Raw genomic sequence first — 61813 nt, 5'->3', positions numbered from 1 at the left:
TTTGCTTATTTTGCTTTTTCACAGAGTTGGATCAGAAGATAGATACCACACTTGTGTCATAAAGCAGTGGCCAGCAGCCAGTTAGCCTAGCTTAGCATAAAGACTGGAAACAGCTAGCACCACTCCATCCACAGCTCACTAATGAACATTTTATATTATTTCCTTTGTTAGATTAATTTTCTCTATAAAGCAAGTGCTCCAGACTTTTTCCTGAAGTGTGTAGTCACTTTGCAGACTTTAATGTGCAGTAGCCATTTTTTGCCACTTGGGGCAGCAGAAGTAAAAATCTGGTTTTCAACCAAATTTTGTGCATTTTTTTCCCGAAATAAAGAAAACCACAAATTATTGCACATTTCTGTCAATTTAGAAACATCTGGTGGTGCCATTTTGATAAGAACCGCACACGTTTAGCTCATGCAATTGAAGTTAAATAATGTAGAAAACACGATGGAAATACGCTCTGGCATTTCTGTTTGTTTTCTGTGTTAATTAATTAAAGCGGGAAAAATCCCAATCCCATGGAGCAACACTTTCAGGCCAGTTTTAGCTCCATTTTTGGTCTCCACCGGGAAATATCTGTATAAATATCACTTTAACGGACAGGAAAAAGTTTTTGTCTTTTTTATGATCAGATTTAAAATGTTTTGATTCGTGCGCTTGCTGTGTTTCAATCCTGTGCTAATTGCTAAGCTAACTGTAGCTGTATATTAACCCTAAAGTGATATCAGTCTTCTCATTTTCCAAACATTTTTACCTCATTAAATCCTCCAGAGTGTGTGTCTACCCAAACTACAACAGAGAGTTTCTACACTAAATTACTGCATATTATAAACTCCTTTTGTTCGTTCCAACAAAAGACAATTTCACATATTTTTTTTTAAAAGAATGACAATGCAATTTAAGACATGACACGACCTCTTTGATTTTGCATCCCCAAAAAAATCTCATAGTGTGTTTTTTTCTTTTCTTTTTTTTCTCTTTTTGAAGGGACAGGTTACTTTCACATTTCATTGGACACCAGATATTTTAAACTTCACATTAATTATCATCTCTTTCTTTGCACATTCCTTTTTTTCCCTTAAAGGTTTCACTGAATCGAAGGCATAAGTCTCCAATTTGACCCCAAAAAACTAAAACTTTGAAGCTAATTTTTCAATTTATATTACAAACTTTTTTTTCCTTTTTTTTTTTTTGCAGATTTTCCATTTCGACCTTCAAGGTACAGAGAATATTTTTGCACATGTTTCACGAGGGAGAGTCGAACAAACTCAGCTCTGCCTGATGAATCTCATATGAACAGAATTCACATTTTCACTCAGACCCATAAGATTGTCACGTTAACATAAGACGCTGCGAGAAAAAAAAAAAACATAGGCCTATATATTGCTGCGAAATTGCGTGAGAAATAAATCTTCGGCTTCGGCTACAGACCAATAATAATTTAACGAAGAGAAAAGTGTGAAAATGTGAAGCAGATGATTCAATCTAGTTTTGTTGCTGTTGTTTTTTTTGTATTGTTTTTTTCATTGTTTTGTTTTTTTTTGGTCAAAGGCTCTTTGATGATGCAGAGGCTCAGGTTCTGTACAGTGTCTGTGGCGGAAAAACAAACAAAAATTTGCAGTTTTGGTGTTTTTCTCTCATTAACTTGGACGTTTGTCTCGGTGAACGACCCTCAAGCCCTTTTTGTAAAACACATTAGAAAAAAAACTTTTCTTTTTCTCTTTTTTTTCTAAACTACACGGGCTTCGGTGACAAAAAAAAAAAAAGAGCATCTTTCACTCCTGGAAAACAAACTCAGGTTTTGTCTTTTTTATATCCAATGACGACAATAAGCTAAACAGGCAAAGATCTCCTCCCTCCATCATCATCATCCTCCTCTTCTTTTTCTCTGCTCCTAACGACCTTTACGACTCATTATTGCTTGCATGTTCTCACACACACACGCACACACACACACACACACACAGTATGGGAGATCATTCGTGTCTCTGAAAACAGACAGAAAACTATTTCACAGTCAGACTCCAGCATGAGCTACAACAAGGGTCCCAACAAACAAAACAAAACAAAATAAGAAGCACAACTGCCTTGTGTTGTTGTTGTTGTTTTTGTCTGTGCCCCCTCAGGTTCTTTCTGCTCACACACAAACACACACACACACACACACTCCGGTTTGTGGGAAGAAACACAACATGGACGTTTGCTGGTGTATTCAGGATGTAGCAAGTCACTAATTCTTTGGAGTTTCATTCGTTTAAGCCGAGACGATGGAGCCGGCAGGATTCACACACACACACACACAAACACACACACAGTCGCTGCCTTTCTCAATGCAAACACAATTGGCACAGATTATCAAAATAAATACCCTGGAAGCTTGGCACTATGCAAAAAAAACCAAAAAAAATTCACGTTTTTTTCGTTGTTGTTGAAAGAAATCTTATAGAAAACTATTGAATAATCTCAGTCTACTCCACGTTTTCGTTATCCTCACTATTACTTATATACTATATGCTGATGAAGGTTACACCAGTGTCGTAAACCTCTGAATGACTTAACTACCACTGAAACAATATAGCTCCTATTCAAATAGACTTTTTTTCTTTTTTTTTTTGTCCACAAACGTACATCGAAATGAAGTATCTAACATCTATCAGACTATAGATAGTGCTGTCGTCTGGTAACTGTTGTACTGTATGCATCTCTCATATTATAGTGCCTCTTCATTTTCCTCCTTCAAAACAATCAGTTCCTTTAAAAGTAAAAAATCTGAAACCCCCTCCTCCTCTCCACAAAATCTCTTCTCGCTCCGAACAGGAAGCAGATCAGAAGTCAAATAACACCTTTTTTTTTTTTTACTTTGTCTCATCCCATCGTCGTCGTCATCCCACCTCAGACAGATGTTTCCGTGTCCAGATGCTGCAGGAGGAAACATCTGGATCCGGCGACCTCACAGGTGTCCCTCTAGGATGCTGGTGACCGCCTGGTCCAGCGAGGGGCCCGTCGTCGTGGAGACCCTGGTCGTCGTGGAGACCGCGGAGGGGCCCTGCAGACGCTGGAGCTCCAGGATGCTGTCGATGGCGCTCTGCAGATGTTCGCTGAGCATGTTGTCCTCTTGGAGCGGCGGCGGTGGGCTGAACCGTTGCTGAGGCGACGACACATCCGCCCTGTAGCATTTCAGTTTGGGGGCGCTGACATCTCTGGTTGGCGGCGGCAACTCGAAGCAAGCGGCCTGCAGCGGCGGCTCTGGCATAGAAAGAGGATTTGGGGCTTTTATTTTGGAATCGGGCGCCGTCTGTGTGACTTCCTCTGCGGCGGCGTTCCCACCAGGCGGAGCGCCGTTGGAGATCTCCTCCTCGTCCTGCTGAGGATGCTGCTGGGGGGGCGAGGCTCCGTTGGGTGCCTGAGAGTAGGGATGTCACAATTATCACGATTATTATAACACTATGAATGTGTAAAATCATATATAGTCAAAATATAATTGCATTGCCAATTATATAAACAAATTATTTAACCCTTGTGTTATGTTCACATTTTGGACCCTTTGGAACTGTTCGGGTCAAATTGACCCGGAACATTATTGTTGGTTTTAAAATAAATATAGAACTAAATATTTACATAAAAAAACTCCAACATATATTTTCTTTATCTCAGTTCCAAACAATATAGATAACATACATGAATCATGTTTGCAATTAATCTCTGCTAGATCACATTTAACAATGGAAGTGTCATTCGTTTTTTGTGATAAAGTTATAATGTATGTAAAAAATCCACTATAGTAAAGCCTTGGATAGCATAAATCATGTTTATCTATGAAAAATAATGTGTCTGTGCGTGTGTGTGTCTGTGTCCACTGTCCATGTGTGTGTCTCTGTGTGTGTGTGTGTGTTTGCGTGTCTGTGTGTGTGTCTGTGTCCATATAAGTGTGTGTGTGTCTCTGTGTGTGTGTGCGTGTGTTTGTGTGTCTGTGTGTTTCTATGTCCATGTAAGTTTGTGTGTGTCTGTGTCCATGTGTGTGTCTCTGTGTGTGCGTGTTTGTGTGTCTGTGTCCATGTCTCTGTGTGTGCGTGTGTTTGTGTGTGTCTCTGTGTGTTTGTGTGTGCGTGTTTGTGTGTGTCTGTGTCCATGTAAGTGTGTGTGTGTGTCCCTGTGTGTGCTTGCGTGTGTTTGTGTGTCTGTGTCCATGTAAGTGTTTGTGTCTCTGTGTGTCTGTGCGTGCGTTTGTGTGTGCGTGCGTGTGTGTCTGTGTCCATGTAAGTGTGTGTGTGTCTCTGTGCATGTGTGTGTGTCCGTGTGTGTGTGTGTGTGTGTCTCTGTGTGTGTTTGTGTGTCTGTGTCCATGTAAGTGTGTGTGTGTCTCTGTGTGTCTGTGCGTGTGTGTCCATGTGTTTGTGTGTGTCTGTGTCCATGTAAGTGTGTGTGTGTCTCTGTGTGTTTGTGTGTGTGTGTTTGTATATGTGTGTGTGTTTGTGTGTGTCTGCGTCCATGTAAGTGTGTGTGTGTGTGTGTGTGTGTGTGTATCTGCCTGTCTGTCAGTCAGTCAATGTATTTCATCCGGGTCAAATTGACCCGAACATCCTATGAAGGACATAAATGCGTAGGGGTATTGTAGCATATCATGTCAATATTTTTTTTTTCTTTCACACGTTCTTCACATAAAATAAGCCAAGGCCATGGATTTTCAGGTCGAAAAGTCGTATCCTTGTATATTTTTTCTTTTAGTAAAAATTTGAAACGGGTCAATTTGACCCGAACACCACATAAGGGTTAAAGGGTTGGTTCAACATTTTGGCAAATTGGCCCATTGCCATAATCCCTATAGTCATAGCAGTAGGTTCGTTACCTTTAATTGTCGGTGCAAGCTATTTTTAGAACGGCGGAGCAGAGCCGTGAGGTGCTCAGAGCTACGCTACGGAGGCTAATGGGATTTCTTGGTTTCCCTCGTCAAACTCATCAAATACACAATCCAACAACTCCAAAACGCTCTGGTGGACAAGTTGTGACCTGCACATTCACCACACTATGAGATAATAACAGAACGTTACCAGACAGAGTTGTTTTAGAGGTAAATTCATGCAAAACCGCTGATGCGCGTTGCCTTCAGGGACAGTTTTTCATCAAGCAGTCTCTGAATTTACCTAGAAAACAACTCTGTCTGGTAACGTTCTGTTATTATCTCATAGTGTGGTGAATGTGCAGGTCACAACTTGTCCACCAGAGCGTTTTGGAGTTGTTGGATTGTGTATTTGATGAGTTTGTTGAGGGAAACCAAGAAATCCCATTAGCCTCCGTAGCGTAGTAGTAGTAATAGTATCTATTAATATAGGACCAATTATCAATCCTTCAGATCCTTTTTTTCTTACAAATGAGGCACTAACATTTAAATTCCTACCAGTTCAGTGTTGGCATTAACATAATTTATGATGATGATGATTCATATTGTTCATAATGTTGCGTAACTTTGTTTACATTCCGTGCGCTGATCTTTTTGGAAAGTGACGGTATTTAGGAATCTTTACGATTAAATAATTGTGGCATTTAATACCGCAATTAATTGTGAAAACAAGTAATTGTGACATCCTTACCTGAGAGTGGCGTTCATTCAAGGTTCCTCCTCCTCCTCCTCCGCCGCCGTTGGTCAGCTGCCCCGTGTGGTCCCTCTTGAGTCCGGGGTCGCAGGCCGAGTTGTGGACGACCTTACGGGAGCCGGACTCGTGTTTGATGGTGAGCCGGAGGGCGCCGCGGGAGCTGGAGCGGTACGTCTTCAGCCCCGGGGGCCGGTCGGACAGCCGGGTCCACGCCGGTGGAGAGGAGGGGCTGTCGGAGGAGGAGGAGCAGAGGTGGGAGGGGCCGGAGGAGGAGGAGGAGGAGGAGGGGGGAGGGGCACCGTGAGGGGAAGACGCTGATGTAGCCAAGGCCATCATGAAGGACTCTGGAGGAGAGAGAGGAGGCGGCGAAGGTCAACTGTGAAAAAGACTTGTTTTGTTTTGTTTTGTTATTTTCCTTTCTTTTCTTTCTCCAGAAAAATGAATGGACGATCCTGACAAAATTTGATAAAAATAAGTTAAAAGTCCTTTCAGGGCTTCCGTAGTTTTTTCCTTTTTGTTGATGATATCTCTGTTTTAAAGCCCAAATCTGTGGTTTCAAACCTTTTTTGGCTTGTGACCCCATTTTGCACATCAATCGATTTATATTCGAGAAAGTGAAGGTATAGAATACAGCTGTTTAAGATTGTGTGTGGTGTTTTTAATCATAATTTTAAAAAGAATAATTATTTGTTAAAAAAAAAAATTTCATCAGTATTTTTTATTTATTTATTATCAATTACTAGACATTTCAGGCGACCCTATTCGAATTCCAGGCGACCCCATGTGGGGTCCCGACCGCAAGGTTGAAAAACACTGTCCTAAATGCTCCTGTGTTTGTTACTTTAAAAATGCTTTTATTGTGAAACCTTTGCTCTAATACATTGATAAATTCACAGTGTCACCACCTTATGATCACATTTTTGTGATTTGTGATTGAGCTATGTGACCCTTTATTTGCAGGCCGCTAATTAAGTGATAATGTCAAGAAATAGTCAAGAAATAACAATTAATTGCATCATAATGTCTAGAAATGGCTTAGAAATTATGGTCTATTTCATAGTAATGTAAAGAAATACAGCCAAGAAATAACAATTGATTGTGTAGAAACAGCCCAGAAATAATGGTCAATTGCAAGAAGACTTGGTGGAGAAAAATTTGGGCCTTTCCCAAAAAATTCAAAGCATGAAAACATGACATTACTATGAAACCGACCGTTTTTTCTTGGCTATTTCTAGAAATTATCACATAATTAGCTGCCTTTAAATTAAAGGGTTACCCAGCAAACCATTTGCATGAGTTTATAATGTGTCGACAGTGATGGATCATGTGTGTGAAGCTGTAAAATAGTATGAAAACATTTTTTAAGTCAAATTTCAGGGGATTACTTTGGAGATAAAATTATGTTTTCCTATCGTCGAACCCACTGTTACGTCCCGTACAAGGCTTCACTTTTATTTACTGACTCGTTTAGGCTCCTGCTGTTTGATCCTGCTGTTTTTCTCCAACAATAAGCCACATGCTTTTATTTTCACAAACAACATTAATGTGTGAATATGTTACAAACACAGCGATGCTTCTGTCTCTGTGAATAAAACATCATTAATAAAAAATGAAGGGTTTTATTTTTAGAGAGCGTCAAATATCACTGGAGAGACTCTCTGTAATGTGTCTGTGGATTATTACTCATTCATAACTCCCGGGGTCGGACATGGACTCGCTCTGACATTTAACAGTTTTCAAGAGCTTCCTCCCCCCCCTCCACCTCCCTTCACCTCCTCTCCAACTTTTTAATTAACAAAACAACCCTGCTTTAATTTGCTCTTAACCTCTCACATGTAATTTTTCCGTCGCCACGCTGAGTCTTTCTCAGCACGCCCTCGCTCCACATTTACACAGCTTAATTACACATTCACACCTGGGAGCTGCTCTGAAGCAAATATGGAGGTTAAGTGTCGCGCTCTGAGGCGTCGCTAAATTAGTTTGTGAGAAAAAAGAGAAAAGAAGAGAAAAAAAAAGGAGAAACTGTGTCACTAATTCACTTTCCTCATTTACCCCCGTCCAGGTTTTTCTCTGTCTCAGTCCTGGGATTTGAAATAACATCTTTCTCAGCAAAACACACACACACACACACACACACACACACACACACACACACACACTCAGATGAAATGAAGTAGGTGGTGATGATGGTTATTATCTCCTGGCGGGACACTGACCTGGGTCTCTGCGGGCTCTCCGCCGGTCCTCCGCTAAAGCGTATCGCTCGGCCTGAAGGAAGAGACGCTCCAGCATCACCATCTCCGCCGACGGACTCTCCTGCTGTGGAAACCAGTTCGACATTGTGACAGCAATCCTTTGCACCATTTGAACTTTATTTGACTTTATTCTGTTATTGTGATCTGATGTGTTTGTGTTAAAGGGATACACCAACATTTTTTTTTTACTTGTCTTGTCTCACTCCCGAGTCCATGACAAGCAGATAGACACCATCCTTTCGACTGTGCGTGCAGTAATTAGGGAGATAGAGCCGTATCGCCTGTAATTAGCTTAGCTCAAATGCTGGAAGTGTATAGCTAGTGTTAGCCTGCCTCCACCTAAAGTCATCAGAAACTCTTCAGCAACTCTAAACGGAAACTGCGGACCGATCTTCGTCTCAGAGCTGACAAAACTCTCCAGTAAGGCATCTTGAGCGGTCAAATGCCGAGATCGGTTAAAACGGAGGGTTCAAGCAAAAACGCTTTATTTTGGCTCCAGCTAGCTACATCGAGGGTAGGTTAGCTTCCTATTTCAAAGTAAAAGCACAAATTCTATCGTCATGGTTTTCTGTATGTAAAGGGCAACGGGTGTTTTATTTTGTGAAAGTAACCGGAAGTGCGTTGGCCACAACGGCTAGCTTGAGTAGCGCCGAATTCGTCCAAAGAAAATTGTAAACAGCTGGTATTTAGACAAATTAACGACACACTGCTGATCTAAACGGCTACTTTCTCGTGTTAACATGTTTGAAATGTTGATAAAGTGATATAGCCTATTTACAGAGTTTAGAGCTAAAATGAAATCAGCTTCTGACTGCTGATTTCGGCTGCGGTAAGAGGCAGGCTAACACTACCTATACACTTCCAGTGTTTGAGCTAAGCTAATTACGGGCGATACGGCTCTATCTCCCTTGTTACTGCACGCACAGTCGAAAGGATGGTGTCTATCTGCTGGTCATGGACTCGGGAGTGAGGCAAGACACGAAAAAAAATGTTGGTGTATCACTATAAATGCTGAAGCTACTTAAACTTATTTTACATTAAAGGTCCAATAAAGGTCTATTTTATTTCATTTAGGTGTCCCTTTAAATTTCAGTCAAATTTGTTTTTAAAAAATAGAGAAAAACAACAAGAAGTATGAGTTTAAAATGTGTCGACAGTGACTGATTATATGTGTGAAGCTGTGAATTAGCATGAAACATTTTTTTACTCAGAGGCAGAGGCCACTTAAAGTCCAAATTTTAGGGGATTACTTTGGAGATAAAGGCTTAGATGTGATGTTTTCCTAACGTCTAACCCGCTGTTACTTCTTGTTACGATCGGCATCACTTTAATTTAAACCTTCTCAAACGGACTCATTTAGGCTCCTGCTGTTTGATCCTGCTGTTTTTCATCAAAACCACCAGACCACAGTGCTGCATCTCCTCTGTATCACATCTGTATCACATCCTGACGTCCTCGCTGCTTATTTTACACGTGTTAAACAAACAAAGAGCCGCCTGGTCTCATTAGCAGCTGAAGTTTACTGCGGTTATGTGGTGGTGGTGGTGATGATTTCTAAAGCTGAAAGGTTAATTAATATCCAGGTTTAGCTCCGACTGGGGAGTCGTAACCGGACACACGCGGTAAAAAAGCTCATAAATCCAGCTGCAGAGAGTCTCACCTGGGCTTCTCTGACCAGTAGCTGCCTGTATTTGTTGACCATGTCCTTGGTGCGTTTCAGCAGGAAACCAGACACTGTGTCAAACTCCTGGTCCACTGTGAGAGAGAGAGAGATTATAGTTATAGATGTGACCTTTGCATATACAACGTCTGTAACCACGTTCATCGCACATCAATGTGAGATATTAGGAGCTCGTTCACAGGTTTGTTTTGGCCGGGCAGCAGTTTGAATCGAATTGTGTTATCTAAACAAAAATCTGATAATACATAAATTGCATCTAGACAGCTTGGAAATGTTGGTGATTTGTTTTTAACGATAAGTGTTTTGCTTCATAAGAGAAAATCTGATGTTTACAAATTGCCACTCTTATATTGACCACAGTTGTTCCAATGAGAGCAGAATTCAAAATGTTCTCAAAAATTCAGTTTTTGAGATAAAACTCTGATATTTGCCAAACTTCATCAACCACCTCAATTTTCAATAAATCAAAGATCTGTGTGAATCGTTTGTGGAGGACAGTCTGAAGATGCTCTCCAGCAAGTTTGGTGTCAATTGAGCAAAAATTGTGGGAGGAGATAATAAGTTTTACAGAAAAAAACAGAGTGATGGACTTCATAATTTGTAATGAGTTTAAATGGACAAAAGCTTCTGTAGTATTGGGGCGATATTTTGGTGAAAGTTGCAAAACTGTAGGTTTGTTTTGACCTTGAAAAATGTGATGAGACATCCACAGGATTTTATCGATGGAGAGGTGGAATCATGTCACGAAACTGGACAAAATAACTCTCCCCTCTCACCAAAAGTGCCGTTTATCTGAAGTATTTATGTTAAAATGTGGAATAATTTGCCACAAACAGTTCATTCTTCACCCTCTGTCTCTCTCTTTTTATATTCTTTTGACGTTGTTGTTCTAGTTTTGTACATAATTGTAAAGCACTTTGGTCACAATTTGTTGTTTTTAAATGTGCTTGACTTGACTTATAATAAAGTCTATTTAACACCAGGGCCTTTACATAGAAAACAGCACACCCAGTGTCCATATAAACATTATAAATAGCCAAATAAATACCAAATATTCACCTACTTTGTGTTATTGTCTCCACTTCTCCTTACAAACACAACCCCGTCCGTCATTATGTCAGTAAATTGCATCATGGCCTTTTTAACTGAAGTTTGTCCTTGAGCATCTCAATGTGGTGTAACACTGATGCTGACTCACTGACCCAGACTGAAGTCGCTCTGCGTCGGCGGGTGTCCGGCGCAGCTGTGGTACGGCAGCAGGCGTCTCACGGCGTCCCTCAGGGTGGAAAAGGCCGGGCCGGTGATCGGGCGCTGAACAGCGCCGTGGTCCAAACAGAGCTGCTGCTGGAACCTGAAGGGCACGGAGAGGAGGGGAGGGCGGAGTTAGACTGGAGATAAACAGCGCTGAAATACAACAATGTTATATATTAACTAGATTTTATCATTAACTGATTCTAATGCAACAGTTATTGATCGGTAGTTATCAGCTGATTAGTAAGGAAAGAGGAGAAGCAGCAGCAAAAGCAGTAATGACAGTATCATTAATGTAAAGCCATTTGATAACACTATTCAACATTTGTTAACATTATAAAATGCTCAATCAATCATTTATAAAGCATTCTTCCTAAATTGTTTCTAATTAGAGTGTAATTAATACTAAATGCAGTTATAATTGTTTAACTCTGGATTAATACGATCGTCTATAATGTCATTAATTACTTAATTTTCACACTTAATGAAATGATGGATTCAGCCTTTATGAATTAAGCAGAGATGATGGTCGTTCATAAAATCATTAATAAAGTGTCAGTAAATGATTAAAAAACTATTTAGATGAACATTTATGCTGCACTTATGATTCACTGACTGTGATGTACTAATGTTTGTCGAGTGTGTTCATAGATGTTTTTATTACATAGACACTTTGTAACTTTATTTATATATATATATATATATATATATATATATATATATATATATATATATATATATATATATATATATATATATATAAAATTACACTTTTGTTGTGCAAAAGAAATCCCACAAAGAAAATTCAAATCCTATAAATGAGCGAAGAGCAAGTGAAGCACTTGGGGCAGTTTCCTACTTTGCCCTCTGCAACAGCATCAGTATTAGTAGTAGACAGTTAGCTGCAGTTGTGAACGTAGTGATCGTAGTAAAATGAGTCCTGGAGGACTGAGATTAAAACACATTAGTGAAGGATCAGGCTTAATCCATGTCGGTGAAACCAGCCAACTGTTATTCAATTAATAAATTAACAGAGGTAAGAAAAGCTCCTCTGCTCTGCATCACATCCAAGAACATGACGAGTAGCTACAATCCAGAGGAGGAAACAAGTTACTCTGTTTGTCTCCGATCACTCCGATTTGTCATTTGATCAATAAGAAACAGCTACATCCAAAGATATGAATCTGCATCTTCATGATCTGCCTTAGTATAAGTTTCCTTAAAGGAATAGTTCACCAAAAAATGAAATCAAGTCATTATTGACTCACCCTCGTGCTGATGAATACTCCGGAGTAGTTTTTTCTTCCTCAAAGTGCATCTGGAGACCCGGGAGGCCGGTTCGTAGTCCAACGAAAACTTTATACGAGAGTCAATAGGGCTTGACACAAAAAGGTCCATAAAGCTACATAAAAACCTTGTAATATTCCTCCTTACTGCTCGTCCGTTGCAATCCAAGTGTCCTGAAGGGATATAGTCCAGAGTTTACTCGAAACAACGTCATTTATATATATTTTTACAGCCTAAACAGTCCTGTATTGAATTTGCCTGGTGCACGTGAACGTCAGAGCACAATACAGGACTGTTGAGGCTGTAAAAATGTCCTAAATGACGTTGTTTTGAGTAAACTCTGGTTTTTGTTGGACTACGAACCGGCCTCCCGGGTCTCCAAATGCACTTTGAGGAACAAAAAACTACTCTGGAGTATTCATCAGCATGAGGGTGAGTCAATAATGACTGGATTTCATTCTTTGGGTGAACTATTCCTTTAGGTTTTCGGGGAGATAGACTATTTAAAAAACATCCGTTGTGAGTTTGTGTGGTTGGATATTTCTCTTCTCGATCTGAGTGCGGTTGTTGAACTCTCCTCGTCGGTGCGGGAGCCGGATCAGAGTGTGTTGTTGGTTTCGTTACCTGTGCCGGCGCATTGCTGGTGTGAGCCTCTCCTCTCTCTGCGGCTCTGGAGGACCTGCCAGCTGGCACACACACACAACATTTTGGATGAGATCAAAGGACGGAGACAGGAGAGCAATTTCAAGTCATTAATAATAAATCTGATGCATTTAACAAATCATCATTTCAAAGCTCACTACCTCTGTTTCGAGACCGGCGCCAAATCAGCCGAGAAGAAGCTACTTCTGATTCATTGTAGGAAACTTTACTGCTCATTATTTCTCAGAGTGTGAAAGAAAATGCTTTTTTTTTAATATTTTCTATTTGTAAAAACAGATGAATATTTGTCATTTTATATCGTAGAAATGAAAGTTTGATTGGTTAAACAATTTATCACTCGGTTGAGAAAATTACTGACAGATTCATTCATAAAGAAAATAATCTGGAGCTGCAGCCGTGTTCAGTTCATATGGATTTTTTCCAGTTATAAAATCTACATTATTAAAGGGATAGTTCAACATTTTGGCAAATTCCCCTCCTGCCATAATCCCTATAGTCATAGCAGTAGGTTTGTTATCTTTAATTGTCGGTGCATGTTGTTTTGAGATCGGCGGGGCAGAGACGTGAGCTGCTCAGTGAACACAATGGAGGTGAACGGTACAGGTCCCCTGTCCCTCATCAAACTCATCAAATACACAATCCAACAACTCCAAAACGCTCTGGTGGACAAGTTGTGACCTGCACATTCACCACGCTATGAGATAATCATGTAACATTATGAGACAGAGTTGTTTTAGAGGCAAATGCAGCCGGAACTACATTCCAGACACGGCTGCTGGGCGGAGTGATTTCAAAAACGCAAGTAGTTCTGAGTATTTGCTTCATGTGTTGTAATGTTACATAATGTTACATGATTATTTCATAGCAGGTAGAATGTGCAGGTCACAACTTGTCCACCAGAGCGTTTGGGAGTTGTTGGATTGTGTATTTGATGAGTTTGATGAGGGACAGGGGACCTGTACCATTCACCTCCATTGTGTTCACTGAGCAGCTCACGTCTCTGCCCCTCTGATCTCAAAACAACATGCACCGATAATTAAAGGTAATGAACCTATACTGCTGTGACTACAAGGATTATTAAAGTGCATGGATCTCCCACCTTGGTGCCAGTCTGCTGGTTGGTCTGGGGGGGGCCACACTCTCTGGGAGCCTGGACACCCGGGGCCGCAGGAGAGAGTGGACGGACATCGAGAGCAAACGCTTTACTCTCCACGGCCAAGGCAGCTGTCGGCTCTGAGAGGACGACACAGTGACAGCGATGATGACGATGATGATTGGAGATCAGTAATGATGAGGAGTCGGCGTCAGAGAGACACTCACTGTTTTGTGTGGTGTGCTGTTGGACAGCGGAGTCGTCTCCTCCCGTGGAGACAGCAGCAGCAGCCGTGGGATCGGGCTGCTGCTGCTGAGGCACCGAGACGCTGGCGAGCAGAGAGGACGGGCTGCTGTGGACGGAGGAGTGGGTCGAGGGCGGAGGCTGGGGGACGGACGGCTGGATCTGCACCTGGTTCTGGGCAAACAAGGCCTGCGAGACCTGGAGCTGATGAGGGAGCTGGTACTGGACTTGAGGCTCGACGGGGGGCTGGGGGGCCGCGGTCGGGGCGGGGAGCGAGCTCTCAGGTCCGGGCAGAGGAATCTGAGGTGTCACCGCCGTTGTTCTCCCGCTGTCTTGAAGAACCGGGGAGGAGCAGAGCAGCGACGTGTCCTCGAGGTCCGAGTGGAGCGGAGACGCCTCCACGCACTGGTCGGACATCGCGGCGTGGGCGTCCTGACCCGGGACGGGGCGGGTCTGAGGCTGCGGCTCTCTCTCATTGGCCACGGGGGAGGACAGAGACGCCATCGGCACCACCGGCAGCGCTCCCACCAGCAGCTCCGATGCGATGGGAGAGCTGAGTGCTTGCTGTGACAGGAACACAGAGAACATCATCAACACATCATCAATCCTTACATCCAACTGGACCAGATCAATCCAGATTCTCTAGTTTTGTCTCCTGGTGTCAATAAAGTTAAAATTTAAATTTTATATAGACTTTGTGTCTGCTTATAATGCCACAAAGCAACATATGGTTCATATTCATATCTCATTACAGATTAAACTACAATCTGAGCTGTATATCTGTGCAGCAAATTATAAACCCACTGATCACACAGATAAATTAATCAGTCACTAAATCCTAATAATAATAATAATAATCCTGTTCCTGATCAAGACTCACAAACATCTGATCTCTTTGTATTGTATTTAAACTATGTAGCACTGTATTTACATTATGCTTAGGATGTTCCTTCTACACTAGTAGAGTATATTTTCATTGTTTTAGACATTGTAGGATATATTTTATCATATATTTTCTCTTTGCATTTTATTTATTTCCTTTGCGCATTTCCTTTTGGAGCAACCGGGCATAAGAATTTCATGATTGATCATCGAGGGAAAAGTCAGATCATTTTTTAATGTTTTAATTGTTATCATGGCTGCAATCTGAGTTTATTTTTGTTATCAAACAACCTTTAGGAGTTACTGATCCTTTTAGAAATGTCTCAGAAATAATAGTCTGATAAACTCCTGCAGCAGACTGGACTAAAACTACAACTGGTCAACCAGAAAACTGCTGCATGAGTGATATTGTCCATGTGCTTATTTGCATTTCTGTTGTGTATGAAATACTGCTTTAAAAAAACAGATTAAAAATGAATATCTATCTATCTATCTATCTATCTATCTATCTATCTATCTATCTATCTATCTATCGATCTATCTATCTATCTATCTATGACTCTCTGAGCCTCTGACCTGTTGCAGATGTTGCATGAAGGACGGGTTCTGGCTCATCGAGTGAGCCACCTCCTCCACCACTTGGTTCATTTCCGCCGAGGGCATCAAAAGTTTGGGGATCTCCACAGCTGGATCCGGGGCCAGAGGTGGTTCAGGAGGAGGAAGAGGAGGAGGCTGATGCTGCTGCTGCTGCTGCTGCTGCTGCAGGACCGTGACGACGGGAGGGGGGGAGGCCTGCAGAGCTGCGGGGGCCGGCTGCACCGAGACGTGTTGGAGGACGTGTCCGTAGGGCTGCAGAGGGAGAGGAGAGGGAGTCAGCTAAAACCTCACAACCACCGGGTTTTAAATAAGACCAGTGGGGTATTTGATCATTCGACAGGCAAAAGTGCAAAACAAAACTATTCGGTAACCCTTTAATTAAGCTATAGGCCACTAATTACATGATAATGTCAAGAAATTGCCAAGAAATAACGGTCAATTTCATATTAATGAAGGAAAAGGCAAAAGATTACACATGCTTTTCATACTTTTTTCAAAGCCAGAATTTTTCTCCACCAAGTCGCTATTTCTGGGCTATTTCTACGCAATCAGTCATTATTTCTTGGCTGTATTTCTTGACATTACTGTGAAATTTACCGTTATTTCTTGGCTATTTCTTGACATTATCACATAATTAGCAGCCTGTAAATTAAAAGGTTACCAAATATTCTAACTTTTTGTTTTTAAGATACAAATAGATAAGGCTCTGATGACTCATTTACATTTTATAGTGTGTTTCAACTCTGAATCGCGTCAGATCGAAATCAACCATCAATCATCACCATAGATTGTAAAAAAAAGATCATCACCCATGGGCTTCTAGTCCTGTTTCTGCAGCGCCCCCTCCCCCTGCCTGTATTTGGACTGTTTTGTTGTGCACAGGGACGTTTCTGGGTGGACAGCGAGAGAGTCTGTGTTTTCTCTCCAGCCAATAATGGAGCTCAGGTGAAGCTACGTGCAGCAGAGTAGGAGGGCTCAGGGCTGCTAGCTGCACTAGCTGTCCCTGAGGGGCGCATGACGTCTGTCCGACTACCCATTTCTCCGACCACCCATTTCTCCGACTCCGACCATACATTTCTTTATTTTTGCGTCATCAGCCTAACCTCAACACTGTAGAATGGGTAGTCGGAGAAATGAGCCGTCGGACTTGTGGGCAGTCGGACTGACGTATGCTCCCCGTCCCTGAGTGCTAGCACGTCTCTCTCTCAGCAGCAGCAGTCAGGACCGCAAAGAAAAAGAAATACAGTCTGAGTGAAGCGTTGGAGCCACGGATCAATTCCCGACCGTCACCGACAACTAAAGCTTCGAGTGGTAACAAGTATTAGGGGTGTTGTGCTGAACTAGCTCGATGCTAACTTCGGCTGGGGAGCATACGTCAGTCCGACTGCCCACAAGTCCGACGGCTCATTTCTCCGACTACCCATTCTACAGTGTTAAGGTTAGGTTTAGGGTAAGGTTAAGGGTTAGGGCTACTTAAGTCGGAGAAGTGGGAGGTCGGACTTATGACGCAAAAATAAAGAAATGTATGGTCGGAGTCGGAGAAATGGGTGGTCGGAGAAATGGGTAGTCGGACAGACGTCATGCGCCCACTTCGGCTAGCGGTAGCAGTTAGCATCCACCGCTAACACCGTCTTCCCAGCTCACCACAACGGCATAACAACATAACACCGGAGGCTCCCGGTGTTGGTGACAGTCGGCTGTCGGCCCACGGCTCCAGCGCTTCACTCGGACTGTATTTCCTTTCCTTTACGGTCCGCTGCTCGCAGGCGCAGGAGGCTGCACAGTTGAGCCCGAGAGGAGGGGCCGAGTTTCAATGTTTTGTTTACAAACTGCAACAAACAAAACTCCAGACTACCTTTAACCCAGTCGACCAAGAGGTTTTCTACAGTAGGCTATAAAAACAAAGAGAAACTAATGTGCACAAATAAAAAGAAAGGCAGTGGCAGCAAATCTGATGAGGTGTGTGGATCAGGGGCGTCTTTCAGATTACCTATTTCTCCAACTTCCTATTTCTCTGACTACCCATTTCTCCGACCATACATTTCTTTATTTTTGCGTCTCCATTAGTCTGACCTCCCATTTCTCTGACTTAAGTAACCCTAACCCTAAACCGTAACACTGTAGAATAACTCAATAGGTTGTCGGAGAAATGAGCGGTTGGACTTTTTTTGCTCCCCGTGACTCAGCCACAAACAGACGTTCATATCTGCTGTTTTTAAAAAAAATCTGGTTTCTTGGTGAAAGCTGCAGAAAAAAATCCACCATAAACACACAGAACTGAACCTTTAGCTGTCATGTCAGATTTCCTTCTCTCTCTGTCCTCAGAGGAACGTGTTGACGCTGCAGACAGACAGACTGACAGACTGACTGACAGACTGACAGACTGACAGATGTGACAGCTCACCTGTGGCAGCTGGTGGAAAGTTTCCTCTGAAGCCGTCGTCCTCTCTTCTTGCACGGCAGCTCTCTCCGGCGGCAGCAGCACCACAGACGCCTGCTGGAGGCTCAGCTGCGCCTCCGGTGGCGCCGGGGCCGGGGCCGGGGCGGCGGCGAAGGGGAGCCCGTTGACGATCGAGATGGAGGTGAGATCCGGAGGGAGAACCCCTGAACTGTTGATCAGAGTGATGTGGTTCCCGAGAGCGTTGCTGTGGACCAGCGTGGCGGCGCGCTGCCCCTGCCCTCCTCCCGGCGTGTAGGCTCCCGCCAGCTGTGCCGGCATCTGGAAGACCGTGGGAGGCGCCGACTGCAGATGCAAAGGTCCTGAAAGCACGGTGGCCTGGCGGAGCGCGAGCTGCCCCGTGGGGGTGGTGAAGACCGGGCTGAAGTTGAGCTGTCTCTGGGGCACGGCGAGGATCTGGGAGCCGTCCATGGGGCCCTGGTGGTGGCTGCGAGCGGCTGCGCTGGCGGGTTGAGAGATCGTGACGGGAGACTGCCCCGGAAGAAGGAACTGGTGGTTTTGGCCTTGGAAGAGTCCCTGAGGCTGGAGCACGAAGGAGCCGCCCTGGTTGACCAGCTGCAGGCTGAGCGGCTTGGGGAGCTGCTGGGCCGCCGCCGCCGGCGGCTGCTGCTGCTGCTGCTGCTGCGGCGGCGGCGGCGGAGCTGTCGGCTTCTGTCCTGGAGATTGGGACAGTAAAATGTTTGGAGGAGCGGTGAATGTGAGACCTGGGGTGTGTTTCTGCCCAGACGGCTTGGGGCTAATTTGAACCAGTCTGGGCTGGATGCTGATGGGGAGCTTGGGCTGGATGGGGAGAGGGGCCCGCTGCAGGACGATGCCCTGCGCCGCCGCCGCCGCCGCCCCTGCTCTCAGGGTCGGCGTGATGAGAGGTCGAGTGGTCACGGCCTTGTGGATGATCATACTGGAGCCCTGGGCCGGACTCAGAGAGAAGGAGGTCTCTGGAGACGGAGCGGGGAACACGTTTCCAGGCAGGAGCCCCATCAGCTGAGGAGGAGCGGCGGGTTTCAGCGACGGGCAGCCGGGTCCGACGGCCAGCAGCGACGGCTGCGGAGGCTCCACCGCCGCCTGGGTGTCTCTCATGGGCAACGTGGCGGCGACGGGCAAGGTCACAGACTTGGGCACGAATGGGATGGTGGTGGGAGGAGAGAGGAGGGGAGCGGGCGAGTACAGGGACAGGTTGTCCCCCGGCTGGGCCAGACCGGCCTCCAGAGCCATGGTCTGCTCCGTGATCTCGGCCTCCTGCAGGCTCTGCTGCAGGATGTCGCATGCCACCTGAAAGTTAAAGACAGAAACCTACTCAATAAGGTTGTCAAGTGTTAGCAGTAAAACCATTGGGTCTGCACAACAAACTTTACAAGAACTCTACAACAAACAGCAGATCAAGAAAGCAAGCTCCATCTTGTCCGGCTGCTCTCATCCCCTTACATAAACAGTTTCAGTTTTTACCATCAGGTTCACTGCTTAGACTCTTTAGGGGGTCATTCATCCCTATGTTCCCCGGGTCCTATGTTCCCCACTTTGTATGGAAGCGGGGAACATAGGACCCTTTTTTAGAAAAAGGGTCCTATGTTCCCCGCTTTTCCCCCAAAGGACCTGATGAACATGCAATTTTTGTACCCATACCTGGAAGTGGAGTTGTGACTTTGCAGATTTTTGGCTATTTTTGAGTGAGAAGTTGAGTTGTGACTTTGAGTGAGAAGTGTAATTGTCCCATTGGTTGGGTTTTAGGCAATGAAGAAAGGAGTTGGTTAAGTTTAGTAAAAAGACCAGGTAGAGGCTAGACAGGCCAGAGAGAGAGAGGGTCCAGATAAGTAGAGAGAGCCCATCGACCGGCAACAGTGGGAAACATAGGACTCTTTTTCAGAAAACGGTTCCTATGTTCCCCAGTATGTATTGTGACCGGGGAACATAGGACCCTTTTTGAGAGAAACGGGTCTGTATTGCGATTTGTAATTTATTGTAATTTATTATGCTGTGTGTTCAGTATATTTGCTCTGTGTGCTCCTGCTGTTGCATTGATTGATTGATAGATTGATTGACCTCCGCCTCCTCCGCCTCCTGCACTTCTCCCTTCTTCGCCTCGCATCCGCCCTGCACCACCTGCGGCTCGTCGTCGTCTCCACCCTCCGGCGATGACAGCAGGGCCTCCTCCAGGAAGGACAGGTCCACGCAGCCGGGCGGAGGCGTGTCTGGGGAGTCCCGGCCGTCTCCCAGCAGAGAGACGGGGCTCTGGAGGAGGAAGAAGCAACAGGAGAGAGGGAAAGGAGTGAGAGAGAGGGGAGAAGTGTGTGATTAGCAGGAGTTAATAAAGGGATAGTTCACCCAAAATTCAAATTTCACTCATTATCTACTCACCCTCATGTCGACTAAGAGCTGTGAGAAGGTTCAAAGTCCTCCGTGGCTTCTCTGAGTTACGAGGGGGGGGGTCCGTGCAGCAGTATTTGTCCATATGGTTGTGAATGGATACCAACTTTCTTCGTCCAAAAAGACACACCAAAAAACATCCAAATACCTCCATACTGCTCGTCTGTAATGTCCCTCTGGTATTGAAGCCCCGACGTGAGAAATTGTTCCGTCGGCCATGCAAATCACGCAAGATGATTTGCACTGACACAGGAAGAGCAGTGAACCGAGACACTGGGAGCTTCCGCTACAAACAAGCTTAAAATATAGACTTATTTACTTTTTTTCAGAACAATTTCTCATGTCGGGGCTTCAATACAAGAGAGACATTACAGAGTATGGAGGTATTTAGATGTTTTTTGGTGTGTCTTTTTGGACGAAGAAAGTTGGTATCCATTCACAACCATTATATGGACAAATACTGCTGCGCGGATCCCCCCATAACTCAGAGAAGGAACGGAGGACTCTCACAGCTCTTAGTTGACATGAGGGTGAGTAGATAATGAGTGAAATTTGAATTTTGGGTGAACTATCACTTTAACAGGAAGCACAGAAGGAGAGAGAAAACTCATCCTCCTGGGAGGGAAAAGAAAAAAAAATTGCTGGTTGTTGTGACGCTGCTGCTGCTGCTGCTGGCGGCGGATCCAGACACTCACCGGGGCATCTGCGAAGAGGGAGGGCTCCCCAGAGGAGGAGTTAATGAGCAGGTCTTCAGTCTGCAGCTGTGGTGGGAGAAAAAATCAGTCGATTTTGGGGGCTGGGCTCGTTTACACTCGTTCTACATGCATGCACTGTCAAATTATGACTCTTTCCCACCCTCGTTCCACCACCACACGTCTCACAAGAAATACTCCCCATCTCAGATTTATCATTTGCACTATTGATTTTCTCTCTATTTAAGTCGACTTTTGTTACCTCATTGGTCCCATGAAGGAAGTCGTTCAGGGCTTGGGGATCACTGCGAAGACGGAGAGAGAGAAAGAGAAGGAGGAGATTATTATATAGTAAAAAAAAAAAAAGGAGGTTTAGTTGTTTTCATTCCAGCAGATTTGGACAAACTCACCACAAAACATCAAGTAGACAAGTCCCATCTTCATCCTCCATGTCAACTAAAGGGAAGCAGAGGAGGACAGACGGCGTCGTGATTGATCATCGAGGGAAAAGTCAGATCATTACATGTGTTTTAATTGTCATGACGGCTGCAATCTCAGTTTATTTTCATTAGCAAACAACCTCTTTGGAGATGTCTCAAAAATAAGAGTCTGATAAACTCCTGCAAACCACAACTGGTCAACCAGAAAGCTGCTGCATGAGTGATATATATATTGTGCATGTGCTTGTTTGCTTTTCTGTTTTGTATGAAATGCTGCTATAAAAAAAACAGATGTAAACATGAATAATGTCAATTAATGAACTGTTTGCACTAAAGATTGTCATTAAATAGTACAATACACATTTCCACACTGTTTTATCTAAGTTATACATAAAAGCTCATATAAAGTGTGGCCTTTTTGGCTCGTAAAAGATTCATATGACTGATAAGATTGTTATTTCTGTTGATTGAATATTCATCAATAGACAAATTACTTCAGCCCACAGGTTTGCACACATGATAGTTTCCTATCTTTGTGGCTTGTTGTGGCCCTTCAAAGTGAAGCTCATTTACGTCAGTTTGGAGCAAAGTGAGTGCGATTGTTTCATTTAAAATCATTTTTAGAGGTGAAAGTGTGAGTTATTCTACTGTTTTTGAGAAGAAAAACACTGAGACATTTCACAGGAAGCATTGATGTCAGCAGGTTTTAACACTGACCCTGAGTCCAACCTACTTCATATGTGGGAGGCCCCATACAGAGCGGTCAGGCTGAGTGCTGCTGGTGGCCTCATGGGAAGTCGTGGCCGGGCTTCGGTGTCTGGAGGCGGGTGGAAGCCAGGCCGAGGCGGCGGGACGGGGACGGAGACGGAGACAGGTCCTCCTCCCTCTGCTGCTGGGGCATCGCTGCGTCCTCACGGTGCTGAGAGGCTGCAGGAGGAAGAGGAGGAAGGGACACACAGACACACACATACACACACACACACACACAGACACCACATGTCGTCAGGTCACTTGAGGTTACAGAAGCCAAAACACTCGCTCTCATCATCATCTCACCGGTTTAGACATAAGATCAATACATGATTCATCAGTTTGGGCAAGAAGTTGATGCTGTGGTCTGTCTGGGTATAAGGCAAGGCAATTTTATTTGTATAGCCCGTTTTTATAAACAGTTTGTCTCAAAGGGCTTTACATGGCATCATAACAACATCCTCTGCCCTTAGACCCTCACATCGACTGAGGAAAAACTCCATGGAAAACCATTTTAACAGGGAAAAGTCAGAGAAACCTCAGGGTGAGCAACAGAGGAGGGATCCCTCACCCAGGACGGACAGACGTGCAATAGATGTTGTTACAGACAAGAAAACAATTTACAACAGAGAATGTGAGAAATATGAAAATGACACATAACAACGGCTGAAGGAGGAAGCTTCTGGTATAGGCAAGGGATGCAGGGTAGAGATCAGTAGAGCAGGACCAAAACCTGGTCAATCATCCCCAATAATATCATCATCATCATCATCCTCATCATCATCATATCGTGCATGTATTGATCATGCCTGAGGAGGCTGATCTGATCTAATGGGGGGGAATGGGAGCTATTGTTGTGGCTGCATATCACTAGACATCTGAAACGCCTCAGCTGTAAATAGACGGCTCCCCCTGCGCCTTGGATGTGACTTGTCCTCCTCCTCTCTCCTTCCTCATGGCTGAAACACACACACACATACACACACACACACACACACACACACACACACACACACACACACACTGAAGAAGCAGCAGCAGCAATGTGGAAACGCTTGGCTCGTGTTAAAGCCGATGATGATGAGGATGATGATGATTCTCCTCTCTAACATCACATCGCTGCCTCCTTGCAGCTCATTTTCTCGGGGAGGTCCCTTCGTTCTTAGAAATAAACACACACACATACACACTCACACACTCACAGAGAGAGAGAAAAAACAATAACATCCACACAGACAGACACAGAAACACAAACCTCCCCTCTCCTCCTCTCCGATCCCCGCTGACATATTTTTTGTTTACAACACGACAACCGCATTAACACCCTCAAGGTTCCGCATCGCCCAATGAAATCCAGGCAAAGAGAAAAAACACACAAGCGAGCCTCATCTAAATCTGCAGCGGACACACACATACAGAGAGACAGAGAGAGATGCACATGATGATATTCTTCTTCCTCTGCTTCTTCTCCGGCAAATAACAGCACCGGGGCTCCTCTGATGCATTTAGACAGGTTACGTAAGGTGAATGTGTTCATGTGAAATTAATGTCCCACACGATGCGAGGATGCGGAGCCGCTGGCTGCACGTTTGTGGTGTTTTTCTCTGATTATTTTATCATTATTGTTATTGTTATTATTATTATTAATATTATTATTATCATTTATTATTATTATTTCCCTCAGTGAGTGGGAGCTCGGCAGCTGACGCCTGCTGTATATAAATCATATCGCGGTAACAAAAGATGCCTTGTGTTAAATAGCTATCACCTCCACACACAAACCACACAGCCAACCCCCCGAGCGGTTCTCTTCTCTCCTCTTATCGTTGTGCCATTTGAGTAATTCCGCAATTCAGAGAGGAGAAAAAAAAAAAAAAAAAAAAACAACCAAGAGGAGGAAGAAGAGAAGAGGAGAGAAAGAGAAAGAGAGCGAGAGGAGAGAAAAAAACTCACCCCTTCTTTGTGGTTTATTGTCCTGTCAAGCGGGCCTCTGCGCCATCGATTCTCACTCAGTGGTCTTTTCAGATGCTAAAAGGAGGAGAGGGGGAGGAGGTGGTGGTGGTGGTGGAGGGGTTGGTGGATGGGGTAGGGTGGGATGGGAAGGAGAGGAGGAGGAGGGAGGAGGAGGAGGAGGAGGAGGGGGTACCGGGGTGGGTGTGAGAAACAGACTGAGTGGGAGAGACGATCACAACACAAAGGTGGAGAAAAATACAAGTGAGAGGAGGAGGAGGAGGAGGAGGAGGTGTTGGGAAGAGGAGGAGGAGGAGGAGAAGGAGGATCCAGCTTCAGCGACCTACAGGCAGCGACTGCCGGAGGAGACTGTGTCCGCTTCGTGCGCTCCGTCAGGCGGCCAGACGCGTCAAATGTCCCCGTCGGAGCTCCTTCATCCAGGATTATACAGATGTTTTTCATCCTGTCTATTGATTTTGTTTTTCTTATTCAAAAAAAAAAATCAATTTAATAAAAACACAAAAACAAAAACAACAACAGAAAAATCAATATTCCCGAGACGAGATTATTTGTTTCTGTGGTATAAGGGAAAAAAAATAAAAATTTAAATCACCATAATAAAGCAGCCAGAGCACTTTTCTGAATAGAGACAGAGAGGAAAAACAAAGAAATGAGGAGTGAAACAGTAAAAGAGAAGCAGAAAGTGAAGAGCAGGAGAAGTGGAGACATCACAGAGAGAAGAGAAACCACAAAGAAAAAAAAGAAAATGTATTGTTTTTATCTTAATCCCAGAGAAGAAGTGACACAAAAAGACAGGATATCAGTGTTTTTTTTGTTTTGTTGTTGTTGTTTTAAAATCTTATTCCCACATGGCCACGCTGCTTTCAAAGCCCAGGAAATTGTAAATGTTCTTCAATATTTCTTTGTGGGCGCTTTGTTTGGCCGTATTGAGTGAGGAAAGGAGGAAATTACCATGTGCACACTGCACCGCCGCCACAGCAAAAAGCAAATTGACATCCTCACTCTGCTGCACTTTTCCTGAAAACACACAGCGAGAGATGACAGGAGAAGAAACGGATGGAAAGGAAAAAGCAACGGGAGAGGATTTTTTCAAATTTTAAATACATGTACTGTAGTAGGCATATCAAATGAAACCGAATCAATGAGAGAATATAGACATAAAATAAAATCAACCCAGGAAGAGGTTTATCTGATTGTAGCTACTGAATAAAGAAAGAGGGAAATTGTCATGTGCACACCTGCAAAGAAAACACACTGTTTTGTGTCACCAAAGCTAAAACATCAGTATGAAAGAAGGAAGAAAAAAGACAGAAAAGATGGTTAAAAAGGTAAAAACGACCCAAAAAATATGAAAAATTAGGGAAAAAAAGCCAGAGAGATAGAAAGGAAACGTGTACAAAAAGGAAAATATTGAAAGTCTGACGAAGTGAAAAAAGGAAATATTCTCACCAGGCACAGAAAAAAAAAAAAAAAAATCAATATTACATGACATGCCTGTTTGTCAGTGTATTGAGCGAAAGAGAGCGAAGTTAACATGAACATGATACAGCAAAGTAAACTGGAGCCACTGGAAACAACAACAGTCAACAGACAGAGAGAGAGAGAGAGAGAGATGAAATAAAAATCAAGAGGAAAACAAATGGAGCCAAAGACGACACGATACGAGGAGGAAAAACCAAAAGGAGAAGAAAAAAAAGAAATGCTGAAAAGAAAAGATGACAGAATTCACTGCTGTTATTTAAAGGAAATCTTTATTAATAAGTCAAACATTAAAATACAAAATACACCTCCTCTTCATGAAGAAAAAAAAAGAAAAGAAAAGAAAAAAAAGCTTTTTAAAAACTTCTCAAAACAAGTCGGTCAAACTTTTTTTAAAACACAAATTACGTAGAGTAAAAATGAAATCAACCCCGACTCCCATCCCTCTCCTCCCCTTCTCTCCTCTCCTCCTTCCTTCCCTCCATCTTCTCCCTCAGAGGCGTCACTTCCCCGCCTGCTGGGCCTGACGGCGGAGCAGCACGTAGATCTTCTCTTTGATCCAGTCCTTGTTGTACGGCTGGTACGTCTGCGTGTCGGCGCGGTACCTGAGGCAGCAGCAGCAGCACAAATTACACTCAGTGAGGAATGATCTTTCTTTTCTTTTTCTTTTTTTATTTCTGTGTTGGAAAGTTTCTTCACTAATGAGCAAACTTCAATCTGAACAGAAGGAATTTATTGGGAAAACCCGTGAATGAAGCGGCGGTCAGTTTGAGACACTTTCTGCTCGGAGGTCGAGGTCAGCTGGTGGCAAATGTGTTTTACTCAGCAGTAGTTAAACTGTGAGACTGAAGACAAATGCCTTAAAGGGATAGTTCAACATTTTTGGCAAATCATCCTATCACCATAATCCCTATAGTCAACATAGCAGCAGGTTCGTTACCTTTAATTATCGGTGCATGTTGTTTTGAGATCGGCGGGGCAGAGACGTGAGCTGCTCAGTGAACACAATGGAGGTGAACGGTACAGGTCCCCTGTCCCTCATCAAACTCATCAAATACACAATCCAACAACTCCACAACACTCTGGTGGACAAGTTGTGACCTTCACATTCACCACGCTATGAGATAATCATGTATAATTATGTAACATTACGACACACGGAGCAAATACTGGGAACTTTCGGCTACGCATTTGCCTCTAAAACAACTCTGTCTCTTAACGTTCTGTTATTATCTCATAGCGTGGTGAATGTGCAGGTCACAACTTGTCCACCAGAGCGTTTTGGAGTTGTTGGATTGTGTATTTGATGAGTTTGATGAGGGACAGGGGACCTGTACCGTTCACCTCCATTGTGTTCACTGAGCAGCTCACGTCTCTGCTCCGCCGATCTCAAAACAACATGCATCGAAAGAATAAATGTTGAACTATCCCTTTAAAGTGTGAGGGTACAGACGGCTTCATCTGCTTTTTCAACATCTTTATGAAGCTGAACATCTTCTGCTTTCACTGTAACAATGAGAACAGGCCAGAAGAGATGATTCATGACATGTTTGTTTTTCTGTTTTGTCATGAATTTAAACACGATAAAGCAGAAATAATTCTGGTAAAAATGTATAAATGTGATGATAGAAACAAAGATATAAACTGTGGAAATAGTTTTACACAGACATGATTCATCCTGCTGCTCAAACGTCCCTGTGAATTCATAATAGAAATTAAAATTCCCACAGGTTCATGTTTTCTTTTTTTTTAGTCATTCAGGATGTTTTTTCATCGTCCTTTCACTCCTCATCGAGTCACACTCAACAGAGAGCGAGTGTAAATAAACTCGTAAACTGTGGCACGCACATCCTCCAACCTCCATAATGAGTTACCATGGCAACTGATAAACACACACACAAGCTCAGTCTGTTTATCAGTGTGGAAATATTTCCAACAAGTGTAGTGTATTTCTTTTAAAACTGGATGACTATTAAAAATGTTCCTTTTTTAGAGCTATTTCATTTTAGATCATGACTTTATCTGATGCTGCAATAAGAAAGCAGCATATATATCACAGACTGAATATTTATGTATATTGATGAATATTTATGTACATAAATGCACGTGTTAATACTCTTAAATCTGTGTTAAGAAACCTGATGTATATATTTATGTGTAGACTCAGATACCAGTCATTGGTACAGACGCCTCTTTATGTCCTTTTAGATATTTCTGTTTTATGATTGTTATTAAATATGAACTTTTAGCTTCCATCATCTTTTATTATATGTATCGTGTTGTCTGTTTTTGTTTGTTTGTCTTGTATATGGACCTGAGTTTGTAATAAAGTTTAACTAAACATAACATAACGTGTGCACAATAAGGGAAATATTTCTTAATTTAGCAAGACCTATGTTTAATTTGTGTGATCTTCCTGCTATTTTTTAACGTTTGTGCTTCTGTTTAGGAGATTTGGAGGATTCAGAGTTGACAGATTTCTACTGACAACATTTTAAATAACATTATTGTATTGTGAAGTTGCTTGACAGCACATACGAACCTGAATAAACCAACACATGCTGGTTTATTAGCAGCAGTTTCAATGTACTGAAGCCAGTTTCTTTGAAAAAAAAAAAAAAAAAAAACTTACACCAAACAGCTGAGGTCGGCCAGGTCGTCGATGAAGTCGAACAGCTGGCTGATGTCATACGTTATCGACGGGCTGTTGGGGTTCATCCTCTTTAAATGCTCCTCGTACATCTTACACACACCTGAACGTCACGAGACAGAAAACACAACGGATCAAGCTCCTCATAATATCCTGGTCACAATTTAGACCCTCAACAACTCTGTAAATCATATTTATATTTACACATCAATACATAAAACAAAGGTGTCATCATCATCTCACCTTCCATACACTCGTTGACTGACTCATAGTCGGCGTATGTCCGGCCCTCTGGTCTCTTGGTCGGCTGCACCAGCAGGATGGTGTGGGACTGCAAAACCAAAACACATGTTGTTGTTAGACTGGTCGGGTTCAGAAACAATAATCAGATTTGTCAGGAGAAATGCTCTTGTTTTGCTCCACATTATATTAAAGGGATAGTTCAACATTTTGACAAATTCTCCTATTGCTATATTCCGTTCAGTCATAGCAGTATAGGTTCATTTCCTTTAATTGTCGGTGCATGTTGTTTTGAGATCCGCGGGGCAGAGACGTGAGCTGCTCAGTGAACACAATGGAGGTGAACGGTACATGTACAGTACACTCATCAAACTCATCAAATACACAATCCAACAACTCCACAACGCTCTGGTGGACAAGTTGTGACCTGCACATTCACCACGGTATGAGATAATAACGCAACATAACGAGACAGAGTTGTTTTAGAGGCAAATGCAGCCGGAACAGACACGACTGCTGGGTGGAGTGATTTCAAAGGCGCAAGTAGTTCTGAGTATTTGCTTCATGTGTCATAACGCTACATAATGTTACATGATTATCTCATAGCGTGGTGAATGTGCAGGTCACAACTTGTCCACCAGAGCGTTTTGGAGCTGTTGGAGTTGTTGGATTGTGTATTTGATGAGTTTGATGAGTGTACTGTACATGTACCGTTCACCTCCATTGTGTTCACTGAGCAGCTCACGTCTCTGCCCCGCAGATCTCAAAACAACATGCACCGATAATTAAAGGTAATAAAGCTACTGCTATGATGACTATACGGATTATGGTGATTGCCAATGGAGAATTTGCCAAAATGTTGAACTATCCCTTTGATAGAAACCAAATACTTGATGGTCTGCTCTGGGCCTGGTGATTAGTTAACCAGTGATGGGTTATTAATATGTAGGCTATATAAATAAATATTAGCAGGTATAATCATCACATTCAGTCTTATTTACGCTGTGATGCTCATTTTTGTAAAAGCTGCAATGATTAGACTGATACCAACCAGATTAATCGATTAACTAAATAGGCAGAGATTTTAATTTAAATGCTGCTTTAGTATTGATGCATAGATAATATTAATCTAATGATAAACTATTCAATCGTGTTGTAGCTCCCACACCGGCCACAGCTCTGCATTGAACCACTGCAGTTTTAACACTGCGGATTAAAACATTGCGGATAATTTTACGCATTTCGCCTCGGTTAAGTTTTGCTTGCTAGACTTTTACTTACGTATTTTCTTATTTTCTAACGCAATAAATCTGAGGTTTATTTGTAACCACGGTTTCCTTTTTTTTTCTTTTCTTTTTTTCGTTCTCCACATTTAGGCTAACGTTAGCTAGGAGCTTGCATTTCCTCTTTTTTTGTTCTGCTGAGGTAAAAAACCTGACACATTAGATTGATTTAACACGATTACATTAAATATCTGTGATATAAACATTGGATTGCGGCGAACTGACCATGTTATCGGTGTCTTTGTGGTCGGTTTCGGTCGATTTTCTTTGGGTCCTTGCTGCTGCTGCTAAACGGCCTGACCTCTGTCACAGGAAGAACAACTGGCCACAGATGGTGCTGCGTTCACGGAACCTCGGATTCATGGCAATTATAGCCATCTTGACTTGGAGTAGGCTAAACTTTAAAAAAATAAAATAAAATAAAAAAGTGCTACTGTAATTTTATATGTTTGTATGTTAATGCTACCAACAGTGTATTAAAAATAACATAATAATTGACAGTATCTATTGTATTGATATCAATATTAGGTTCAAATTTGGTGTGAAATTCAAAGGTCTCCTCCTGGCTCAGCGTTAAAAATCTGACATGACTGTCTTTTCATTTCAAACAGATTCACATATATTTCAGTTTCTTTTATTTCAATTTTATTTTAATACACACAGTACAAATAAAATAGACATAACAAGACATAACACATAACATTCATGTTCCACGCAAAGTGCAATGTAGTAAAAGATCATTCAAATAAAAGATATCATGGGTTACATACAATAGTATCAATGTATTACGTCTTTGAGTGCTTCATAACTCTGCCAGTGTCCTTCAGGTCCCTCATGGTGCATAACTCACAAACATAACCAAGGGGATGTTTGTTTGTTTCTCGAAGCAATTGAGAGTACATAAGAGGGAAAAGGGGAAAATATTAAATGAAAATAGAAATAAATATTGCATTACAAGTAGAAAAGAAATTATGAAAGGTTTAACCTATTTCCTCCTGTATTTTTCACATTTCTTGGCAGCACACCTCAAGGAGGGGCGTCATTCTTTCCATAGTGTACATTTCTTGAACTATTTCCACTTTGATAGATTTTTTATTGCTCATCAGTCATATTTGCAACAATATCTGCCATGTTCTTTTTCCAGTCCTGTTGGCAAGTTACCCAGGTATATGGTGATAAAAATTGAAAGTAAGCTTTGGGCTAATTATAAATCTAATTTCTGTTATTACATCTGCCCAGAACAGGGCAACAGCAAGACACTCCCAAAGGAATATTTCAGTTTCACGTTGCTTTATATTCTATCTCTAACTTTAGTTTGTAATTGGTTTGTTTGTTTATTTGTTCGCACGAAGAAAAAAAAGATTAAAATACATTGGCAGAAAAACAAAACAAACAAAAAAACAAAACAGGTGCAAGCCAAGACAAGAGAATGAGTCTACACAGGGCCTCAGCTCAGGAAATTCAGAGTTAAACATACATTACAAGAAAAAAAACGTACAATACAAAGAAAAACAAACAAGCAAACATATCTCATTAATGTAATATATTACTACATACATCATTTATATCACTCTATTAACATATATCAATATCTCATATCAAAACCATAAACATATAATAGGTAATACTATCAATAATGGAAACTTTTATAATAACGATTAAGTTAAAATAGAAACAATAATCAAAATATGCAATAAACAAGGCAACTCAATTCACTCCTGCAGGAACATACAGTGTACAAAATCAGTCGTTCAATCTAACATTGAGCCGAAGACGTTCAACCCGAGCGAAATAAACAACGCTACAAATTCCGAGCAGCGTTGTGTACTCCTGAACGCACCGCTGAGCTGGAGGAAGTAGCAGCGTGAGTTTCACACCAGGGGCCGGATGTTCAGTGAGCAGACAGGAACAACAAAGAAGGGAAAGCGCCCGGGTTTATTAAACCTACTTCAAAACACGAAACGCCAAGGAAATCAACTACTTGTTTTTTTCTAGTAGGTGAGTTTAATTCCCTCCAACTCGCTCTTCATGTTGCTTTATTTTGTCCCGAGCTGCTGCGCCTCTGTAGCGTTAGCGTTAGCCTCCCAGCGCCGCCGTTATAACATCACGGGCTAACTAACTAGCTGTTTTATAGCGCCGCTAATGGGAGCAACAGATACAGTTAAATAATAATAAACTAAGCCTTTACACAATTATTGAATAACCTCAGCAGATAAATCTCATGTAATCTTCAGCTGGTTCAAATAAAGATAACGAGATGTGATTTCCCGGGCGTTCAATTTGACTGTTATACTCCCGCTATAATGGTTAATAAAATCTTATTTATTGATCAGTTTTAATCAAAGTAATGTACACAGCATTATACCTAATTGTATTTTTTGCGCAGGTTCATAAACGATTTATTATTCAGCTCAGTTGCCATCATATTTTATCAATGATACTTTCCCACTGTAGCTTGATATAAAGCCCATTTACACATGTTCAAATCTCAGGTACTTGAACGTCACTTGAGTGTTTTTCAGATTTTGTCATTTTCTATTTCTACCACGTTACCTAATATGATCTTTTTCTAATATATAACACTATGTATAGCTGGAGGCCCAGTCCAATTTAATACAATTATCTCTATGAGAGACACATCAACAATAGTTAATTAAATTTGAATTATAGTTTAAAGCACAAAGATAAAAAAAAAAAATACCCAATGCTTCTTAAATGTCAGTGGAAAATTAGTGAAGAGGCCAAAATATAAAAACAGATGTTTTCCCAGAACTTTTTAGTCTCTTTTTTCCTTCCTGCCTCATTAATCACATTATCACCACAGAGATTTATTTTGTGAACCTTTCCAGTGGTTCTAGTTTGGGAACCACTGGATTAATCCACCTAATACAGATTAAAAATAGGTCACTGCTCACACATTTGCAGCTGAAACTATAACTACATCTGCTTTTCAATCCAATCTTTTTTTTAAAAAAAAAACATTGTGGTATTGATACCTTTGCTCACATAAAACATCTGTGTTGTTGTCTTCCTCGCTCCACCCCGGCTCACATTATGTCCTTATGTGTGCTGGTTTATCAGGTTTAGCGTACTAAATTATGCACCCTATCAAGTTGTAAAATGCACTGTGGTAAGGTGTGTATTAAACAAGAGCAAAAAATAAGTTGCATTAATAATATAATGATTGTATAAGAATTAATGACTCTTACTGTCTGTTTAGTGCAGAATTCACACTCACGGTCTTGTCTTCACTGCAGCTTTGAAAGGAAACACAGAGGGAATATCATGTTAAGAAAGGTCGCTCACCTAATTTGAGACTGCAGGAACTTGATAATGTCGTCACGTCACTGACACTGGCTCATCTTTTTTATTTTAAATGCATTTCATAATCTGGACCGAGGAGTTACAGAGAACTGCGGGTTGTGCAGAAGTCGCCCGAGGGGAAAAAACACTCGATGACTGCTGAGGGCAGTGGACAGGAGCAGGAGGAATGATTACACATAGATTTTTTCCCAGGGATTCAAAGAAGATTGTGAATTAATCCTTTTAAAAATGCAACGCCCTGCTCTTTTTCTCTTCTTTTTATCAGTGGAATTTATTGTAAAAACAACTCAGCTTTTATCCAGAATAAGATACTCTCTCTTTATTTAACTGTCAATTGAATTGAATATGAGACCACAGCTTATTTTGCCTTTTGGAGGCCCTCTCTGTTTAGTTTACACCCACAATTTGATTTGTTGCCACTTGATACGTATCTTTTTAAAAATATTTTTATTATTGCATCTATTTCTGGTGCCATGAGCTTAATTTCTGTCCCCTCTGCTCTCGTTTCATCAGGGTTTCATCAGGAATTTGGTTTGCATGTGAGGACAAGTGTCTGCCGGGCCCACGATGGCGAACAAAGCAGAGGATGTTGAAAACAATATGGTGAGTACGAAAGAATGTGTCACCACCACCACCACTGTCGCTCTAACGCTATCTGTGTTAATGTATTATTGGGTAATGAATGATTAGCCAACGTTTTGACGACTGAGTCAGCCTGTGACGACACGCGGCGTGGAGGAGTCTCAGCCTGATAACTGTGTGGTTTTTTAGGCCTCTCTTAAATTAAATGATGTTTAAGGATGGTTATGAGCTGATAAGGAAATAAGTTAGACTTTGATTTACTATTAGGATCATAAATAGGAGTGTCGCCGCTCTGCTTCTCGCTCTTCCTGTAAATAAAGGTGTGGCCTTTTCCAGCATATTCCCGGGATCAAAGTCTCCTCTACTGTCCCAGTCGGTTCAGCAGCCCTGATCCCGGTCCAGTTTTTTTGTTTACCCCACAACAACAGCGCAGCCAGCCAGCGCGGTGGTGTTTTCTCAGTCTCAAATGGCAGATTATTCTGAAGCGATCACTCAGGCCAGTTTATGAGAGATGAGATGAAGTCAGTGTGTGACTATTTATTTAACGCACATTTTGTTTGATTTACTATCACACGAAAAAAAAAAAAAACCACAGAAAACTAATTCACTAAAGCGGTCTGTCTGTCTGTCGCTCGTCTCGTGTCCTTGGTTCTATAACATTGGCCTTATTCCCAGGACGGAGAAACAATGCAGTGTACCACACACACTGAGGTCATTTTGTGCAGCAGCTTGTTGTGAGAGCCGGCGAGCAGCTTCCACTATTCAGATCGGCCTCCGGAGACCCTTTCTCCTCCTCCTCCTCCTCCTCCTCCTCCTCCTCCTCCTCCTCCTCCTCCTGTCTTCCTTTCTGTGTTGTACCTGGTGGTTGGTGAGATTTGCTTCACGTCGGGGCTGCTGCCACGTGTCTCGACTCGCCAGGCTGTCTGTCTGACAGTTTTAGTTCACAAAGTCTCCTTGAATTTCCTCCTTTTTTATTTTTTTTCCCCTGACGGGACGGGTCCAGGTCTTTCGGGTGGGAGGGAATGAGCGTGGTGTTGTTGTTGTTATCCTTGGGGGTGTAAATGTGCCAGTTTAACCCTGAAACATTGGACGGCGATGGCCTGATAACAGCCTGTTCAGTGTTTGTTTGCTCAGTTTCTAGGAATTTTTTTTTTGTTATAACACATAACACAGTGGCCTGACCTCACGTGTGTACTCGTAGACGCCTTTTGCAGATGGATAGAAGAAAGAAAGAAAGATATATGGACTATTATTTTGGCAAATAGTGGGATTTAATTCTTTTTTTCAATTATTCCAGGTTCTTAAAGGGATAGTTCAACATTTTTGGCAAATTGGCCCATTGCCATAATCCCTATAGTCATAGCAGTAGGTTCGTTACCTTTAATTGTCGGTGCAAGCTATTTTTACAACGGTGGAGCAGAGCCGTGAGCTGCTCAGAGCTACGCTACGGAGGCTAATGGGATTTCTTGGTTTCCCTCATCAAACTCATCAAATACACAATCCAACAACTCCAAAACGCTCTGGTGGACAAGTTGTGACCTGCACATTCACCACGCTATGAGATAATAACGGAACGTTACCAGACAGAGTTGTTTTAGAGGTAAATGCAGAGACTGCCTGCTGAAAAACTGCCCCTGAAGGCAACGCGCATCAGCGGTTTTGCATGAATTTACCTCTAAAACAACTCTGTCTGGTAACATTGTTGGATTTTGTATTTGATGAGTTTGATGAGGGAAACCAAGAAATCCCATTAGCCTCCGTAGCGTAGCTCTGAGCAGCTCACGGCTCTGCTCCGCCGTTCTAAAAACAGCTTGCACTGACAATTAAAGGTAACGAACCTACTGCTATGACTATAGGGATTATGGCGATTGGCCAATTTGCCAAAATGTTGAACTATTCCTTTAAGCTTTACACAGCCTTAAACATCGACTATAAGGAGAAGATTGCAGTAAAAACAGGCACAGTGGTGGTTTAAATGTGCAAGGGACAAACTATTAACCACCGCTACATGTTTGATGGCACATTCCACAAGTTACTGTAAAAATTTGCGAGTCTTACAAAAGCTTTTATTCCTGCACGGCTCGTTGTTTTGTTCTGAGTAGTGAAACTTGTCTGATTGAGAGAAAGAGAAGTGGCAGAAATTAAATCTAGCAATTCTTGCAAATCAGATGATTTAATCAGCCTTCAGCAGGGGAATTTTTCATTCTTCAATATCTGTCTTCTCATTTATTCATGCCCATACTTTCATATAAATGCCCCCAAATATTTTACACTTACAAATGGCAAATTATTCAATATTAGCAACGATTTGTGATTATTTATTAAGCTGCTTTTTATCAGATAGTTTAGTGCTTCGAGTGACTCGAGCATCAGGACGACACAAAGTGTTTCTCTGTTCCCATGTTTTATTCTAGGGATCTGAGAACGGCAACTTTTTAAAATGTTTTTAAAACACAATTAAAAATCTGTTTTACTTGGTTTTATTTGTATGATTGCCTTTGTTTTATTGTTCATCACTTGTCTTATTGCCTTTGATCGTTTTTGATTCATTGTTTGATGTTTTGTTTAAGCACCTTGAGATGCATTTTTTGTATGAAAAGCGCTATATAGATACTTATATATTATAGAAACACACAGTTTAATCGGTCCCTTACATGAGTATCGTTAAAGGTGTTCAGAAACGGCCGTTTGTCCTGTTTGTCGCGCCAAGTTTCCACGAGTTGCTGCACGAGTTTACCCGAGTAAGGAAAACGAATTTGATTCGTTTCAGTGTTTGGGGCGAGACCGAGCTCGGTGTGTGTGTGTGTGTGTGTGTGTGTGTGTTGTCTCAGACGTTTGATTGACGGATGACGGATCCAATATCAGTGGCTGATGAATCGTGAGCAACGTGACGCATAATTCGTGCGCCTGCATTATCCAATGCGAAAAAAACTACCCCACTTTCATCCCGGATTTACTCGAAAATAGAATTTTGCACAAAGTTTCTGCTACATCGTCTGATAGATGAGTTATTACACTAATGTTAAGACCCACAGTGGGCTCAAATTCAACTTTATTTTCTGTACAGCTTTAATGGTTTTAAAACACAATTAAAAATCTATCTGTTTTTAACTTGGTTTTAACTCTGCCTAACTTTTATTTGTATGATTGCTATTGTTTTATTGTTTATCACTTGTCTTATTGCCTTTGATCGTTTTTGATTCATATTGTTTTTAATCGTTTGGTTGCGTTGAGATGCGTTTTTTTGTATGAAAGGCGCTACATAAATAAAATTATTATAATTATGTTTTGTTTTCATGAATTTAATTATAGAAACACAAAGTTTCATCCGTCCCTCCATCAGTATCGTTAAAATTTGTAAACCCTGAATAATGTGATTGTCTCCTCTCACCGACAGAGCCAACAGGAGTCCAGTTCGGCCCCTCAGCCCCAGCAGCCGCAAGAAGCCGGGGGACCCAGAGCACGGTCCAGGGGCGGCTCAGGCGCAGGAGGAGGAGGTGATGGAGGAGGAGGAGGAGGAGGAGGTGGAGGAGGAGGAGGAGGAGGAGGAGGAGGAGGAGGAGGAGGAGGAGGAGGCGGTGGGCCGGAGCAGAACGGGCAGCCTCCCGCCCCTCGTCCTCCTCCGCGTGTCGTGGAGACCGACGACGAGGAGGAGGAGGAGCTGACCTTGAAGTACGGGGCCAAGCACGTCATCATGCTGTTCGTTCCCGTCACCCTGTGCATGGTGGTCGTCGTGGCAACCATAAAGTCTGTCAGCTTCTACACCCACAATGACGGGCAGCGATTGTGAGTGTTACGACTTTTTTTTTTTTTTTTTTCTTATCATCAGGCAGATGTTGACAGATGAAATGATACAAGACTAGTGCCAGAATCACAGCAGCGCCGCAGTTCACCCTCAGTGCCACTAGGTGGAGATAATGATTTACTGTACATCTAGTGTCGCTCCTACATAGTTTTATTTATTTTTAAATAAATATGTTTATTGATTTTCAAGAGAAAAATTAAAAAGAGAGAGAAAGAAAGTGGAAAACATAGAAAAAAAGGTCACATAACATACAGAACACAGCACATCTTGGATTACAGTAATAGTAACATGGTCATAGTTAAGATGGGTACTATAAACAAAAACATCTATGAATGAGACATATACAGAATCACTGTGAGGTTTTATACAATAGCCAATGTCTATACGCTCACTTTTTAAAAAAAAAATTACTTTTTATTAATTTTCTTTTAGTAACATACACAGCTGGGCACAAAACATACAATATAACATGACATGACAAAGGGAGGATTTTGGCATTAGGCAAAACAGCAGAGTCAACATAAGCACATCACCTATAAAACATAATAAGATGCTGCTTTGAAATAGGGAAAAACATTTCCTATTAAAGGGTTTGACCTTATCTTTGCCATAGTTGACGCATAGCTGAGCCATTTTGACCAGTTCTCTTCAAAAATATCAGTTTGGTTCCTTAGTTTGGATGTAATTCTCTCCATAATATATTATAAATTATATCAATTCACTCATTTATTATGTTGCTTTGTCTTTCTTAAGCCATTTTCTGGTCAAAGCCACTATCAACAACACGTTCAAAAGGTGTTTGTCCTGTTTTTTATATTCAAGTCCATCCAGGTCACACACATCAGCTCACATTTTTTAAGATAATTCAATACGGGGTCCCATGTTTTATCAATCTTATCTCCTCTATCTTCGTTATAGATTCTCAGTCTCTCCAGGTGTTATGTGTTTGACAATATGTAGGCACAGAGTCCGTTTTCCACATGCGTAAAATCAGCTTTTATTTGCATTCACCGTCCCAAATTGAATAGCTCTATTTCAAATGTATTAACAGAAGAAAAGACACTCAGAAAAACACAAAAAAATACACTTCCAATATGAAAAAGTTTACTACATGCCCAGAAGGAATGTGCTAGAGTACCGATATTACTACATAGTTGAATACCAAGATGTTACTGTAACTGCATTAGATCATTAAGTCAGAATCAGAGCACTTAAGTGTAATATTTTAAACATTTATATATTTTCCAGAGCAGGTCACACAGATTATACAAGGAAAATATTTGTGCATCTTTTGTCATTCCTGTTCGACTGAGGCCTGTCTTTGTGACGTGTTGTTGAAATGTCGCCCCCCTCAGGATCTACACGCCGTTCCCCGAGGACACAGACACAGTAGCACAGCGAGCGCTGAACTCCATCCTCAACGCCACCATCATGATCACTGTGATCATCGTCATGACTTTGGTGCTGGTGCTGTTATACAAGTACCGCTGCTACAAGGTACAGGCCGACACGTCACACTGCATCACATTTACTGATAGATAAATATAGTTTTGATTGTTTTAAACTGGGGTTAAACACAGGAGACTCTTTCTTTTCTTTGTCTAGTAGGAAAGCTCATGTTTTATTTATAATATTAACATTGATTATAGATGAATTCAAGCACCTGTAGGAGGAAAATCTGGATCATATTAAGATTTTATCATCCACCACCAATGTATGAACGCAGCTACATAAAAGCGGCCGCTTGTTAAGGGCCTTTAATTCTGCTGAAAACATGCAATGCTTTACTTTTATAGCATGAACATATTAACAGTTATGGTAACACTTTATAATAAGTACACACTATTAAGCATTAGTTAAGCATTAAATATTGAATTCTTCATTTATAACACATGAATACTCATTAGTATGTAGTTAGGGTTACAGGAGTTGTTTTAGGAGAGACTGCTTGCCGAAAAACTGCCCTTGACGGGAACGTGCATCAGCGGTTTTGCATGAATTTACCTCTAAAACAACTCCGTCTCGTAACGTTCTGTTATTATCTCATAGCGTGGTGAATGTGCAGGTCACAACTTGTCCACCAGAGCGTTTTGGAGTTGTTGGATTGTGTATTTGATGAGTTTGATGAGGGACAGGGGACCTGTACCGTTCACCTCCATTGTGTTCACTGAGCAGCTCACGTCTCTGCCCCGCTGATGTCAAAACAACATGCACTGATAATTAAAGGTAGCTCTGAGCAGCTCACGGCTCTGCTCCGCCGTTCTAAAAATAGCTTGCACCGACAATTAAAGGTAACGAACCTACTGCTATGACGATAGCGATTATGGCAGTGGGCCAATTTGCCGAAATGTTGAACTATCCCTTTAATATCCGGATACAAGAGCAAGAAAAAAGAAAAAAAATTACAGCTGAGTGCTCTAGTGTCATACAGTACAACCATTTAAATAGGGAGGATGGCTGTACTGCATCAACAAAAAACAGGCCAAAGCATATGATGTTGACTTAATAAATGTTTCAAGTGAAAAGAAAGTGTGCGGGAGTTTCTCTAAAAGTCTGATACCGCTCTCCTCCTCCGACACACCTTTCTGAAAACTGGTGTGCAAAAGTTTTCCATGCATGAGATGAACTTCAAAGCTCAGAATTTGGACTCTAACATAACATATCAGAGGAGATGTGCTGTGTATTCACCTGTGTAATAAACAGGGAGTGAACACAGCCAGACTTGCCAAACACCGGTGCAGCGACCATTGAAATGGCTGCGTTACATCTAGGTGCGCCCGTTCCAACCCTCCCTCTCCTCTCACGTTCTCTCTACATGTTGGGACACTGTCGCTGCGACACCCGAATGGAACGGCCTCATCATTAATGTTATTAGTAACACCTGAGCTCTTCCTGCTCTGACAAGCCAACACGTCTCCTGTGGGAAAAGAAATAAAAAGAGAAAAAAAAAAAGCTTCACAATGAATGATAGAGTTGTGTAAGTCGTTCTGCTCTTCACAGCTGCAGTTAAACTAATAGAGCGGAGAGAAAAATGTCCATAAAGCACTTTTCTGTAAACCTGGACTGTTCATCTAAGTCCTGTGAAAACTGCACCACACCTGGAGCAGCAGACAGGTGGGGCGCAGCACATCAGGACAATGGATTTTCACTTTAACCAAACACTGCTGCACTCATTGTATTATCCTCTGTGGTAAACCCCACCCATCTGGGAGCCGTGGTAGTTTAAAACAAACACTATTAACAGGTATTGGCAAGTACTGACAGATTACCGATTAAACCAGGGCCTGATATTAGGAAGTAAAAAAAAACTCAGATAACTGATTAATCAGAAGATATCACTCATGGAGAGGAACTATACAGGATTTTTACCTTAAACAGCTTCAGAGTAATTGTGATGGTTTAACGACTGGTTACAGGGAGAACGGAGGCTCTCTGCCTTCCACCTAGCGTCTCTTGGCCGAAAACCAACCTTGCAAGATCAGAGTCTCTGACCTGGTGTCCCAGATCTCATCTCACATGGACTGCTTTACGGCACTACAACAAAAATACGCTCCATGATATGTAATATATATGTATTAGGGCACTGACAAATACTGCATTGTAGTATTCGTTGAATACTTCCCAATAGTTGACGAATAGTCAAATATGTTTGCCTCTGTTAATGACCATAAATACACATTGTATTTGCTGTCATACATTGTAGATAAGCGTGAATTTTGTTTACCCTCGTTCAGAGTGAGAGATAGAGAAAGAAAGAAAGAAAGAAAAAAAGATGCCATTCCACCGCTTCATTACAGCACCGGGCTGTGATGCACAGTCGATTAGTAGTTTTGATAGTCGAATATTCAAATAGTCGACTATTCGGTGAAACCCCTAGTATTATTTCCTCACATCCACTTTTACATCAATAGAATTTCAACACCCAGTAGGACAATTCATTTCACAAGACGTGGTCTTAGTCGACAAACTACAGTCAGCATTATTTCAAAAAACCAAAATTTATAATAATCAAATACCTTAAGAAAAAAATAAGCAGACAAAAAAGAATGAAGAAACAACAACAAACACATATGTATTCCCCTGTAGTGGAAAAAAAGAAACCGACTTGCAGTTTCCCTTTAAACAAACAGTTTATTTGTCACAAAAATGCGACAATAAAAATCTTTTTATTATACAAAATGCAGAGCTGTCAGTGCAGCAGAGAGTTTGCGGTTCACTTGCAAAGTTTTGAAGGCACAAAAAAGCGTTTACATCGGTTCTTATCAGCCAACGTATACGCTGATACTAATAAGTCTGAGAAAGGATCAAATCAGTGAATTCATTGGTCGAGCCTTAAAGAGGAACTATGTCGGGTTGCTTTTTCCGCTGTGTTGCTAATCCTCCTCTCGGCCATGTGCATTTGTTTCCAACGACGCTGGCAAGAAATCAACCAATAGAGCGGTGGATAATGTTATATATCATATACCATGTTAGCATTTGTGTAGTCTTATCTGTCATAAACAAGAGATTACGGGTTACGGGGCGCGTTACGTTTGTGTGGCGGTGCCACAGAGACGAGAGCTGGGACACCGGGTCGGAGGCTCTGATCTTGTAAAGATGTATTTCAGCCAAGAGACACTAGGTGGAAAGCAACAAGTTACAAGTCATTTATTAAACCATCAGAATAACTCTGCAGCTGTTTAATTGAGGTAAAAATGGAAGCTAAAAATCCTGCATAGTTCCCTTCAAGTTAAACTACAATAAACCCTGTGTCTCCGTCTCCTCTGACAGGTGATCCAAGGCTGGCTCTTCCTCTCCTCCCTCCTCCTGCTGTTCTTCTTCTCCTACATCTACCTCAAGTAAGCCACAGCACTTAACATGTTTTATCTCCTTTCTTTTTTCTTTCCCCCCACAAACTTGCCCTTGATTCTCATAAACCTCACATAAAAGTCGTCCGGTTGTTGTTTTTTTACGACGATACTAGATACAGTCTAACCTAACACATCACGTCTCCACTTTTGTCCGACAGAGAGGTTTTCAAGACCTACAACGTGGCCATGGACTACTTCACGCTGGCCGTAATCATCTGGAACTTCGGGGTGGTGGGCATGATGTGTATTCACTGGAAAGGACCGCTGCGGCTCCAGCAGGCCTACCTCATCATGATCAGCGCCCTCATGGCCCTGGTTTTCATCAAGTACCTGCCAGAGTGGACTGCCTGGCTTATATTAGCTGTCATCTCAGTCTACGGTAAATCCTCTACTATCATCGTCCTCTTTTTTTGTGTGCTTTGACCCTTTGTGCTTTTAAGGAAGAAAGCCGAAGTCTCGACCTTGATGTGTTTTTTTTCTTCTTCTTTGTCTGCGCTAACAGTCGGTCATCTGGTTCCCGTTAGAGCTGCAGGAAAAAAGGGGGCGGGGTGGGGGACTCTAAATGTATAATCAAACTTTATTTGGAAATGACAGAGCTGATGTTCAGAAGTATTTCAAAAAAAGCGCTTTTTTAAGAATCATAAAAAAGCTATGACATTTGAACCCTCCCTAGTTAAGTGAAATTGCAGCGTAAATCCTTTAAATAGAAACATGCTCATTCATTGTAAACATGTAGTTTTCTCTCAAACACATATCTATATATATATATATATACTGCAGAAAGTCAAAATCTTTCTAAGAACATTTGTCTTATTTCTAGTCAAAATGTCATTTCTAGTCAAAACAAATCTCATTATACTTAAAATAAGACTCATCACATTAAAAAGTAGCTTGTTTTTAGACACTTTTTACTTCTTTCAAGCATATTTTCACTTGAAATAAGTAGAAAAAGTTTTTCATTCTTATTACAAGCACAAAAAACTTGCTTTCAATGGCAGATTTTCTACTTATTTCAAGTGAAAATTTGTTTGAAACAAGTGAAATTATCTAAAAACAAGTAAATTTTTAGGTGATGAGTCTTATTTTAAGTGGAAAGAGATAAGTTTTGACTAGAAATGAGACATTTTGACAAGAAATACGACAAATATTCTTGGGTTTTTGCAGTGTGTATATATAAAGGAGGAGGGACAGATGTCATCATTAGGGAACAGCATGTCTCAAGATCTGAAGCCTTGACACAAATGCTCTCAGGAAATGTGCAATGAAAGACAAATCTGTGAGGAGAGGAAGTCTGGGGGAGACGAGGTTGAAAGCTGAACCCGAGTCGGTCGCTGTGCCAGCAACAACAGGCAGCGTCTCAACAGCTTCCCTCTGGTTGATGGACGGGGTCGATATAAGAGAGTGGGCAAATGATGATTGTTGGTAATTATAGTTGTTGTTTGGCTTCATTGAGCATGTCAGACAGGTGAGGATTAATGAGCGTCTCCGATTAATTATCAGACTAGTAAATATTTTTACACATCCTCTGTTCTCGGTCAGAGCCAGAGACTGTGTGTTTTGACTGAACTCCCGGCCGCCTGTTGTCACAGATGTCGCGTCCAGCTGCTGTTTTTGGCCTCTCGAAGAAGTCGTCTGTGGCTCACATCACTTATCTCCCCTCTGTTTTCTCCTCTTCTTCTTCTTCTTCTTGTTCTTCTTTTTCTTGTTCTCCTCTCAGATCTGTTAGCGGTGCTCTGTCCCAAAGGACCTCTGAGGATCCTGGTGGAGACGGCTCAGGAGAGGAACGAACCCATCTTTCCAGCTCTCATCTACTCTTGTAAGATAAAAACCTAAACATGTTAGTATTTTGTTTGAATAAAACAGAGGAGGGAAGTGAAATACTTAACTTGTTATTGTTTTGAGTTGTTTTTCTTTGACTCTTCACCTTCCTCTTGTGTTAGGGTCAGCACCCACCCATTATTAGGTTTTTTAATGCATAAAAGTATCACATAAATGAGTTTATTGCATCAAGGCCTTTTGACTTTGTCAGGAACCTCTATTTATTCAAAATAAAGCAAAATTCTAAAATGTGCTGGTTAAAATTATGACATTTGTGTTGTTATGCTCGGTTTCGACCCGGTTATAACAATAAGAACAATAATTACAGTTAAAACTGAAATTATAAGTGCAAAAACAACCTTTTCATAGATCAGGAAGCCTAAACAAAGAGACGAAAAACTCTCTAAAAATAATTGTTTTTAGTGACTTGGGTCAAGACCGACCCGAACATAAGAGATGTTAGCAGAAAGCAAACAAGAGGAAGGTTAAAATTAAAGGCCCCGGGGTCCACACCAAAAATATTAAAACCAACATTTCATGGATAAGGAATCCTAACAATGTAAACAAGAGATAAAAAACAAATTGGATGAAAAAAATAGAAGAACATAAGTGTACTCTACAGCTGATTCAAGACACGGGTCAAAACCGACCCTAATACAAGAGATGGTAGCAGAAAACTAACACAAGACTTAGACTTAGAATAAAGAAAAGAAAAGAGAAAAAAAAAGACTAATCGTCTCCCGTTCTTCTTCCCCAGCTACGATGGTGTGGCTCGTCAACATGGCCGACACCGACCAGCCAAAGAGGAACTCGAACTCCGCAGAGGCAGCGTCGTTTCAACAAGAGTCTCCACAAGGTGAGCAGAGAAGTCAAAATGTTTTAGTTTTTTACAATCGAGCGGCTGCATGCTTCATTCATTCAGTCTGACTGATTGTTGTCCCTCTTCAGCAGCCGTGGCGTCTCCCGACCCGTCGAGTCCGTCCCAGGACGACGGCGGCTTCAGCTCCAACTGGGTGAACCAGCAGGAGCACCAGCTGGGGCCGCTGCAGTCCACCGACGAGACCCGGCGGGAGATCCAGCAGCTGCCGTCCGCTCGTCCTCCTCCTCCCATTGACGACGACGATGAAGAGAGTGAGTGATGTCGACACGGCGGTGGTTTACGTTTTTAACATTTAGCCGATAACTTGTATCCAAACGAAGCCGTGACCATGTGACCTCCTGTTGTAAAAACGCACTTTTAAACCAGGGTTGTGTGACTTTGCAATCGTCCACCATATGTCCTGTTTCTGTGGTAAACCTGAGCTGCATGAATCTGATATCTGTCATAACAAACATACATAACAAAGGTATAAACTGATATTGTTACAAGGGATCTCAAAAATAGATCTTCTATAAGCTCTATTTCAGAATGTATTTTTCATTTCAAAGTGTTTATGTAGCATAAAAAGTAGAAGAAACAAAGAAACGTTAAATTCTTCATATCCAAACACAGGCATTGTGTATTGTAGATTGATAAAAACATACATTTATATGATATAAACCAAATAATTCAGCTTGTAGGCCGCATTTAGCCATCAACAGTGTCTTCTTAATTATTCTGTTTAACGTTATGATTCATATTATTTAATTTGCTAGCTAATTCAGGGCTCCAGACTAACTTTTTTTTTCTAGGAGCACAGTGGCCCTTAACTTAAAATTTTTCGTAGCGCACACTGTAAATCGACTTACAAAGCAAAATATTCACATTTCTTTTTCATTTATGATCCTCCTTCTCTTCAATGTTTTGCTAGTGTTTTTTTTGTTTTTTGTTTTTTTTAAGGCAAATTTACGGGTTAAGGGTAGGTAGACACACACGCACATCCATGTTACCAGGTGCTGAGTCCAAAAAATGTGATCAAAAAGAGAGAAAAAGACTAGCGACACTGTAACTGCTCCCAATGAAAAAAAAGAACTTTATTCATAATATAATATAAACATTTACTGGTTGCACATGCAAGTAGATGAAAAGTCTCAAATTTTAGATGCAAATGCCCAAACTTAGGGGCAGTTTGGAGCCTTGTAATTGATTTATTATGTTTATAATGAAGGAGAGTTAAAATATTGTTTTCCCATTAAACACATGAGTAGAACTGGATGATGATGATGATGATTTTGGATTTTACCTCTCAGCCCTAATATGAAGCCTCGCTCTGTAATTCCACCTTGTGAATTCCCAGTTCGTCTGCCGGCCTCCTCCTCCTCCTCCTCCTCCTCCTCCTCCTCCTCTTCTTCCTCAGTGTGTAATCATCATCTCTCTGCTCCGAACCCATAAAACATGCCAACATGTTTTATGCGTTCCCTGTCCTGTGAAATTAGTGTGTATCTGAGCTCTTGCTACATGCGAGTCTGCGGACTGTTTTTAGTCAGTCAGAGCAGATTAGGAAACAATTATTCGAGGCAAATGCTAGGTTTCATAGTCTGTACTATTTGGGGGCCTTGCCCTGCGCCCTTTTCCTAACGTAAAGCTTCGGTAAATACGGGGTCTGAGCTCTTGTTTGTACAGTAATTACAGTAGAGGAGAGGTTTTTTTTTTTTTTTTTTTTCTTTCTACGGGCGGCTGAAGCGAATCTTGTGTTTGAATCGACTCCACCCTGACTGTGGTGTTGGTGTTTTCTCCCGTGTTTCTTCTCAGGGGGCGTCAAACTGGGCCTGGGAGACTTCATCTTCTACAGCATGCTGGTGGGAAAGGCCTCGGCCACAGCCAGCGGCGACTGGAACACCACGCTCGCCTGCTTCGTAGCCATCCTCATCGTGAGTTGACCGCCGATGCTTATTTTGGTGTCAGACTCGAGTCGACCGCAACCTCATCTCTGTCTTCTGAGCACATTATCTAACCCCCACGTTATGTGAACCACCACTTGATTGTATAACAGTATAACAGCAGCGCCCATTCATTTTTTTTCTCCCTTTTCTGTTTTTTTTTGACAATTGCTGAGTGTTTTGTTTCCTTTTGTTGCCACCGCAGGGCCTGTGTCTGACCCTGCTCCTCCTCGCCATCTTCAAGAAAGCGCTGCCCGCTCTGCCCATCTCCATTTTCTTCGGGCTGGTCTTCTACTTCGCCACCGACAACTTGGTACAGCCCTTCATGGACAAACTGGCGCTACATCAGTTCTACATTTAGCAGGACGACGACGACGACGACACCGCCGTCGCTGCTGCCCCCCCCCCCTCCCGATGACGCCTCCACCCACGTAGCTCTCTGGATAACAACACGGGAGCGCAAATAGGTTCTTAAAAAAACTCCTGATGGGGACACAAGTTGTTTTTGTTCTGCCGTTTTTCCTTCTGGCGCAGAGGGAGGCGTTCTTAGGTATTTTTTTATTTCTGTTTTAAAACCAAGAAGTGACATTTCTCGCTCAACTTGGGACCTCATGATCATCATCTTCATCTTCCTCGCCGCTCTCAGGCTCCGTCTGACGAGCCAAGTGAGAGCGATTTACCTTTATTTATCCAGGGAAGCTCCTTTATCTCCAGCAGCAGCAGCAGCAGCAGCTCCCTGCTTCACATCCACACACCTGCAGATCTACGAGCGACCACAGTTTTTCTGCCACTGGGGCTTTTTTTTTGTTTTGTTTTGTTTTGTTTTTACAGCAGGTGCCTTGCTCATGGACACCTTTCGCCGGTAGCTGTTCAAGTCCCCCCGCCGTTTTCACGGCTTGTGAAGCTGCCACCAGCCCCCCCGCACACTTAACCGGAGAGTTTAAAATGAAAAAAAAAAAAGAAGAAAGAAAGAAAGAAAGAAAAGCCTTCGTCAAAACTAATGGACACTCGATAATGATATTGATTATATGTTGGTAAATGTGTAGTTTGATTATGTGTGAGCTGTCAGTCACCGGAACGTGCTTTCCTCACCGCTGTTAAAGGGATAGTTCAACATTTTGGCCCATTGCCATAATCCCTATAGTCATAGCAGTAGGTTTGTTACCTTTAATTGTCGGTGCAAGCTATTTTTAGAACAGCGGAGCAGAGCCGCGAGCTGCTCAGAGCTACGCTATGGAGGCTAATGGGATTTCTTGGTTTCCCTCATCAAATACACAATCCAACAACTCCAAAACGACAAGTTGTGATCTGCACATTCACCACACTATGAGATAATAACAGAACGTTATGACACAGAGTCGTTTTAGAGGTAAATTCATGCAAAACCGCTCCGTTGAGGGCAGTTTTTCGGCAAGCAGTCTCTGCATTTGCCTCGAAAACAACTCCAGGGAAACCAAGAAATCCCACGAGCCTCCGTAGCGTAGCTCTGAGCAGCTCGCGGCTCTGCTCCGCCGTTCTAAAAATAGCTTGCACCGACAATAAAAAATAACGAACCTACTGCTATGACTATAGGGATTATGGCAATGGGCCAATTTACCAAAATGTTGAACTATACCTTTAAGACACAACAAGCTCCAGACATCAAAATCAGAACAAGAAGTTTTGAATGTGGATCTTACGCATGTGGAAAAATTCATATCAAGAATTTAAAATATTGTGTTATTTTTACACAGATTGACTAATTTCACCATGATTTCTGCCCTTCGATTTGACCATGAGTCACATTTGAATTCACAGCCTGCAGGAGGAGGAAAGTCGACACACACACATGCACGCACACACACACACACACACACACACTCAGCGCTGAGACTTGCCTGCCATGTTAGCCATGTACTGTCAGCCACTGAGCAGTTCTGCTGGAGCGGTCGGAGGTTCAGTGCCTTGCTCAAGGGCATTTCAGTCGTAGTTGTCGTCGTTTCTTCGATGTTATTGTGGGACAGAAATGAAATTCTTTTGTGTTTTTCTTTTCCAACCTGTCCAGGGATTGTAACCTGTGATCATCTGGTCACAAACTCTGAACCTTTAGGCTCTAGCTGCCCTCATGATGCTCGCCTGGTGCTGTCTTGAAACTATGCTACATCCAACACTAAAGTAATTTAGTCTATATACACACACCACACAGATGTTGTTGTGTTTTTTTCAAGATATGCACAAGATACAAAAGAAAAAAAACTTTGTACTTTTTGAAACATGGGGGTTAAACATATAACAAGGGTTCCTACACAGAAAAAAAAAACCTGCGGACATGTGTTTGCGAATACGAAACAAAACTTTTGACAAAAGCAGGTGTTGATGAAAAAATAATAATCTAAGCACTCCTGTGTCCTGGTAAATGAGGGCGTTGTAGATCTAGTGAAATTTGATACTTGAATTTGTGAACATTTTTGGAAAGCATTATCTCCTGTCACCATGCATTATAGAGTTAGGGGGTTAGATCATTATTGCATTATTAGCTGCTGAGAAGCAAACTACTACTACACACCAGGAAGTTTAAGCTCAGAAAAATCAAGGAAGTGAATGATGTGTAGGAACCCAAACTCTTTATGTGTGTGAGGTGGAGTAAAGACGAGCTGCACTGATTGCTCTTTTGTTGTTGCACTCGAGTTTCACGCTTGCAGAGAAAAGAAAAGAAAAAAAACAAGAGGGAACAAAATAATAATAATAATTTTTGTTCTGAGACTGTTTCCCTTTTTGTTTTTAGGGACCATGTTGGGTGACCGGCTTTTTTTTCTGTCCTTCACATGCATTACGTGTGTTATGCAAGGATATTAAATTCTGATTTTGTTCTCTTTTTTTTTTTAAATAAATAATGAAACTGAAAATTGTTGTTTTTTTTCCCCTCCTCCTCTTGTTTATGTCGTCGTTGCTCATCTCACATGTGCAGACTCAGCACCACAGTGTGGCACTTTAAAATGGCAGCCTGTGAAATCATAGCTCAGTTTGGATTTTTTTTTTTTTTTTTGGCTCCATCTTTGATGCCAAGTGGTGACTGTGCATGTGTTTATGGGTTTTATGCTCCTCATCAGCTAAAGTTAAACTGTCAATCAAAGTATGAACGTGACCAGAGTTAGATGTTAGCTCAGTCACCTCCCTGTTGACACATAAACAAATCCACGTATCCATAGATTCACTGAAATGGATCACATTTTAAATATCTGCTCAGTTCAAATGTTTAAAAATCAGTTATCACAGCTGTATATTTGTAAAACAGGCCGAGAGTCGACGATCCAAGAGCTACACAAGGAAAATTCCATCATATATATCAAAAAGTGAAGCATAAGAGGTAAAAGGGTGGAAAGATATGCAAATAAAAAACAAAAAGAATGTCTCTCACTCTCTTTCTGTTCTATATTTGCATATTTTTCTACCTTTTTATCTTCCTTCCTAACAACAAAACTTCTCGTGTGGGATGAATAAACAGTGTAATGTCTTATGTCAGGCTGATAATCATATAATAAACTGTATTTTGGGTGATTTCTATTGATAAATTAATGCGAAGAAGCATTTTAATGTTATGATAGCTGAGATCGACACATTTTAGTAGCTTCCTGCACTGCACTGTTTAGAATAATTAGTATTTTGTGCAAGATTTTCCTTTAAAATTGAGTGAAATAGAAGCACAAACATCTTAAAGGGATAGTAGCATTTTTTGTGAGGTTGTATGATCTACAAATAGCCCCTAAGTACTTTAATTGCAGTAGAAGACTCTCTGCACTCCTCCCGTTAGCAACGCCAGCCCATAGCCCTGCCCAGAGATTTACAACATACAGTGTTGTGAACAGACCCAAAGAAACGGCCTATTTTCGTGGCCTAAAAGAGATTTTACCTGGAAAAAAAATACACAGTTCCATTGTTCGCTATAATACAATTTTTTTCCAGCCCTTCAAAGTGCAGGAAAACCACAGTTTTTATTTGGACCTAACCAACTCATGTATCCCTCCGCCCAGGGTTAGCGCCCACCAATCAGCAGTTGGTTAGGTCCAAATAAAAACTGCGTTTTTCCTGCACTTTGAGGGGCTGGAAAAAATTATAGCGAACAATGGAACTGTGTTTTTTTTTTTTTTTTTTTCAGGTAAAACCTCTTTTAGGCCGTGAAAATAGGCTGTTTCTTTGGGTCTGTTCACAACACTGTATGTTGTAAATCTCTGGGCAGGGCTATGGGCTGGCGTTGCTAACGGGAGGAGTGCAGTAGTGCAGAGTCTTCTACTGCAATTAAAGTACTTAGGGGCTATTTGTAGATCATACAAACCCACTTTTAAAAAAATGCTACTATCCCTTTAAAATCATAAAAAGTAAATTCACTCAGTTAAACTCCACTACTGCTCCTGATATGCAACGAAAACAACAGAGGTCCACAGAGGTCATAGGTCAACCCCAACCAGCTTGGACCTGCACGTTCAGTCCTTTTCACACAGCGACAAGACGCCGTTCGTTTGTCTCTCATGCTTCGTCTGCTGATTTCCGGTGAGCCGACCCTCCTGGGAATTGACGCACAGCATCTCTGCAGACGGTGGGAACATTGTGGGAATTCCTCGGCGTGCTGATGCACTGGCTGGCATCCCGCGCTCGCTCGCTCGCTCGGTTCACCCGCCCGCACGCCCACCGATGCCAACTGGCCTTTGACGGGCGTTAGTCTGTTGGCTCGTCGCCTGGAGCGCTGGCTGGATGCATCCGCCGCCACCGTCGTCGTGAGGACTGTTTGGCCTGGCTGGCCGGGACAGTGGCACAGTATGGCACTTCACCCAGAATGTTTAGCCTCATACTGTGACTTACCTAACAAGCCCTTAGCGAGGCCTCATTCCGGCTCTGGCATGTGAATCCCGCTGCAGCTCGGCCCGTGAACCGCCACTAGTACCGAGTTAATGCTATAAGGCCTCATCTCTTCCAGACACCTGCTCTGCTCAGATTATGTTACACCACCACACGGCTTGAAACTCTGGCGTTCTCTCTCTCTCTGGGACCAGAATAAGAGACTTAAAGGGATAGTTCAACATTTTGGCAAATTCCTCCTCTCACCATCATCCCTATAGTCACATTCCTCCTCTCACCATAATCCCTAGTCATCACAGCAGTAGGTTTGTTACCTTTAATTATCGGTGCATGTTGTTTTGAGATCGGCGGGGCAGAGACGCGAGCTGCTCAGTGAACACAATGGAGGTGAACAGTACAGTTCCATCAAACTCATCAAATACACAATCCAACAACTCCAAAACGCTCTGGTGGACAAATTTAGACCTGCACATTCACCACGCTATGAAATAATCATGTAACATTATGCGACAGAGTTGTTTTAGAGACAAATGCAGCCGGGACTACATTCAGACACGGCTGCTGGGCGGAGTGATTTCAGAAGAGAAATACTTCTGAGTATTTGCGTAATGTGCATAATTATACATGATTATCTCATAGCGTGGTGAATGTGCAGGTCACAACTTGTCCACCAGAGCATTTTGGAGTTGTTGGATTGTGTATTTGATGAGTTTGATGAGGGACAGGGGACCTGTACCGTTCACCTCCATTGTGTTCACTGAGCAGCTCACGTCTCTGCCCCGCTGATCTCAAAACAACATGCACCGATCATTGAAGGTAATAAACCTACTGCTATGACTATAGGGATTATGGTGATAGGAGAAATTGCCAAAATGTTGAACTATCCCTTTAATTTCCATGAAACGTGTCTCCTCTCTCTTGTTTCGTTCACTTTTGCAATTGTTAAATTAGATGTCTTATTTCTTTTAAGGCCTTTAAGCTCATTTGGTGACGAGTGGATGACACGACCACAGCGTTAATCTGCCAATCACTGTCATCCTCTGTAGGGAGGGTGGACTTGTGAATGTGTGTCACACCTGTGTGTGCGTTACAGGTTTCCCAGGATAGCTCTGCTAAAGGGATTACTGCCCAGGGAGGGATGTCTGCTCCATGTGAGACTTGTAGGGAATTGAGGATTAGAAGTAAGTAATCACTGCAGACAGTCGGCAGTTACAGGCACGAACACTCAACCCGCTCAAGGAGAGGCGAGAGGAAGAAAGAGCAAAAAACGACAACAAAAAAGCTCCCTGAAGGTGAATAATAAAACATCTCAAAGATGTCTAAGGACAAGCTGGAGAGCCTGGTGAAGCGCATGGAGGACACGCTGTCGGAGATGGAGCAGCTGAAGCTTCACTGCGGGAGGCAGAGCGAGGAGCTGAGCCAGCTGGTGGTGGAGCTGCGGAGAGAGAACCAGGAGCTGGTGGAGAAGTACAACCAGCTCACGGTGGAGATGAAGGAGGCCAAGGAGATCATAGATCAGCTGCAGGACACAAAGTACGCCTTCAACGCAAAGGAGAGGCAGGCGCAGAAGCTCAGCCGGCAGCTCTGAGAGAAAGAAAGAGAAAGAAAGAGAGAGTGGAGACGACGTGACTGAAGGTGGACACGAGCTGGGAGGAAAACAAGAGCGAGACCGAGGCCGATGGAAAAAACAGCTTGTTGCAGAAGATTTCTAAAGACTGGGTGGGCACAGGAGCTAAACTGGGCACAGCTGTTTTCTTTAACATATAGAAAGAACGAGTTGGGGTTTTTTCTCTTTTGGTCCCAGTTTGTGTACATTTTAAGTCCGGAAGAGCATGGGTGTAAAGTTTAGTAATTTGAATGTTAACTTAAATCCTGTGGTTTAGGGCTCCTTTAAAAAAAAAGAAACCATGGCTACACTTAACAACCGGGAATCAAAACTTGGAGGTCTCCAAGAAATGTGGATGTGGAAAATGTGGAATCTGGTTGAAAAGGGGGGTTTATTTTGTTTTGTTTTGTTTCCAAAAGTGGAAGATGAAGATCTTGCATAAGACATTGTGCTTATTAGGTTTCTATAATTAAAAAAACGTGGGCCTGGAAGAAAAACTGCACTGCCCCAGTAAAAGATTTCATTTGTTGATGCACACTGGATATTATCATTATTATCATTATTAGTATTCTTTCTTTGGTTCAGCGACCAGAAGAAGTGGGTGGTCGCCTATTTTTGGACTTTGAAGAATCTAAAAATACCTGATTATCCAGCTCAGGTGCTTTCCTCCACACTTAGCCCATGGAAAAACAGAAAATGGAGCAAGTGTGGCTCAATGTGTATTATACCACAATAAAGTATTTATGTATTTAAGTGTTTATGAAACTGGAAATTAATCGTGTTGAACTCTTTCACGTTTGGGGGGTTAGGGTTCACTAGATCTGAGTCGACGTGGTTTTACGTTTTCTGCAAAGACAAATGAATGAAAATAATAACGATAAGTCAAAGAACTAAAACAACAGCTACTATTTGGAACCAAAATTTTACTATATCATTGTTTACATCTTCAGAGACTGTACAAATGTACAAAACTGATAAGATGGTGACTGATTGAGATCTACAAAGTTGTTGTTCCATGACTGACCGCACACTTGATGCTTTAGCTTTCACTTTCACTTAACGCCACTTTAAGCCTCTTCTCCGCTGCAGCTCAGGTGGAAAGTTTTACCTTTCTACTCCATTACATTACTCAGGTTCAGTGCAGGTTCAGGTTTAGTTTCAGATTCAGGTTACTCTTATTTATTTGTACCCTCAGGTAGATTTGATTTGAGATCAGAAAGTACACGGTTCCCACACACTACACCACAGGCACCATGCATGATCAAACATGATGATAAGATAAAAAAGATTAAGCAATAAATGTGCTCCATTGCCAAACAAGAATTTTAACAAATCCCATTTAAAACACTTTAAGTACATAATCAAATCCTAAAAATGAAACTGACAGTTAGGCCTATTCCAGTAACAGCTCTTTTATTCAAAGCCATCTTTGTTCTTTCATGTGCTAATTTTAAGGATGTGAGCTCTTCCTCCATCTTTGCCTCATACACTAATGTCCTGTGGTGAATATTGCACAAAACCACTTGGATGATGCTGCAGCAGCTTCTCAGAGACATTGGATGGACAAGATATACTTTTCATGGCAGTTATATATAGACAGTAAAATGTACTTTTTCATATGAGAAGTCTGAGATGAAGCTGCAGGAGGTAACAGAGCTCATGTTTGATGGTCTGCTGAACTTCAGTGGTGGTGACTCTGGTTCACTGTTCACTATGGTTTTAAATATTTAAGCCCAGACTTGTGAGTCATGCAAACATGTGAAAAAAAAAACCCAGATAAACAAACATGTGGGCTGAATGTGTTTGGTTTTAATTTGGCGTTATAAAGCAGTTTTTTTTCCCTTTAGGTGATTCACGTGTGAAAAAGTCACTGTGGCTGTTTCCACACACCCATGTCTGAACCGATTTGAGCCAAACTAAATCGTCAAAGTTGTAAACAGTAGACAAGTACACACTACACCCACCATGTATTTTTATTTGAACCCACAACTACATAACTGTGCATGATTTCAGTAGTTTTGGGGGTGTTTTTTTTTCTTTGAGGCTGCTGGGATGTTTTTAAGAAACCTCACCCCCGAAAGAGAAGAGAAGAGAGGCGAGGGGAGGGGTAGAAATTTTTAGGGGCAAATATACATGGGCAGATGTTTAAACATAGCTCTGGTAGTGATGGTGGTTTCCTCTTTAAGCCCAAAATTATCACTTTTCTTTGTTGATTTCATGCAATTTTAACATGTTCAGGATGAAATAGCAATTAAACAGCCAAATTCCTCAAGGCGGCTCTGAGATTTGTGTAGTTTGAGATCAGTCTTTTTGAATTATTGACGAGACAGAAATTAAAGATCAACTTTGGGAGATGTTTTATTTATTTTGAACTTTTTTTTTTTAATTAAAACTTACTTGTTTGGGCCCCAGGACTTCATGCCTTTTTCAACATCTCAATAAACACACAAAACATCAACTTGATGACTCGAATTTTAACATAATCACTTGTAAACATGGTGCAAAACATTTTCATTTGCTTTGTGTTGCTGCATCTGTCATTGCGGCACACAGCACTTTTATTAAAGTCATTAGTGTTTGAAGGTTTAACAGGAAATTAGACACCAAACATACTGAGTGCACATTTCTTTTCCCCCGAATGAGTTTTGGTTGTTGGTGACAACTCTTCTTACATCTGAAAACTGTTATTGGATTGTCATAAACTTTCGTCCAAATATAGGCTACATAATAAAGTGTATTTCTATATGGCACTTTTCACAGACAAACTTCACAAAGTCAAAAATTAGCCCTAAATTACTCAGACTGGATTGAACCGCAGATAAAAGATGTCCAAAGTGTTTCCTTATTGCAGCAACAACCTTCTCTGGTCCAAACTCTGAAACCTCAGTCTTTCCTGCATTGAACTGGAGATAATTTGATGGCATTAAAACAGTCAAGAAGCTCCATTAACCTAAAAACCTCACTGGGATTGAATGAGAGATGGATCTGAATGTCATCAGCATAAAAATTACATGCAACATCAGTGTTGCTTACGGTCTGTCCCAGACGCAGTAGAAAATAGTAGGGGCCCTAGAGTTGATCCTTGTGGGACACCACAAGACAAAGGGTCAGATGTAAAACCATCAATAGTGTCTCTATTGATGGTTTTACATCTGACCCTTTAACCTGCCATTGAGGTACGATTTAAACCACACCAGAGGATGAATCATACAGATTTAGTTGATCTGCAGATGTTTCATTTTAGTACCTCAAGAGAGAGGCTTTTTTTTTTAGTTTAGTTTAGCTTAAATATCCCAACAGTTATCGGACTGACGTGAAATCTAGTTACAGACATTCATGGTCCCCAGATGATGAACTGTAATAACCTTTTATCTCTGATTCAGTTTAGCTACTTGCAAAACCATCTACATTTGAACACAACTTCACTTCTGTTTAGCTGAAAAAGAAGAAAACGAGAACATTATAAATCTTTTGCTGTGGTTTAACATACACAATGTTTAGTATAACATTTATTTTATTTTGTTTGTTGATGCAAAGCCCATTTACACAGAATATTCCTTCATGTGGTGCAGGAACAAAGCTCTAGATTGAGGTTATTTCTGTATTTTATCAGCTGTGTGAGTCCAGTCAAACCATGATGTTATACCACCTCCATCATTTTCTACTTTTTTTTTTTTTTTTTAGGGTTTTAATGAGGGGGAAGAAATAAAAACGTCAAGAGAACACAAGTGTTAATTCAACATATTGAGTCCAGCTAAACCTCCAGAGAGGAGAAGTTTCCTTTTTAACAGAGTAAGGTAACACTTATAGGACCCATTTTCAGCTACAAAAAAATTACACCCCAGCATTTCCATTGGACCCACGCGTTTCAAAAGGATAGCCTGTGTGTCTTTGGATGATTATGGAGAGCATTGGGTTACAGCATAGTCATCTAGGACGAGCTTTCAGGGACCTGACAATAAACGCACACGCTGATTAACTGTTATATTTACAGCCTGAAATTACAGAGTCCGCGTTTTAAGAAAAAAAAAAAAAAATTCCCCCCATCTGCTGCTGCGTGACGCTTTGGATAAAAAAGCGCGGTGATGACGCAGCGGAGGAGGTTCAACCAGGAGGACTTTCTCCTCTTCCTGCCTGTTTCCTGTTGGAGAGAGAGAGAAAGAGAGAGGGAGAGGGGGAGAGAGAGAGAGAGAGAGAGGGAGAGAGGGAGAGGACCAGCCACAAAAACCCTCCTCTTATATCCAGGATCCACCGCAGTTCCGCTCAGACGCATCACCGTCCAGTCGGAGCTCCGGAGAGGAACCAGCTGTCAGCTCTGCACGGACCCGATCCAGCGAGCGGCCGGTGGTTCAACTGGGACTCGGGAGAAGAAACCGCATTTTACAAAACCACTGAACAGGGTGAGAGGAGAGTTATTATGATTTTCAACCTCAGTGATAATGGAAGTTTGTCTTGTGCCAGGTTTCTTTTCCAGAAGGCAGATTTTTTTTAGGGAAATGTTCACTTTTTAGGATTGGAAAGACTGTGTGTGGATATTTAAGTTTATCTATAAGAGAAAGGTTAATGAGAGGGCTCCTTCATTGATTTTTATGACTCATTGTTTACCTTTTCACTTATTTTAGTGGGTATAACTTCAGTAATGCTGTGCAACAGGACTCAACAGGAGATTTAACACATCTGAAAGTTTAATAGAGTTATCAGTCGATTTATCATTGTATCTATTTAACTAGCATATTATAAATCCATTGATGATTTTTTCTAAGACTGGCCCATAGTTGGTAGCAGACAAACCTCTCTCGGGGCACAAGACACTGCTTGCCCTCACCCACTGATGAATAATTATTAATTTGGTTGAATAAAAGCTTGTACAGCCCGAGGCTAAAGACTTAATGTGCTGGTGCAATAAAAAAAAAAAAAAGACTGAGTAATGCAGAAGCCTCATGAGGTTAGTTGTGTTCACATCAGTCCTGGTGAGGTTTTATGGAGCTGGAGGCTTTGATTGGTGCTCACTGTGACTTCAGCAGTGTATCTGAAAGAATGTGTTGTTTTATTTTGACATATCTCTGGGTTCATTCACTCTTTTAGGGCACTTTAATTCCTAAACAATGGTTTCCTAATGTTTATCTGGCTTCTTTATCAAGTGAAAAAGCCAAACATTGATGTGGTTTCAACTTCTTTAAGGTTTTTCGATTTAAACTTCATCACGTCACCTTGGACTGTGGAGACTTGTTTTGCTCACTTCTGACATTTCATACACGTAACGATTAATTAAAGAGCAGCAGATGATTTGAGGATGATGATGATGATCAAACAATAATCGTCGAGGCAGCTGCCTGTGATCAGGTCGAAGGGGGGGAACTTCCCCCTCTTGATGTACTACACACACAGAGTTACAGATGTAAATTCCTGTTGGCCCAGACTTAAGAGAGCATTACCACCACCACCACCCAGGGGCGATGACACTGTGAAGTTGCTCAACATGAGTGCTTGAGAGCGACGACGGACGGATCAGACATGCTGACTGCCTGTTGTCTCTCCTCTCTCTGACGTAACCACACGTCTGTTCGCTGTGGGGTGTTCACGGCTGCACACTGGAGGCATTTGGTGGCTGTGGCGGCTGACAGGTCAGAGGTGGGTTGGGAGCTCCAGCCAACCCAACCCCCTCCTCCTCCTCCTCCTCTACTCCCCTCCTCCTCCTCCTCCTGCAGTAAACCCCCACATTTGCCCTGGAAAAAAACAAACAAACAGCCTCTCCACATGCAACAAAAGGTCCATTTTATGTCAGTTAAACAATTAAGTGGTGAGATAGAGTTATGCGGATTGATTAAGTGCTTCATTAGTGATTAATGGGCAATTTATTTTCATTATTTATCCATTTTAACGCCATGGTGACACCTTCAAATGCCTTGTTCTGTGCGGCCACACAGTAGCTCATTATATTAATCACCTGTTTACTGATCCACCTGATTGAAATGTAATTGTAAAAATGACATCCCCTTCCTGAGAGACTGTTATGTAATGGTCCTGTGTGGTGATTTTATTAACCTCTCCGACTCTGTCAGGCCCACAGCTGCTGTGGTCGGTGGCTTTAAACCAAACCACAGAACAAGCTACTGCAGCTGTGCATCAGTTATTGTATTTAGTTTGATGATATGATCGTGTCTGAAGATCCACGATAAAATCATTAACTACACGCTTGGAAATGTTTGAGGAAATGCTGCGGGGCAACAACAGCAACACAGATGTTTACAGCTGTTTACAGCCAAAACTGAAGCTGGTGTTTATGGTTAATTTATTTTTTGTCAGGAGGAAGCTCTTGCTTGTCTTTTTCTATCCCTATAGGTCTTTTTTTGTATATGTTGGCATGTGTCTTGCATCAATTACTGTCTCCACTCTTGCTGCCCTGGCTTGTTTCTGGAAAAGTTGCTCAATGTGTAATAGCCTCCATTAGTCACACTGACTAACTCTGGATGTCTTTCCTTTTTTCTTTTTTTTCCCTAGGGAACAATGAAGATGCTCCTGCCCCTGGTAATCCTTCAGCTGTTCCTGGCTCCAGCTCTCATGGTAAACTTCCAATGGATCCACTGAATAATACTAATAATCACCAATAAAAGATAGAGTTACAGTTGTGTGCAAAAACACAAGTGTCTCAGTCAGATATTCATTATTGTTTTGGAGTAACTCACTGTCTAATTTCTATAGATTCTTGCTCTGCTTCAGTGTTTCATGTGCAATTTAAGGAGGTCACAGTCTCAGGTTTATGTGTTGGTATCAGGTCGGGAAGCCATGCCTGAAAGGTGTTAGTCGGCATGAGTCCTACCAGTCCCCACTTAAGTTTCATAACAGAGGAAGACAATTATTTTTCCTCGGGGGCCGTACGTGAAACCTAGATTGTTGCTGGGGCCACACAAATCTTTGTCACCCTGTCATATAGAAAACAAACAGTGCACTCACTGTCATTCTTATGCATTTATTGTGTCAAAAATGCCTTTCAGACAGAACGAATATGCAAGAGTCTTACAGCAAAGGTAGATCTACATCCTATCCTAACTAGAACTGCCATTTAACAGATAAAAGTAAAATGATAATAATAAGATTAGCTTGAAAATAATAATACAAACCAGTTCAACTTCTCCTTATTTGAATGTAGCCTACTACATGTGTACATAGCCTGCTGTTGATTCTCTACAATCACACGCGGCAGAAGAAAGCAAACTACTGCTACACAAGCGTTTCAAAATAAAAATACCACCTTCAAACAACAGCCTCACCAGTTAATTGATTAATAAAAAATGGTAATTGCTTAGATTTACATAGCGCTTTTCATGGTCTACTCAAAGTGCTTTACACAAACCATTATTCATTCATAATAGTACATAGTAGGGGAGACCGGGGTCAATTGTAACATTTTTTGGTTTTGATGTCATAACTCAAAAACCACTTGAGCTATTTGGATATTTTTTTTAATGTAGGAATCCTCTATCTATGTTCTACTTGTTAACAGTAATTAAATGTTTTTACAAAAAATGTTTGAGTCACAATATTGATTCAAACACCAAGAAGTCAAATGTTACAATCGTCCCCACGTGCGGGGGCGATTGTAACACATACGGGGGCAATTGTAACAACATACTTTATACCTTTATATCAATACCAAGGACCAAAGTAAACTCCCAAGAATGTAGCTATAGTTAATACCATTTAATATCAATTGAACATATATAAAAAACACTTGTCTACTGGTAAGAACAGTTATTAGTGAACCGTTAAGATCAAGAAGTCCATCTCAAGACCCCGGAGGCCATGATTAGTTTTCAAAATGTCTTCTTTTGTCAACTTATAGTCCAGAATACAGAGATAATCAATTTTTATTATCATATAAAAGTATGAAAACCAGAAAATATTCATATTTAGGAAGCTGAAACCAGTGAATTTATTACATTTTTGCTTAAAAGTAGCTTGAACTGATTATTCGAAATCATTGCAGAACAATTTTCTGTCGATCAATTCATTGAATAATTGTTGCCGCTCTAAAATAAATAAATAGGCTACATAAAAAAATAGTTACAACCAGTTTTTTAATCAGTTTCAATACTAAGCTATGATTTAAAGCTACCCTGCTTGCCTGCTCGCTAGCTTTTTGACAGAGTTATCAGAATAGTCATCAAAACTATATTTTAACTTTAATAGACAACAAAGGTAAATATATAAATTAATATAGCACTTTTCTACATTATAAAGGGGGGGAAATCATCTAATTTGAGGGTGTTACTGAACTGGACATCATTTTGATGGTGTCGGGGGCAATTGTAACAGGGCGTTACAATTG

The 61813-nt window shown here is 41.7% G+C and overlaps 4 protein-coding genes across 4 annotated transcripts in view; 2 read left to right on the top strand and 2 right to left on the bottom strand.

The window, feature by feature from the left end:
* Window positions 1-2876: 2876 nt before the first annotated feature.
* On the bottom strand, window positions 2877-24333 carry LOC146963346 (BRD4-interacting chromatin-remodeling complex-associated protein). The gene is made up of 16 exons (XM_085767830.1): window positions 24198-24333; window positions 22228-22421; window positions 21465-21510; window positions 21317-21359; window positions 21058-21123; window positions 20039-20227; window positions 17948-19270; window positions 15523-15795; window positions 14049-14628; window positions 13828-13961; window positions 12690-12751; window positions 10730-10878; window positions 9507-9601; window positions 7808-7910; window positions 5589-5935; window positions 2877-3403 (listed from the first exon to the last, which is right to left on the bottom strand). The coding sequence occupies exons 3-16, from the start codon at window positions 21503-21505 to the stop codon at window positions 2951-2953; spliced, it is 3858 nt and encodes a 1285-aa protein (XP_085623956.1). The 5' UTR covers window positions 21506-21510; window positions 22228-22421; window positions 24198-24333; the 3' UTR covers window positions 2877-2950.
* Window positions 24334-25947: 1614 nt separating this feature from the next.
* Window positions 25948-30134, bottom strand: LOC146963345 (enhancer of rudimentary homolog). Its single transcript, XM_085767754.1, has 4 exons — window positions 30093-30134; window positions 28588-28675; window positions 28327-28447; window positions 25948-26299 (listed from the first exon to the last, which is right to left on the bottom strand). Exons 1-4 carry the CDS (start codon window positions 30093-30095, stop codon window positions 26197-26199), a joined length of 315 nt encoding a protein of 104 aa, XP_085623880.1. The 5' UTR covers window positions 30096-30134; the 3' UTR covers window positions 25948-26196.
* Window positions 30135-33704: 3570 nt separating this feature from the next.
* On the top strand, window positions 33705-47492 carry psen1 (presenilin 1). The gene is made up of 12 exons (XM_085767451.1): window positions 33705-33794; window positions 37171-37270; window positions 37319-37559; window positions 38934-39075; window positions 42349-42416; window positions 42587-42807; window positions 44146-44244; window positions 45004-45102; window positions 45195-45377; window positions 46918-47036; window positions 47251-47437; window positions 47477-47492. Exons 1-11 carry the CDS (start codon window positions 33759-33761, stop codon window positions 47404-47406), a joined length of 1464 nt encoding a protein of 487 aa, XP_085623577.1. The 5' UTR covers window positions 33705-33758; the 3' UTR covers window positions 47407-47437; window positions 47477-47492.
* Window positions 47493-57672: 10180 nt separating this feature from the next.
* Window positions 57673-61813, top strand: part of LOC146963343 (papilin-like) — a 37196-nt gene continuing 33055 nt past the window's right edge. The window contains exons 1-2 of the mRNA XM_085767241.1: window positions 57673-57884; window positions 59986-60048. Coding sequence (XP_085623367.1) covers window positions 59992-60048 — 57 coding nt within the window. The 5' untranslated portion in view covers window positions 57673-57884; window positions 59986-59991. The remainder of the gene's footprint in view (window positions 57885-59985; window positions 60049-61813) is intronic.

Source organism: Trachurus japonicus, chromosome 22 (genome assembly GCF_045865225.1).
Source record: "Trachurus japonicus isolate A0001 chromosome 22, Traja_1.0".
Taxonomy (NCBI): Eukaryota; Metazoa; Chordata; class Actinopteri; order Carangiformes; family Carangidae; genus Trachurus; species Trachurus japonicus.
This window is presented reverse-complemented; position numbering and strand designations above follow the sequence as displayed.

Bases quoted from the DNA above. Each gene is read 5' to 3' on its own strand.
- LOC146963346 (XM_085767830.1), bottom strand. From the start codon at position 21,505: ATGGAGGATGAAGATGGGACTTGTCTACTTGATGTTTTGTG. The intron at 14,629-15,522 runs GTCAGAGGCTCA...TTCCTGTCACAG, and splicing joins TCATGCAACATCTGCAACAG to CAAGCACTCAGCTCTCCCAT. The intron at 7,911-9,506 runs GTGAGACTCTCT...TGGTTTCCACAG, and splicing joins TACTGGTCAGAGAAGCCCAG to CAGGAGAGTCCGTCGGCGGA.
- LOC146963345 (XM_085767754.1), bottom strand. The intron at 28,448-28,587 runs GTGAGATGATGA...CGTGACGTTCAG, and splicing joins AGTCAACGAGTGTATGGAAG to GTGTGTGTAAGATGTACGAG. The intron at 26,300-28,326 runs GTAAGTTTTTTT...CTGCTGCCTCAG, and splicing joins GCCGACCTCAGCTGTTTGGT to GTACCGCGCCGACACGCAGA.
- psen1 (XM_085767451.1), top strand. From the start codon at position 33,759: ATGGCGAACAAAGCAGAGGATGTTGAAAACAATATG. The intron at 33,795-37,170 runs GTGAGTACGAAA...TCTCACCGACAG, and splicing joins AGGATGTTGAAAACAATATG to AGCCAACAGGAGTCCAGTTC. The intron at 39,076-42,348 runs GTACAGGCCGAC...CTCCTCTGACAG, and splicing joins ACAAGTACCGCTGCTACAAG to GTGATCCAAGGCTGGCTCTT.